This window comes from Dama dama, chromosome 21 (genome assembly GCF_033118175.1).
Source record: "Dama dama isolate Ldn47 chromosome 21, ASM3311817v1, whole genome shotgun sequence".
Lineage (NCBI taxonomy): Eukaryota > Metazoa > Chordata > Mammalia > Artiodactyla > Cervidae > Dama > Dama dama.
The window spans coordinates 20353579-20425667 of NC_083701.1; the positions used below are offsets into that span (position 1 = coordinate 20353579).

The following is a 72089-nucleotide window of genomic DNA, read 5'->3' on the forward strand; positions in this document are numbered from 1 at the left end:
CAGGCTCCCTGGCCTGACTCCCCAGAGAATCTCGGTCCTGCTGGAGGAAGTGGGGCTCTAACAATACCCGCCCTGTGGCTGAGTCCCACTGGCAGGAGTGCCTCACCTTACCTGTGATCTGTGGGGAGGCCCACATCACCTGGTTCCTTACTCATCACGAAGTTTTATTAGGCAGGACCTGGGGTGGCTTAGCAGGCAGGCTCTCCTTTGCTCTGTTTTCTGAAGAAGCTGATGGAGAAGACTTGTAGACAACTCTGTGACCTTGTGGGGGGCCAGCCCTTCCCCACAGCTTCGTGTGCCAGTGGGGTTTCTCCCAGACCCAGGCTTTTCAGTGAAAGACATATTCTTGCCTTGCCAACTCGGAGAATAAAGTAGATGCATGAGGTTTGGGAGTGCATCTCAGGTTTGTGTACTTTGCAGGAAGATTTGTGTGCAGGTAGGTCCTCAGGTGTGGGAGCAGCAGTACAGATACTGAGCTAAGGAAATGGAGTGATTCCAGCTCCAGAAGAAGCCACAGCTCAGCCAAGACAGAGAACCAGCTCCTGAGACCAATGGCGTCTTTTCCAACTTCAGTTTGGGCCATTACCCTGGTGTGGGCGGGGGCGGGATTACCTCTGTTGAAAGACATGCAGTCATGGAATGTCGCTGGTTTGACTGTGATATCCAGAGAATATTAGAGCGTGCAGCTGACTTCTTAACTATTTAGATAGGAATAAAGTGGTTGTGATACTGAACTTTGAATGACAAACATGTGAGCGGCCTCATGGTGTTGTGTGTGTCTGTGTTTGTACACAGATGTACATGTATGTGTTCTAGCTCATGATGGAACTCAGCTTCAGGTAAAGTCAACCAGCCCCTGAAAGAGAAGTAAACGTTTCCTTGGGTTCCTGGGTTTCTCTGTCTGTAAATTATGTTCGGTACTCTTCCTTTATTTCTTTTATGGTGATCTGGGGACAAATATTTCCCAAGGCAGAAGGGAGACAATCAGAGTGCGTGTCGGGTTCTGCTAAGATGTTCTGAGGTTCGTGACAAGCAGGGTCCCTGTCCTCCAGGGGCGTGGATGGAACTCAGGTACACACGTGTGTCTGCTCAGGGACGTCAGTGTGAGGGACACACACACGTGTGTGTGCGCAAGGGAGAACCGAGGTAAGGAACCATGGGGGAGCAGGCTGTCTGTGTCCTGTGTGGTGTGTGGGTGTTTGTCCTTCCTGGGTGTGCGGGGCCTCCACTGGCCAGTCTCCCTGCCACAGGTTCTGTGTGTGTCCATCTGGCTCTGATATTGTGGTCAGGAGACACCACAAATGCTATACATCTGACACCAAGCAGAAAATCTTGCTGAGCGTGGGGACAGCATGAGATGCATTTTATGTTGAATCCCTTGGACTCTGAACCTCATTTCCAGCTACGATTTTGGAGTCCCTCTTGCCTCTGGCGGCTGCCCCGCGGTTACTGTGTCATTCAAGGTCAAAGACATGCGGGGCCCCCGATGTCCTGTCTGTACTTGTGGACTGTGCAGTTAGAGGAACAGGAAAGACTGCAGAGAGAGGGTGTTTGTCCTCCGCGCTGCGGTTCCGGGATCTGTGGGCGCACAGCGACCCCTGCTGGTGGGCTCTGGAAGGCACCTGCTTTCCTTTCCAGACTCTAGCAAGACCTGTCACCTCCGGGTGGTGGACGAACAATCTGCACACCCAGGACAGGAGCTTGACCTCATTTTGTAATTGCCCCAATTTCAGGAGACTGTTATTTAAACCCTGACTTTTTTTTTTTACTCTGTTCTGAATTAACGATGGCTTACTTGGTTTGTGGAAACACAAGTGGTGTTTACAGATGTGCTATGTCCCTTATATGACAGTGAGCAGGGTGACTGTGGTTGATCTGGGCTGTCATGAGGAAACCTTGTACTGGCACTGGGAACTGAGTGTGGGAGGGGCTGGAGCACGGGAACTGGGGGTCCTCCAAGGCAGGGCTGCCCCTTGGCCCTTGGCCAAGAAGGTGAGGTGTGGCCCTGCCCAGGTGTGGACTTTCTCAGCCTCACTGGGATTAGATCTGACACTTCTGGTCTCCAGATAAGGCACCCACAGGGGTATCCACGGTGCTGGGAGCCAGGCCACCTTATGCTGGGATGTGATTCATCAGCCTCTGCAGACCCTCCTCCAAAGCCTTTAAAGGCATCACAATAGAAAGAACGATCCTCAACTTCAGAACTCCTGTGCTTTTAGCATCCTGTCCTCCTCTGTCCTCCCCAGCCCAGGAAGGGTCCAGCCTAATGCCTCCATGAGGATGCCACCTGCCTGGTTAATTTCGGTTACCTCCTCTCCTCCTGCACATCAAATGTCCGGCGCTATGCAGAGATTGCAGGTGCCACTGAGATGGCAATCTTGCCTCCACCCAGGAGGGACCCTCACTTGTGGAAGGAGAGGACAGAGGGACTTGGGTTCCGAGTGTGAAGGAAGACTTGGACCCCACACACCCCAGCGGAACAGCCTCTGTGTAAGTGGGAGCTTACAGGACAAGGAACACAGCTCAGTCTGGTCTTCCCAGACCCCAGGTTTTGGTTTGCTGTTTATGATCACTGGCAGGGAGACTGCCCTGGACACTGAGCTGTGTTGGGGAAGCACTTGAAACAGGCTGGTCCGGCTCATGAGTAGGTGATACTCACGGGTATCGTCACACGTGAGGATGGGGCTGTCTCCAAGATGGGGACTTAGTCCCTCGGCCCTGACACCTGCCAAAGCACCAGACAAACCTGTGTTCTCATGGGACTGGCCACGTGGCTGGCGGCGAGTCCTCCTGTGGACAGGCCCCCCAGCCCTGCCCAATCCCTCCTGTAGGCACCTACAACCGTGCGGACCCCCTGGTACAACACAAACACCCCACAGTTCTTAAGAAGATGATGACGGATATTTGTCCAGTTACACTAAGGAAGAGACAGGAAACGGGTTCCTGGTAGCCATGACCTTTAAACACGTAGGCTGAGGCCAGGTCCCTGATTCTGGAGGGCTCAGAGTCGGCTGTCCCCATTGTCTCCACGACGTGGATCAAAGCCATGCTGTGTCAGTAGGGAGACTCTGTGCTGGCGAGTGTCACCCCCGAGCCCCAGGGAGGCCCCAACTTGACATTATGACGTTGAAAGTCAATATGAGTGATGCCCCAGGATTAAGCAATGGAGGAAAGTGGGTAGGTGCCCTGTGAGGAAGGCTCCCCAAATGCAGGCCCCCGGGGGCCCCTCCCTAGGGAAACCTGCTGGGTGGAGGCAGGGCTGGACCCCTCCACACAGGGGTGGAAGCCCAGTGACTGCAGGACCCTACAGGAAGTTTAGTGCACTGCCCACTTGATTCCAGCCAGTTTGGAAGCCCGTCCTATGTGCAGAGGACGAGATTGTTGGATGGCGTCACTGACTCAATGAACATGAGGTTGAACAAACTCCGGGAGATGGTAAAGGACAGGGAATCCTGGCTTTCTGCAGTCCACAGTGTCGCAAAAATTCGGACATGACCAAGTGACTGAACAACAGCCTGTGTGCTGTGCATTCATTTTTAAGGATAGGATTCTACTGCTTTTCCCCCTTTGTCCTTGGAATCAGGTCAGTTCAGTTCAGTTGCTCAGTCGTGTCCGACTCATTGCGACCCTACAGACTGCAGCACGCCAGGCCTCCCTGTCCCTCACAAACTCCCAGAGTTTACTCAAACTCATGTCCATTGAGTCGGTGATGCCATCCAACCATCTCATCCTCTGTTGTCCCCTTCTCCTCCCACCTTCAGTCTTTCCCAGCCGCAGGGTCTTTTCCAATGAGTCAGTTCTTCACATCAGGAGGCCAAAGTATTGGAGTTTCAGCTTCAACATCAGTCCTTCCAATGAACACCCAGGACTGATCTCCTTTAGGATGAACTGGTTGGATCACCTTGCAATCCAAGGGACTCTCAAGAATCTTTTCCAACACCACAGTTCAAAAGCATCAATTCTTTGGCAATCAGCTTTCTTTATAGTCCAACTCTCACATCCATACATGACCACTGTAAAAACCATAGCTTTGACTGTACGGACATTTGTTGGCAAAATACTGTCTCTGCTTTTTAATATGCTGTCTAGGTTGGTCATAACTTTTCTTCCAAAGACCAAGCATCTTTTAATTTCATGGCTGCAGTCACCATCTGCAGTGATTTTGGAGCCCAAAAAAGTAGTCTGTCATTGTTTGCACTATTTCCCCATCTATTTGCCTTGAAATGATGGGACCAGATGCCATGATCTTAGTTTTCTTAATGTTGAGTTTTAAGCCAACTTTTTCACTCTCCTCTTTCACTTTCAACAAGAGGCTCTTTAGTTTTTCTTCGCTTTCTGCCATAAGGGTGGTGTTATCTGCATGTCTGAGGTTATTGATATTTCTCCTGGCAATCTTGATTCCAGCTTACGCTTCCTCCAGCCCAGCATTTCTCATGATGTACTCTGAATTTAAGTTAAATAAGCAAGGTGACAATATACAGCCTTGATGTACTCCTTTCCCTATTTGGAACCAGTCTGTTGTTCCATGTCTAGTTCTAACTGTTGCTTCCTGACCTGCATACAGATTTCAGAGGCAGGTCGGGTAGTCTGGTATTCCCATCTCTTTAAGTATTTTCCAGAGTTTGTTGTGGTCCACACAGTCAAAGACTTTGGCATAATCAATAAAGCAGATGTTTTTCTGGAACTCTCTTGCTTTTTTGATGATCCAACAGATGTTGGCCATTTGATTTGTGGTTCCTCTGATGTTTCTAAATCCAGTTTGAACATCTGTAAGTTCATGGTTCACGTACTGTCCAAGCCTGGCTTGGAGAATTTTGAGCATTACTTTATTAGCATGTGAGATGAACGCAGTTGTGCAGTAGTTTGAGCATTCTTTGGCACTGCCTTTCTTTGGGATTGGAATGAAAACACCTTCTCCAGTCCTGTGGCCACCGCTGTTTTCCAAATTTGCTGACATATTGAGTGCAGCACTTTCACAGCATCATCTTTTAGGACTTGAAACAACTCGACTGGAATTCCATCACTTCCACTAGCTTTGTTCTTAGTGATGCTTCCTAAGGCACACTTGACTTCACATTCCAGGATGTCTGGCTCTAGGTTAGTGATCACATCATCATGGTTATCTGGATCATGAAGATCTTTTTTGTATAGTTCTTCTGTGTATTCTTGCCACCTCTTCTTAATATCTTCTGCTTCTGTTAGGCCCATACCATTTCTGTCCTTTATTGTGCCCATATTTGCATGAAATGTTCCCTTGGTATCTCTAATTTTCTTGAAGAGATCTCTAGACTTTTGCATTCTATTGTTTCCCTCTATTTTTTTGCACTGATAACTGAGGAAGGCTTTCTCATCTCTCCTTGCTACTCTTTGGAACTCTGCATTCAAATGGGAATATCTTTCCTTTTCTCTTTTGCCTTTCACTTCTCTTCTATTCTCAGCTATTTGTAAGCCCTCCTCAGACAACCATTTTGCCTTTTTCCATTTCTTTTTCTTGGGGATGGTCTTGATCCCTGCCTCCTGTACAATGTCATGAATCTCCATTCATAGTTCTTCAGGCACTCTGTCTACCAGATCTAATCCCTTGAATTTGTTTCTCACTTCTACTGTATAATTGTAAGGGATTTGATTTATGTCATACCTGAATGGTCTAGTGTTTTTCCCTACTTTCTTCAATTTAAATCTGAATTTAGTGATAAGGAGTTCATGATCTAAGCCAGAGTCAGCTCCTGGTCTTTTTTTTGCTGACTGTGTAGAACTTCTCCATCTTTGGCTGCAAAGAATATAATCAATCTGATTTCGGTATTGACCATCTGGTGATGTCCATGTGTAGAGTCTTCTCTTGTGTTGTTGAAAGAGGATGTTTGCTATTATCAGTGCATTCTCTTGGCAAAACTCTATTAGCCTTTGCCCTGCTTCATTCTGTACTCCAAGGTCAAATTTGCCTGTTGCTCCAGGTATTTCCTGACTTCTTACTTTTGCATTCCAGTCCTCTACAATGAAAAAGACATCTTTTTTGTGTGTTAGTTCTAGAAAGTCTTGTAGGTCTTCATAGAACCATTCAACTTCAGCTTCTTCAGCATTACTAGTTGGGGCATAGACTTGGATTACTGTGATATTGAATGGTTTGCCCTGGAAACGAACATAGATTATTCTGTCATTTTTGAGATTGCATCCAGGTCCTATCTTTCTGCCTTTTCATACTGTTCATGGGGTTCTCAAGGCAAGAACATGGAAGTGGTTTCCCATCCCCTTCTCCAGTGGACTATGTTTTATCAGAACTTTCCATCATGACCTGTCCATCTTGGGTGGCTCTATGTGGCATGGCTCATAGTTTTGTTGAGTTAGACAAGGCTGTGGTCCATGTGATCAGATTTGTTAGTTTTCTGTGATTGTGATTTTCAGTCTGTCTACCCTCTGTTGGAGAAGGATAAGAGGCTTGTGGAAGCTTCCTGATGGGAGAGACTAACTGAGGGGGAAATTGGCTCTTGTGATGGGTGGGGCCATGTTCAGTAAATCTTTATCAAATTTTCTGGTGATGGGTGGAGTGTGTTCCCTTCCTGTTATTTACCCGGGGCCAAACTATTGTGCTTACTTAATTTATATGCAGAGTACATCATGAGAAATGCTGGGCTGGAGAAAGCACAAGCTGGAATCAAGATTGCCAGGAGAAATATCAATAAACTCAGACATGCAGATGACACCACCCTTATGGCAGAAAGTGAAGAAGAACTAAAGAGCCTCTTCATGAAAGTGAAAGAGGAGAGTGAAAAAGTTGGCTTAAAGCTCAACATTAAGAAAACTAAGATCATGGCATCTGGTCCCATCATTTCATGGCAAATAGATGGGGTAACAGTGGAAACAGTGGGTGACTTAATTTTTCTGAGCTCCAAAATCACTGCAGATGGTAACTGCAGCCATGAAATTAAAAGATGCTTACTCCTTGGAAGGAAAGTTATGACCAACCTAGACAGCATATTAAAAAGCAGAGACAGTACTTTGCCAACAAAGGTCCATCTAGTCAAAGCTATGGTTTTTCTAGTGGTCATGTATGGATGTGAGAGTTGGACTATATTGAGCACTGAAGAATTGATGCTTTTGAACTGTGGTGTTGGAGAAGACTCTTGAGAGTCCCTTGAACTGCAAGGAGATCCAACCTGTCCATCCTAAAGGAGATCAGTCCTGGGTGTTCATTGGAAGGACTGATGTTGAAGCTGAAACTCCAATACTTTGGCCACCTGATGTGAAGAACTGACTCATTTGAAAAGACCCTGATGCTGGTAAAGATTGAGGGCAGGAGGAGAAGGGGACAACAGAGGATGAGATGGTTGGATGGCATCACCGACTCAATGGGCATGGGTTTGGGTGGACTCCGGGAGTTGGTGATGGACAGGGAGGCCTGGCGTGCTGCAGTTCATGGGCTCGGAAAGAGTCAGACATGACTGAGCGATTGAACTGAACTGAAACTATGGTGAAGGTAATGAAGGTAATAGTGACCTCCTTCAAAAGGTCCCATGCATGCACTGTTATAGTCAGTGCCTCCAGCCCTGCAGCAAGCCACTGCCGACCCATGCCTCTGCTGGAGGCTCCTGTACACTTATGGGCAAGTCTTGGTCAGTCTCTTGTGGGGTCATTGCTCCTTTCTCCTGGGTCCTGATGCGCACAGATTTCTGTTTGTGCTCACCAAGAGTTTGTTTCCCCAGTCCTGTGTAAGTTCTGGTGGCTCTATGGTGGGGTTAATGGTGACCTCCTCCAAGAGGGCTTATGCCATACCCAGGTCTGCTGCACCCAGAGCCCCTGCCCCTGCAACAATCCACTGCTGACCTGCACCTCTGCAAGAGACACTCAAACACAGTTCTGTCTCAGTCTCTGTGGGGTCTCTGGGTCCTGGTGCACACAACGTTTGAGCCCTCTGAGCATTTCTGGCGGGTTTGATCTAAATGTGATTTTGCCCCTCCTACCATCTTGCTAGGGCTTCTCCTTTGGTCTTGGACATGGGGCATCTCCTCAGATACTTGGAATAGAGATGTTAGCTATTTCCACTAGCAGTGAGTCAAATGGATTCCAAAGTGAGCTTAACAAATTATAATCTGGAAATCACAGGAAGTTTTGTGCTTACCATCATCTTCATCATTTTCAGCACTTTTCCATAAGAACCCTGAAATTTGTGTATTTTCAAGATATTTCACCAGATACACCTACACTCAACCACTCAAACAAAGCCTCAACGTGATGGCTGGTACATTCAGATGAGGAAAGGTCAGTTTTTGACTTGGAAAGGACAATTAAAGATGATCCATTATAAATCCTTTGTTTCTAGGGCACTTATATTTTCTCAAGCTCTGTCAGCCTGGGGATAAAAAGGGGTTTGAATAGAAGTACTTGAAGAGCAGTTCTCCTGCTTTGTCCCACCAACCGTGTACACAGGCTTCCTCTCAGGGACCCCAGCTCCTGCCTGGAGTCCTGGGTGTCATGGTGCTTCTCCATCTTGATGGCTCTGTTTCTGTCTCTGATCACCAAGGTGGCTGACCATGCCCACAGGCCGCGGAAGCCCTTCCCAACCCCCCCCCCCCCCGAGACCACCCTCAGCTCTTGTCTCATCCATGTCAGGCATGTCCTGTTAGATGGTGTCCAGCCCCAGGAGCTAGGGCCTCACCTGGACTTGCCTTGGTCTCCACTTCCCGGATGACACAGCGGACAGGACAGAGCAGCAATCCTGACCCTGGGTCTCCCACAGCCTTGCCTTTCGCATACACTTGACTTCACCTCCCACCCTGTGACCCAGAACAGAGATGTGAGGACGTGGGGCCTAATGAGAGGACAGGCCCCTGACAAATTCAGTGCTAGAGGCCAAAGGGCTTCTCTGCTGCAGCCTTGAAGCAGCAGCCTTCGGATTCGACCCTTTGGTGGTTTTTCCCTGGAGGCTTCTGGTCCTCGAGGCAAACAGACACCTGGAGGCATCTCTCCGGGCTGGTGCCTCCTGGTGGTCGAGGGTAAGGATGAGCAGAGCTGGCCTCCTTCCCTCCCATCTCCCTCCTTCCCTCCCTTGCTCTCTTTCTTTCTTTCTCTTTCTTCCCTCTTTCTTTCTCCTTTCTTATGGATTTTATATCCTTATAAGAACTGCATATATATATATATATATATATATATATATATATTCTTTTTTTGAAAATAAACACTAATTGAGCGCCTACCTTTAGCCAAGAATTGCACTAACTATATTTATGAATCTTGTTTCCATCTCATAGCAACTGTCTAGGACAGGTATAATTTATTATTTCACAGCTGGTGAGACTGAGAACTAGACTTCATACACATGGCAGTTGTTCTAACTCTAAGTCTACTGGCTTTTACACTGAATATTAGTAGATCGACCATTTATTGACCTCTGAGTATTTGGAAATCAGACAATAACAGCCCTTATGCAGACTGGGGTAATTGTGTTTGGTTAAGGGTACAATAAAGAATAATATGACCCAGCCTGAGTGCCCATTAAATTATGCAGTTTTCAAGTTAAAAATGTTCACAGATTTTGAAGTTCAATAGGTCTGGATTTGAGTAATGACTAGTGTCACATAGTAGCTGAGTGACCTCAAGCTAATTATTTAATTCTCGTTTACTCTTTAGTGAAATGAGAATATTGACGATTATCTCTCAAAACTGTTGTAAGGACTTGAGTTGTCCTGTGTAAGGTGCTAACTGTAGCGCTCAGCACAGAGCAGAGTATTAAGAGCGATCCTTTATTCTGTGCTTACCTTGTGCTAGATAGTGTTGAATCCTCTCCTCATCCCTTTAATCTAGTCCTGAGTTAGTTGGGATAAAACTCATTTTGCACACGAGTTGCCCAAGTTACACCCATCAGTCCTGTGGACAAGACTTGAGTCCAGTTAGTCTGAACACAAATGTTATGCCCTGTGCTTCTCTGACAGTAAGACCTGCTGGCAAGAAGTTGAATGAATGACAGCTATTATTGTTAAAGTTCCATAATACAACACCCTAAAAATGACATCTTTTGTTGTTGTTGTTGTAAAAACATTTTTAAAAGGAGCTCTGGGGTGGTTCAGACTGTGAAGGATCTGTCTGCAATGCGGGAGACCCAGGTTCGATCCCTGGGTTGGGAAGAACCCCTGGAGAAGGGAATGGCAACACACTTCAGTATTTTTGCCTGGAGAATTCCAGGGACAGAGGAGCCTGGTGGGCTACAGTTCACGGGGTCGCACTGAGTCAGACATGACTGAGTGACTGACACTGTGACTTTCATGCTGACCCCTGGCAAATCCAGCAGCAGTTTTGCTTTAGGAAAGCAATCCTAAATCTTGGCCTTTCGTTGTCAGGATTCTAGGTGCCAGGTGACCCTCGGTTACTTTTTGTTGTTTTGAAGCATCTTCTGACAGGCTTGGGTAGAAGCAACTCTGGGGCTGCTTTGAAATAAGGTCCTGTCTCCGCCCTTACTGCCTGGGGTCCTCAGGTTGGTGTTTTCACTGCTGCCCAAGAAGCCAGTGGAGCCGAGCCAAAGTAAGCGATTGAGACCTCTGCCATTCTCCAGCCAAACCTGAGCAGCACAGTAGATCCTTGTTACCACATGACGCATCCACAGATCTGGGTATATTGCCGGTCAGGCAGAGTCTTCCAAACATAACAAGGATGCCTGCCAAAGTCTCGATGAAGACGGTGAGTCTGTGATACAAGTATTGGTCCTATTTCTTGGGACTGGAGTTGTAAGTATGAAGGCGTTACAGCCCTGAGTATTGCTGGGATAAGTTTGTTACACTGCAATAAATTAGGGAGATAGATTTAATTTCTGTTTTGCTCTTGCTCTTAAGGCTGGAATTTGTACATTCTATGTGAGGAGGTGTGTGGGGTTTTAGGAAACATGACTATATATATGTTAGTTCGGTACTTATTCAACAAATTCCATGTTGGCAGTTTTCTTCTCTTTTTTTAAGTAACTCACAGCTGTCTTTTTTTTTTTTTTTTGATTAGTTAGAGAGAAATAAACACCTATGGTGTTGTTTTTACTTTTAATACATCAAGCTAAATCTACTATACTATCAACTAACAGCAAATATATTATTGATACAATGAACCAATTTATTAAAGAGAAGAGTAAAGAAAAGACAAGGTTGATGGAAAGAAAACAAGAGGACTCCATACACTGAAGTCTTTTGAGAGTTAAGATGTCTAGGGCATTGAGGGTAACAAGTTGAGGTGATTGAGGGTTATAATCAGAGAGGGGAAATTTGAGTTAGTGCTTTTTTTGGGGGGGGCATCTCTATGTCATTCAAGCATTCATATAGTTTAAAATGAAGAAGATGAAAAAAAACATGCATGATGCTAACAGCACCCATAAAAAACTGGAGTGGCTACATGACTATCACACAAGAGACTCAGTGTTACTAGCGATAAAAGGCAATTTTATTACAGAAGTGGTCATTCAGAAGTTATAGGAATTACAACTTAAATGCACCTACCAGCAGAGCCTTTACAGATGAAGTAGAAACACTTGATAAAAATCCAACACTTTTTTGTGTGTGTGTGTGATAAAGACAAGCCACTGACTAGACATGGAAGGGACTTTTCTCAATATGACAAAGGAGATTGATGAAAAGAAAGCCACACAGCTCACATACTTAATGATGAAGGATGAATGTTCCACCTAAGATCAGGAGCAGCACAAGGATGTCCAGCCTCCTCACTTCTATTCAACATTGTTTGGAGGTTCCAGCCAGGAAGTCAGGCAAGAACAAGGTATTGAGATTAGAAAGGAAGAGCTAAAACTTTCTCTATTTTCAGATGACACGATCTCACTCATAAAGAATCCTACGGAGTCTACTGCAATGTGGTTAGAACTAATAAACCTGCCCAGTGAGGAAGCAGGATACAAGATCAGCATACAAGTATCAGTGGTCTGTGAACTGCTTGAAAAGGAAGTTAGCAGCTTCACAGCAGCACCAAAATGAATAAAACACTTGAGAAGAGATTAGCAAAAGATGTAGAAAACTTTTACTCTGACAATTACAAAACATTGTTAAAAAAAAAAGAAAATCCTGCAATAAGTGGATAGGCATTTCATTGTGAAACAATGAAAAGAAACATCTATTTGTCTGATATGTCCAAGCACATATTTAGAGGCAGAAAATACACGCATGGATGTGCAGGGCTGAAGGGCTTGGGGGTGGGACAGAACTGGAAATAAATGCTGATGAGGATATGAGGATAGATGGATGAGGGTAATGCTGTAAAGTGGACCCTGGTGGTGGCTGCACAATCCTGCAGATTTAGCAATACTAATAATCACGAAGCTGTACACTTTCCTTAGCTAAACTGTATAATATAGGAATTATAGCTCCCAAATGCTACTACATATTTTGTCTATATTATGAAACAAGATCACTGTAAATTAAGCATTTTTTAGTATTGAAGTGTTATGTATAAATAAAAGAATCATTGAATATTTATATACAGGGTTAAAAACTCAGTCTGGGAACATGCTTATCCTATTTAAAATGCTGTTGAAAATCTGAAACATACAGGAAACTCAAAATAAGGATGAGGAATATGATCTGCAATTTCTCTCTTCTCTCAATTCTCTCCACTTCCCTGAATAAAATAGGAGCCAAGATTAGGGATGTTATTCTGTCTCAAGGAATCAAAGTCTGAATTCTTTTTTCTTAATATATGAATAGATTTAGAAACAAATGGAAATCTTAATTGATACTGAAAAAAGCAGTTGAGAAAATCCATCATGTTACCAGGATAGAAACAGAGGTGAGACTGGGCCAGAGGGAAGTCCAGGTGGGAGGGACATCCCATCCAGGGAAGTAGATGGAGACTGCAGCTGCCGGTGGATCGGATGGTTCACGGCAGATGACTCATGGCTTCCTGATGACACGAGCAAGGATGCAGGGGCTGGAAATCCATTTGCTCAGCATCTGGGTGCAACTGACCCAGAGACCTTCATGTGGTGACCTCATAAGGAGAGAAGAGAGTAGTATTTCTCAATCTCACAACTGAGCCATCTGTTGATCTGACTGTAACCCAGTCACAATCTACTAAGTTCTGTTGGGGTTTAGATTATGTCCTGAGAGAGGAGGCTTCATCATGGGTTTCTGTGGCAATCCGTGGCGCCCGTGTGACCAGGGTAGGAAACCGTCCCTCCGGGTCCAGCCGCCCACGGGTCCTTCAGCCACTGGACACCACCAAAGGAATCAATTCCAATCTGTTTTCCTTCCACAGTTAAAATATGTTTTGTTATTGTTTTTTTTATTTTATTTTGAGCTTTAAAAAAAAGTCTTCCTAGAGGAACAAGTCTGTGTTAAACAAAGGCAAATATCATGAGTATCACACCCAGACAGGAGCGGTGGAGCTGGCGTCCAGGAACCACAAACCACTCAGGTTCGGCTGGATTGTAATCACAGCCTTTCAAGTGTTGGGTCTAATCCCGGTTCGCGGCTGGCTTTGAGGGCTGTTCAAGGAAGACTGAAAGAATGATGAAATCCTTGTGCATTCATCCCCCTGGAAGGGATGCGAGATGCTTGGGAGGAATGGGCTCCCCAAACACTGTGCAATTTATTTTCAGCTTATCAGCTGGACGCACAGCAGGCTTAGCAGAACCACCGGCCCTGGAGTTTCTTGTTTGCCTTTTAAGCAAATGAACACACTACTCGGTGGGTTCCAGCTGTAAGTCACAGCTTTGATGAAGGCTGTCCCAACTGTCTAATATGAAGTCATCTGTCCTTCCGAAGACTGGAGAACTGTAACACTTTAAAAGTAACATTTTTTCTCTTACATTTTGGTTTCTTTATTCTTTTATTTTACTGTAATCCTTTGATGTATTAAGACACCCTAAACTATTTGATTCCCATGTGAAGCAGCCCAGTGATATCATATTTTCCAGATGTATTGTTTTTTGTTTATTTCTTGGAGGTTTTGTTAAAGGCTGAAAAATGACAGCTTTTAAATTGATCAAGTGTGTTTTCCTCTAAAGGTAATAGTGTTACTGGGGATCCTTAGAAAAGAAAAAAAGGCTACTCTCTATTATACTTATAAAAAATAAATCGGGTTACATTGTTAAAAAGAATATACAGTTTTTGAAAGACGTGGGAAATGAAGAAAAATTTGTTATATTGCTATTAGCACTCTAACAGAGCCTTTGGTAACACTTTGTTGTATTAGTTTTCAGACTTCTTTCTATACACATTGCATATGTTGTGAGATAATAATGTCCAGCAGAACTGTGTTCTACTCTTCTATTTAGCATTGCATCCTAAGGATTTTCCTGTTATTAAATCTTCCTTAGGTTTGTAATGATAAATAACTACACAATATTCCATGGTTGCAAAGAGTCGGACATGACTGAGTGAGCAACCCTCACACACAATATTCCATCACGTGGACATATCCTTATGTGTTTTAGTATCTTCTGTTTGTGGACATTGTTTGTTTCTGGGTGGTCAGTGTTACAAATGATGCTACAGTAAATACGTTCGATGTCACAGAAAACAGTTCTAGAAGTAAAATCATTAGGCCAAGGGGTACAAATGTGTTTATGGCTCCTGATACAAATGCCAAGCTTCCAGCTATCAAACCCAAGCCCTTTGTGTTCAGAGGTGGTTTGCAGGCGAGTTCCTGCAGCTGCACTGCCATCCATGTGGCACTGTTGTTTTACAGCTGATGCGTCTTTAGTACAAGAGAAAACGGATATTACAGTTTAAATCTTTATCAGATTCGTTCAAGTAGTCCGAGGCCATCAGCTAGCAGTGAAGTCAAAAACAGAACCCAGGTGTTTCTGATCACAAAGCTTATTTTATTAAAAACCACGCCATATTTCTTTTATGATCATTTCTAGCCTCGTGGATGAAATTGAGATAATAAACCTCGTCAGGATGCGATAAGATGCACCAGGTGATATGTGTGGGGCTTTAGGGCGGATGCAGGGCCTGAAATCCTTCAGACCGTGCTGTCGATGATTATTTCTGTGTGCAACCCACTCGCATGAATATATGTATTTTCAATTTTTTCCTATTTGTTTCAAAGAAGATTAAGAGCCCTTTGCTTTCACTGATCTTTTTCAAACATTCAAATTAACTTTGTAATGGAGCCAGTGTTTACTGACCCTTCCCTGGCGAGCTCGCCCTTGGCTGCCCTACATGCAAAGTCTCCTTGTGCAGAGACCCCGTGAGGACACAGTCAGCTGAGACAGTCACCTGCCCTCGGAGGCAGAGCACTTAGTGGAGAGGTGGAGATGGAACAATGCTGGGTGCAGACCCACAGGTGATGAGTGGACATTGTGAGGCACATGAGGCACTCGTCACCTGTTGGTACAGATATTCTTCTCCACGTCCCTGTCCTCTGAACTGTTCTCGTATTTCTACATCAAGGAAATAGAAGTAATAGAGGTAACTGTCTGTGATAAATACATAGCAATCTCACCTGCCACAGTCGTTTCCATGGAAACCAAACAAAGACTAAGAAAGGATGCATTATATATTCCTCTGCTTTCAGGAACAATGCCATAAATCCATAGTTTCATGTTTTGTTTCCATTAGAGCTCCTTTAATGTGTTGAATGAGAAAAGCATTTGGGCTGGACACAGACCCCAGAATATGCTAAAATCTCTCCACTTGCAGCCATCATATGCTAAAAATATCCACTCACCAGCAGTATTATTGAGAGCCTAGTATGTGCCAGTGTTTTAAGGCACACCCATGAGAACTGCTGCTCAGACAAGGAAGACAGAAGAAGTGGCATCTCCTGAGCCCCAGCTCTGCGCAGGAAGAGGCTGGGTGACTGCAGCAGCGTCACACTCTGTGAAACACGTGTTATTATTCATAACAATGGTGCAGTGGTCCGTGCTACCTGTGGTCTGAGGATGAGGAAGCTGAGGCTGAGTTACAGTAAATATCTGCCTGAGGTCACGGTCTTAGAAAGCAAGCTGATCTATGAGTTTCAAATTCCGGCTGCCTGTTACTTTCTATTTCAGTTGTCTGTGATGCTATTATCAAACTCTTAACATGTCAACATTTTCATAATTTAAAAAATGAAAAATAAAAAATAAATTAGTGAATTAAATCCATCCATTTTGGTGGATGCAATCTATCTGGAGAATTAGTGAAATGTATGGGATGTCTTGGTTATAGCTTTATCTTAGAATTATGTTCATATATGAAAATATATTAAATGGAAAATAAAAAGCATGAAATAAAAGTGTCTTTAAAATATGTGTAATTTGAGAGGAGTTCTTCTATTGCACATATTTTATTGTTTTAACTTTTTATCAGTGGCATTTTGATAAAAGTATTCTAAGAAAGACTCTAAGATTATAAAAAGATAAAAGTATTCTAAGATAAATAGTCTAAAACTATCTGAAGATTACCTTTAAGTAAGTGGGTCTGCTTAAAAATTAAAGAAATAAAAAGGTAAAAATAAAAATTTGAAAGTTTTGTTTGTTGGAAAATAAGTTTCAGAAAAAAACTCATTCACTTTGGGAAAAATAGTTTGTTTTCTGGGGAATGCTGGGTTCTTCACAGATTCAGGTCAGTTCAGTTCGGTTCAGTTCAGTCGCTCATTCGTGTCTTACTCTTTGAGACCCCATAGATTGCAGCATGCCAGGCTTTCCTTTCCATCACCAACTCCTGGAATTTGCTCAGACTCAAGTCTATCGAGTCGGTGATGTCATCCAACCATCTCATCCTCTGTCACCCCCTTCTCCTCCTGCCTTCAAACTTTCCCAGCATCAGGGTCTTTTCCAATGAGTCAGTTCTTTGCATCAGGTGGCCAAAGTATTGGATTTTCAGCTTCAGCATCAGTCCTTTCAATGAACATTCAAGACTGATTTCCTTTAGGATGGACTGGTTTGTTTATCAGATTCGTTTACAGTGTTAGAGGCCGTCAGCTAACAGCGAAGTCAAGAACAGAACCCAGGTGTTCTTTGCAGTACAAGGGACTCTCAAGAGTCTTTTCCAACACCACAGTTCAAAAGCATCAGTTCTTTGGTGCTCAGCTTTCCTTATAGTCCAACTCTCACATCCACACATGATTACTGGAAAAATCATAGTTTTGACTAGATGGACCCTTGTTGCTAAGTAATGTCTCTGTTTTTTAATATGCTGTCTTGGTTGGTCATAGCTTTTCTTCCAAGGAGCAAGCGTCTTTTAATTTCATGGTTGCAGTCACCATCTCCGGTGATTTTGGAGCCCAGAAAATAAAATCTGTCACTGTTTCCATTGTTTCCCCATCTACTTGCCATGAAGTGATGAAACCGGATGCCGTGATCTTAGTTTTTTGAACGTTGAGTTTTAAGCCAACTTTTCCACTCTCCTCTTTCACTTTCATCAAGAGGCTCTTCGCCTTCTGCCTTAAGGGTGCTGTCATCTGAGCATCTGAGGTTGTTGATACCTCTCCACAGACAAGGTCCACGTAGATTTTTATATTAGGCACACAATGACCAGCAGAGGGCGGTATGGGTTTACAATTGGCCTGGAATTATTAAAAAGGGAAAATATTCTAACTTGATCCAAAAATCTACTCTGTAGTAGGTGAAATCTTTAAAAATATTTGTATTATATATAGGTGGGCCCGTGATATTTGATGCTTAACTATTATGACAAAGGACGGTGGTTGAATATTTTTTATAAACGTGAAAGGGACTGTTGCCAGCCACCCGGCCCAGAAGCTTCCGGGCCCGTGGACAGGACGCAGCAGGGTGACTGGGCCTCTGCCCTGTGATGCTCAGACCCCAAAACCTGCTTCGTCTCTGTGGCAACCGTGCAGGCACCCCTTCCCTCTCCCCTGCCACCCTGTCCCTTTCGTTGATCTCCGTTTCCTGGGATCCTGTCTCCTTGTTTTGTTGATAAACATGCCCTGGGGCTTGGGCTTACCTGGTAGCTCAGCTGGTAAAGAATCCACCTGCAATGCAGGAGACGTAGGTTCGATTCCTGGGAAGATCGAGAAGATCCTCTGGAGAAGGGATAGGCTACCCACTCCTGTATTCTTGGGCTTCCCTGGTGGCTCAGCTGGTAAAGAATCCACCCTCAATGAGGGAGATCTGGGTTCGATCCCTCATTTGGGAAGATCCCCTGGAGAAGCAAACGGCTACCCACTCCAGTATTCTGGCCTGGAGAATTCCATGGACTGTATAGTCCATGGTGTCACAAAGAGTCAACACGACTAAGAGGCTTGCACTCACTCACTCTGCCCTGGGGGACATGGGTGTCCTGGGGAGCAGAAAGGTCTGCCCCTCAGAGCCTGATGCTTGCAGTTGATGTTAATGGCTATCAAGACAGTGGACGCAACAGAGCCTCCTCAGCTCTGGGGGCAGGAAGTCAGGGAAGGCTTCCTGGAGGAAGTGGCATTGTTACAATGGAGTCTTGAGCTGTGAGCTGTAGTCTGAGGCCACAGGAGCTCCCGAGGTGAGGAGGGCAGTTATTCAGTATGGAGAAGCGTGGACCCTGAGACTGGGTAGAGGGGAGCCATGAGACGCCACAAGCAGGTCACAGGGCAACCTCCCATCTTGACATGAAGGCTCTGTCCTGACCACATGTGGTGGTGACCACATGTGTCGTCTGGAAATCACCCTCCGTCCAGGCAGTCTCTGCTGTGTCCCTGACCCTCTGCTCACTAGGAAGTGCTGCCTGGTTCATCTCTGGCACAAAGAGCTCATGGAAGCAGCTGGGTCTGTTTCTTTTTCTTTCTGCTTCTCAGAGATATTATACTGACAAGAAGAGTAAAGCAATTTCTCTTCTTTTCAGGTAGTTCTGTTTGTGTGAATTCTAGATATGTTCCATGCAAAGAAAGCACATACATGAGTGCACACACAAATATATAGGCACACGAGACAGGCAAACATGCACATACAGATATATACACATGCACACACACACGGACACACACATGCACACACAGTGTCCGTGAACACAACCTCCAAGTTCTCCCTGCTCACTGCCTTGCCCTGCCCTCCATCTAGTGGAACTTTAGAAGCCAAGTAAATCTACCTTTCTCCTGCCTGGGTGTGAGTGTCTCACAGCTCACACGTGAGAGCTGCCTGGAGATGCTCTAGGGCCGTCTGTGACCCTGAGATTCCACAGCTCATAGCTCATAGCTTCAAATGGCAGCAACAGGTCAAAGTCTGAAGTTGTATAATTAGCAGTGCAACATTTTCTGGGAAAAAGATTTCTTTTAGTATGTATATTTTTACTCTCATTTTTGTATAATGAGGATGCTTATATAACAATATTAATATTTACATTCATTTATCATAATTATATGTAATTTTCAGACTTGCTAATGTCTCTCTCAAGAATGGAACTGGCTCAGAAAAATCACACATGTGCAAACCACGGGCAGCTCATCCCTCATCCAGACCCTGAAAGATGGCTGTGCCTACAGATGCCAGTGGAACTCAGGCTTCGCATCCATGCTAGGTAAAGAGTAGTCCTCAAGGATATGTTAGTCGCTCAGTCGAGGATGCCTACAGCCCGACTTAAGTGTTGAGATGCCAGCAGCCCCTTCCGTCTAGGCTAGTTCCAGGAGCAGAGGTGTCCTCTGGTGCTTCCTGGATGGAGGGGGCAGAGTGGACTGCTGGGCGCCGTGTCAGAGCAGACTCACTTACGGGCAGAGGGGGGCCCCAGTCACCGCCATGTGGGTGGGCCATTTTGGGTGTCAGACCCCCTGAGCTAACCTGGCTGCTGATGGAGGAACTCGGCTGGTTCGGGTCAAGGCCGCCCCACCAGCCCTTTGCATCCAGTACGGTGGTGGTGGGTTGTTATGGGGACATATGGCTCCTCCACGAACAGTGATTAACCCCCGTGTTTTCAGACCCACATCTCATGTCCACGTTCTGTTCTTTCTAGAGATTCCTGAGGAATTGAACTGCAAGCTCCCCTCCAGGGACCCCTTGCTGGGGGTCAGAACCCACTGTAACCCTCTTTCCCACTGTCCCTGGGCCAGCCACAGCCCCCACCCCCTGACTGACCATCCTCACGTCTGGCCCTCTTGTTTCTCGGCAAATGCTTCATTGTCATGTCAAGGGGCCTGGCCTGGAGAGACTGATCCAACCTAGTCTCCATAGGGTACAACTGCCTTGTCCAGTCCCCTGGGCATGGCCCCCATCTCCACATCTACCCTGCGTAGACTTGGCTCTCACTTCACTCTTGTGGGAGCCAGCAGTTTCCATACTTCACGTCTATTTTTCTGTGCATCTTGGCTTCTATCCACCCAGGGACCTCTCTGAATTATCGATTTGACTTCCCCTTTTGATCTTCTGACACCTGAGGTTGTGGCCAGTTTTTCTACCAGTTGTCCTAGCATCATTTAGGAACTGACTTTTCATACTTAATGGAGCAACAGGCACGTTTAAGGAAGAACTCTATTCCTTTCTCTCGTCCTGCCACCTAGCTCAGGAACTGCAGTGGGGACACAGGGACAGAGCGGCTCCTGGATCTGTCCCCCACGCTGGAGGCAGAGGAGAGTGTCAGCCTCAGTGGGGAGAGGAGACCCAGGTCACTGAGTTCTGCCTGATGTTGTCGCCAGGACCTCAGACAGGAAGGGGCCAGCCTCCCTGAGCTCCCTTCTGTTGCTAGATCAGGGCCAGAGGTTCACACCTCGGTGGCTCCTCAGTTGGGAGGAAGACTCTTGAGGGCCCTCGGACAGCAAGGAGATCGACCCAGTCAATCCTAAAGGAAATCAGTCCTGAATATTCATTGGAAGGACTGACGCTGAAGCTCCAATGCTTTGGCCACCTGATGTGAAGAGCCGACTCGTTGGAAAAGCTCCTGATGCTGGGAAAGATTGAAGGCAGGAGGAGAAGGGGGTGACAGAGGATGAGATGGTTGAATGGCATCACCGACTTGATGGACATGAGTTTGAGCAAACTTTGGAAGATAGTGAAGGACAGGGGAGCCTGGCATGCTGTAGTCCATGGGGTCACAGAGAGTCAGACACGCCTGAGCGACTCAGCAACAAGTTACACTTTTTGCTCTTCTAATTCAGCCTCAGAGCCCTGAGAGTTCCCAGAAGCATCCATACATGAAGTAACTAGTATGTTCATGAAGCAGGTAGCTCAAAAACTCTAAGCACTGAACGGAAACACAGAGTAGAAGAGGGGAACAAGAAAGAAAATGGTGAAGGGCAGGTTTGGATGCCTCCATAACAAAGAATGATTATCATCAACAACAACAAAGTTTCAAGAAGTATTAATGCGAGACACAATTTTCTTTTTTAAATTTCAAAGGTACAGAGTGAAATATTTTCTAATTTAGTCACATCTCAGTTTACAAAACAATCAGTCACTTGGTGTGATCAGAAATGTGTCTGTATCAAAGGGGTATCATATTTTAGGCCCCAAAACTGCAACACTTAGTCATAAGTGTCATCTTATCATCAGACATTTAAAAATTTAACCATAAAAGAGAATCCAGAATATATGAAAGTACATCATTTAAAATAAATGTTTAATAAAAATGATTTTAGATGGACCTTACATCTAAACCTGAAATATAAAGGTATACAACACCTAAATAGAAAAATATCTTTACCACCTTGGGCTACACAGAGATTTCTTAGTCAGAATACAAAAAAGCACAAAACCTACTTTTTAAAAGTGACTAATTGGTCTTCAACAAAATTAAAAACTTCAGCCCACCAAAAGACATGAGTAAGAAAAATTGTAAGGCAGCACACAAAATGGAAGAAAATATTCATGAAGGAAAGACGAATGTGTTCAGAATAAAAGCTTGCTCCTACAAATCAATAATCAAGGGCAAACAACCCAAATGCAGCACAAACAAAGTTGAACTGATGTTTTCTTTTCAGAAAAGAAAATATGTTGTCAGGAAGCAGAGGGAGAGATGCTCGACATCATCAATTATCAGGAAATACAGAAGAGAAGCATCATTAAACACCATTTCACCCCAGAAGGACGGGTGTTAGTGAACCCCAACAAAGACACGGCCTTCCCTGGGCTAGGTTCTCGTAGATTATTGGCAAGAGAGTGAAATTTTACAGCCATTTTTAGAAAGCTGTTTGGCAGCTTTTTATAAAGTTAAACACGTACCTATTCCATAACCTGGCAGTTCCACCCCTTAAGTATTTACCCAAGAGAAATGAAAACACTTGTCTACAAAAAGACTTGTAAACACTGTGTTCTTAGCAACTTTACTTACAATGATCCCAAACTAGAAACCCCCAAATGTCTGTCAAAAGGAGAATGGACAAACACACTGATAAAGTCACATGTCGGAATGCTACTCGGCAAGAAAAAAGAACAGAGTAATAACAAAAAGAATAAACAAATATATGTAAGACTGAAGTCATCAAATTTCCCCAAAATGAAATGATCTCCTTGTGCTTTCTGTTTGGGAAACGTCTCATCCTGACCCTAACCCCCCGACTACAGCCGCCCCCTTGCTGAGCTTGTCTGAGATTGCCCTCACCCTGATGCCAGGCATGAGTCAGCTCTTTCACTCAGACTGCCTGGTTCACCCCCTCAGAGAGGCTGTTCTCTCTACCTCACCTAAATCATCTCCCAACACTGCCGGCTTGTGAAAAAGTGGAAGTGTTAGTTGCTTAGTCGTGCCCTACTCTTGTGACCCCACAGACTCTAGCCCGCCAGGCTCCTCTGTCCATGGGATTCTCCAAGCAAGATTACTGGAGTGGGTTGCCATTTCCTTCTCCAAGGATCTTCCTGACCCAGGGACTGAACCTGGGTCTCCTGCATTGCAGGTGGATTCTTTACCATCTGAGTCACCAGGGAACCTTCTGCCTGCTTAGTTATCTGTTTTTTACTTGAGGTATGTTTCCCTGCTAGTAATTATATTAGTTTACTTCCTAGAGTCCATGAGAATCAAGGATGTTGTCTTGGCCAGCAAATGTGTCAGCATGGTGAGATGCCCGCTACATAGCACATGCTTAAAAAACACTTTAGGAGGAGTGAAAAGTAAGAAAACCTGAGTTTCAATGGGTGCTGAGGATTCAGAATATTGAATTTCACCTCCTTGTAGGACTATATCCATGAAAGACTAGTGTCCGTGAGTGATAAACACCAGATGTCTGTTGAAAATGCCATTGTGATGTCAACTCCTACTTTCCATTCTGTTGTAGAGAGAGATGTGACACTCTGTTAATCCTCAGGAGTGTTCACTGAGTCCACAGGATTCTCAAAAGTAAAAATAGTAGCCTGGTGCCTGACACATAGCAACCACTCTGTAAATAGCTGTGACACGGATCTATCTACTTGCTGGAAAATTCATTCTCATCTTAGTCTGTCATTTGATGATGATGCTTGACTTCTAGATTGCAAAATTAATTCATCAGTGTTTCAGAATTTGGTAATTGTTATCTGTAAACTCAGTATTAGAACTTTGTCTTCTTTGCCCCACAACTTTTTGAGAGTTATTGAGTACCTCTTGCTAACATGACAAGTGGGGTCTAAAACACTGTTGATCCCAAGTAAAGAGGTGCAACATATGTTCCAAAGGAAGAAATACTGATGCTCACCAACATATGCATGGTTTAAGTTCATGGATGTTCTTTATGTGGCTCTTGAAAGGACGGCAGAGTGCTTCAGTTTATGATCTCTGTTTTCGGTGAAATATTTACGAACGTTTTTAATGAGTCTGAATGAATGCTTGTGAATTTTGGACAATGAGCTTTCATAAATATTCATTGAAAAATCATAAACACTTTATCCCTTGTATGGAAATCTTAATTAATTAAAAGTTAAAACAAACTCAGAGTATTCCCACAAGACATGAAAGAGTGGCTTCTGTTTTGTTTACTCTAAACTCATTACTGATTATATTTAATAAAATGAAATCAGTGAATTTGCAGTCATTGGGTGTATTGATAGCATAAGCCCTGCAGAAAACATGTCTTAATTCTGTTCAATTCTCAATGAAATATCAAATCAAAGATACTTCAGTGGAGATGCTTCATAAAAGGGTTACATTCACCAAGAATGTAAAATTGCTACAAAGGAGGACTGTTTTAATGATCAAGGGAAGTTAGTTCTACAGAGTTCACTGATGAAGCCCTTGGCCTCTAATATGGTTATTTGCTCTATAGCCCAACTCCAGTAGACATTTTCCCCTGGAGATTTGCTAAAAGAGGCTATACTAGTTCATGATTTTTTTCACAGATATCTAATGTACAATTAGAGATTAATTTTAAAGTAAAAGGAGAACACTAATTGGATTGAATTGCTAATAAGGGGCATCTTGTGTCATGTTTTTCAGAGCATACACCAACTTAAAGATCCTCAAGTGCAATACTTTAAAGTATATGTAAACTTTAATAGTCCTGTTCTCACAAAAAGAAATAAAGATGTAGGGAGATGCATGCCATCTTGCTTAACCAGTACTTTTAGGCAAAATCCAGACCTAAATGGACTGGGTTCTGAATTTCATTAGCTTTCTTTCCCAATAGATACAAGTGGAGACTATCCATCATGGGAAGTCAATACAAGGAAATTTGCCTTGGTTTACGTGGGTCTGATCCTTGGGTAAGCAAGATCCCCTGGAGGAGAGCATGGCAACCCACTTCAATATTCTTGCCTGGAGAATTCCATGGACAGAGGACCCTGGAGGCTGCAGTTCACTGGGTCATAACTGAAGAGCTGGACACAACTGAAGTGACTAAGCATTAGTAAGGTAGGGTGGTTCTGAGGGATGTTTGGGGAAGGTGATGCAGCCTTGGTGAAGAGTTATGAAACATCAAAACACCTGTAAAAATCCACCCTAATCTGAAATGAGCCTGGATTCATGAAAGGATCCTAGATTTTATCTTTCGGGTAAAGATTCTATCTTTACATAGAGATGCATCTATCTTTGTATTATAGATGTATACACAGAAGGTTGTGCCACTGATTGAAGCAATTAAATTTTCAGCAAATATTTCACCAGTATTTTCTCTGGATTTCAGGTAAAACTAGTTTTACAAACATACAAGCAGCTAAAATTCCACATCTAGGCATGTTTTTGTGATCGAGGGCCTGCATTTACACACATCACCAGTAGATCTTACACCAGTAGAATCTAACACTTTAGAAAAACACCCTGTGACTCACGTAACCTTAATTGCTTCTGCCTTTCTGCAGTTAACCATTCATAAATCACCTTGAATACGTAAAACTATTTTATAATGTTATAATGGGTTTGCACTACAAGTGAGCTTTCTATGGCTCCTGGCAACAGCTTGGGAAAGTTCTGCCAGAAGTCCTTTTTTCCTCCCCTTCCTCTCTGGTGATGAAATTCATAGAGATAGTCTTCCTTCCCTAGGCTGAAGTTCAAAATCCACTTGTGTTTTGGATCACCTGATAAAAGTTGATACTTCATCTGAAAGTTGAGCAGAGTTATTTTCATAAGAGAAAATAAAAGCAGATGAAAGCAGAATAAAAGGAAGTGAAAAATGCCACATTTAAAAACTACTCGCAATCAGGCACAAAGAGTGAAAAGTACAGTAAAATAAATATCACTGTGAAAACTATTCTTTCATTTTATGTCTAAATCTCAGACTTAAAATATTTATTTCAAGGGAAGAATGCACAATCTAATGTTTTCAACATGTTGGGTTGATTTGTGCTCTTTGATAATTACTATGAGTCAATTAAAAATGAATCTCATGTTTCTGCCTCTAAAGTTCATGGCTTCTGTGGTTTTAATTCTAAATAAGAAACTATTTCTTGTAAGCTTAGTCAAAGGATCAGTGAAAACATGACCATAGCATATGAAATTTTTTTGTCAGAAACTATGTGCATTATGTTCCAGCAATAGCAGTGCCCAGATTTATGGATAAAGATACATCAAAATGGATGTAACTCAGGATATTCAATCAATTCACGTCTGAAATGAAAGCTTTTGTGCTTAGCATACACTTTGTGTTTCAAATCTCGCTTTACCTGGCAAGCTGTCTGAGTGATCTCGTGATGTGTTGATGAGATTGATGGATTGAACAGGTAATGCCCAAGGCTTCTTTCTGCCCCACAAGTGTTGCCATGTGCGTCTCAGTTTCTGCTCTTCAGGGAACCCGGCCAAGGACAGGGCGCCCTGGGGCTGGGGTTTCAGAGTTGGAGCACCTTTCCCCTGGTTGGCAGCTGTGTGGCCCCCGTGGTTGGTGATGGGTGAAGTGCCACAGCCTGTGGGAAACTACAGCAGGCTGTTCCAGGCTGAGGCACATGTTGAAGTCCCAGCCCCCAGGACCTCAGGATGTGACTGTATTTGGAGATAAGGTCTTTTTTTTTTTTTTTTCTTTCTTTCTTTCTTTTTTTTTTCATTTATTTTTATTAGTTGGAGGCTAATTACTTTACAGTATTGTAGTGGGTTTTGTCATACATTGACATGAATCAGCCATGGAGTTACATGTATTCCCCATCCCGATCCCCCCTCCCACCTCCCTCTCCACCAGATTCCTCTGGGTCTTCCCAGTGCACCAGGCCCGAGCTAAGGTCTTTAAAGAGGTGACTAAGTTCAAATGTCATTGTTAGGATGGGACATTGGTCCAGTATGACTGAGTGCTTATTAAGAGAGGAGACTAAGACACAGACACAGACAACCCTGTGAATTCACAGAACCATCTACAAACCAAAGAGAGGGGCCCAGAAGAACCCAACGTTGCCCCCAGACCCAGGAGAAGAGAAAATATAAATTTCTATGCTTTAAGCCACCTCGTCTCTGGTGCTTTGTTACAGAAGTTCCAGCAGACCAGGGTGGCTATTACAGCCTCTACCAGTGATGATCTGGGTGTGGAGGGGTGGGGGGCACTGTGGCATGGGGGGTCCAGCATCCATGGCTGTTTAGGGGGTGTGATGGTCAGAGAGACAGCTAGCACTGGACATCGGGATGAGCTGGCTGTAGTGGGATGGCATCCACACATTGGAAAAACCTGTGAAAGGAGGAGAGCGACTGTTAACCAGTGTATGGGGATGGTAAGAGTTGGCAGGTGAAGGATTTATCACCTCTGGCATCTGTAAGGCAGGGGGGCTGACAGTCAGCCTCAGGGACAGAATCCTGAGCTGTGTGAGAAAGGTGGGACCCTCGCGGTCCCAGGTCCACAGCTGTCCCCTGGCACCACTTGAATCTGACACTGTGAACTGTAAGTTCACCCTTGGTGACTCAGGCAGGTTTTTTTCCCTAGGAAAACTCACAGGAGGAAGGTGAGGGGGTGAAGGGTGATTCGGCTATAAAGCACCTGCCACAGATGGTTGGATGGCATCACCAACTCAATGGACATGAGTTTGAGTAAGCTCCGGGAGTTGGTGATGGACAGGGAGGCCTGGCGTGCTGCAGTCCATGGGGTTGCAAAGAGTCGGACACAGCTGAGTGACTGAACAGTGTTCATTTGAAGCTTTTGTTATTATAGAGGCCTTGTGCATGTTTTGGGGCTTCTATGGTGGCTCAGTGGTAAAGAATCCACCTGCCAATGCAGGAGATGGAGGTTCGATCCCTGGGTCGGGAAGATCCCCTGGAAGAGGAAATGGCAACCCACTCTAGTATTCTTGCTTGGGAAATCCTGTGGAGAGAGGAGCCTGGCAGGCTACAGTCTACCAGGTCTCAAAAAATCCGACAAGACTGAGTGTATAACAACAACAGAGTGTTTATGTTTAATGGGGTATGTTCATCGATTCCAATGTCACTGAATGTTTAAGAACCCCAACGTGTTGTGTGCACACATAGACATGTCAGACTGGAGTTGGAATGAGGCAGAGGCAGTGAAGTCGCCCAGACTCTGATCTCACCTGGTCAGTGGTCTAACAGCATAGGTGGTAATGAATTATCTATAAACACAACCATCTTTTTGCCATGAATTTCCATGCTCTACAAAACAATGATCAGATACCTGTCTCCTACTTCATCCATCATCAATAAACCCAGAAAGAGTAATAGTGTCTCACTTGTAATAAATTGGTCACCCCTCAGAGAGACTATGGTGGACTGTGACTAGTACTTAGTCTTTCTAAAATATGCCTTTCTCTTCCTCTAATGAGATGTCCATTAGGTTTGAAGTGTGTGTTACGATCAAAGAGAAATGTTTGCATAACTTAATCTTATGAAAAAACACTCATTGAAATGTGGATGGATCTAATAATCTAATAATTTGAATAGATCTAATAATGAATCTAATAATCTAATAATTTTAATAATGAGATATTGGAAAATAACGTGGGTCAGGGAACAATTGGGGAGAAATTAGCTGCCTTATGTCATGGTTATGGTGTGGAAATCTGAGCCTTATTATAACATTTTAATCGTTAGCTGAGGATATAACCCTCTTTACCACACACAGGAGGAAGAATACATTGATTTTGTCAGATTTTCAGAACAGGAACTACTTATGGTATGTGTTGGGTTTTGTACTGGATGTTGCTAAAGCAAAAATATAGAGGGTACCTATCTCACATGCTAGCAAAGTAATGCTCAAAATTCTCCAAGAGAGACTTCAACAGTATGTGAACTGAGAACTTCTAGATATTGAAGCTGGATTTAGAAAAGGCAGAGGAACCAGAAATCAAATTGCCAACATCTGTTGGATCATAGAAAAAGCAAGAAAATTCCAGAAAAACATCTACTTCTGCTTCATTGACTATGCTAAAGCCTTTGACTGTGTGGATCACAACAAACTGTGGAAAATTCTTCAAGAGACGGGAATACCAGACCACCTTACTTGCCTCCTGAGAAATCTGTATGTAGGTCAGGAAGCAACAGTTAGAACTGGACATGAAACAAAAAACTGGTTCCAAATTGGGAAAGGAGTACGTCAAGGCTGTGTATTGTCATCCTGTTTATTTAGCTTATATGCAGAGTACATCATGAGAAACACTGGGCTGGATGAAGCACAAGCTGGAATCAAGATTGCTAGGAGAAATATCAATAACCTCAGATAAGCAGATGACACCACCCTTATGGCAGAAGGGGAAGAGGAACTGAAGAGCCTCTTAATGAAAGTGAAAGAGGAGAGTGAAAAAGCTGGCTTAAAACTCAGCCTTCAAAAATGAAGATCATGGCATTCGGTCCCATCACTTCATGGCAAATAGATGGGGAAACAATGGAAATAGTGACTTTATTTTCTTGGGCTCCAACATCACAGCAGATGGTGACTGCAGCCATGAAATTAAAAGATGCTTGTTCCTTGGAAGAAAAGCTATGACCAATCTAGACAGCATATTAAAAAGCAGAGACGTTACTTTTCCAACAAACGTCTGTCTAGTCAAAGCTATAGTTTTTCCAGTGGTCATGTATGGATGTGAGAGTTGTACTATAAAGAAAACTGAGCACTAAAGAATTGATGCTTTTGAATTGTGGTATTGGAGAAGACTCTTGAGAATCCCTTAGACTGCAAGGAGAAACCAATCCATCCTAAGGAAATCAGTCCTGAATATTTATTGAAAGGACTGATGTCAAAGCTGAAACTCCAATACTTTGGCCACTTGATGCGAAGAACTGACTCATTAGAAAAGACCCTGATGTTAGGAAAGATTGAAGGCAGGAGAAGGGGACGACAGAGGATGAGATGGTTGGATGGCATCACGAACTCAATGGACATGAGTTTGAAAAAGCTCCAGGAGTTGGTGATGGACAGGGAAGCCTTGCGTGCTACAGTCTATGGGGTTGCAAAGAGTCGGACACGACTGAGTGACTGAACGGAACTGAACCCCCTGTCTTTGAGAGACTCACTTTTGAATCTTTCAAAAACTGAAACCATGGGTCAAACCTTGATAGCACCAGACAGGAGAGAGGTGTGGTGTAGTGGCCAGGGGTGGTGCACAGCTAGACAGAGCAATGGAAGTTACCTGCCACTCAGAAGGAACCTGCAAATCCACATCCCAAAATTTATGAAGAAATCTAGTGCTAAGCAACTCAGCCAACAGTTCAACAACTGTGACAGAAAATGCATCTGTAAAACTAGGAAAAAATAATGTAGCCAAAGGGAGCTAGCTGATAAGTTATTTTTAAAAGGAAACAGAACAGATAGCAGAAAATAAAAAGATGAGAGGAGATAATTTCTGATTGCATATAAAAAAGCAGGTGCCACAAAATTAGCATTAGACCAATGAGAATCTAAGGCAGAAGTTAAACCCTTAGTGCTGATAAAGGAAAGTAAAATCCAAGATCCACCAAGAAACTATGACATCAGGATTCTGTGCACACTTGCCCACACGGCTGCAAAACACATGAGGCCAAAATGGACAGACTCAACTGATGTGATGGCACTACAAACTGGGAAGGCAGATGGTAAGACAGCAGTGAGTACATAAATCATTTGTTTAACATAATTAAGTAACACAATCAAACAGATACCAAATCATGACTGTGCAATGGAAGAATATTTACTATTATTAATACACAGAAAGCCACTTCCAAAATTATTTGAAAGAATGAACAAAAATGAAAAGACTCTCTTGACAACATAGTGTATTTAGGAATCATCAATTAAAAGATAATTGAGAAAATTTATATGTCTAGAAAGTGAAAGTGAAGTCACTCAGTCGTGTCCAACTCTTTGCGAGCTCGTGGACTGTAGCCTACCAGGCTTCTCCATCTGTGGGATTTTCTAGGCAAGAGTACCAGAGTGGGTTGCCATTTCCTTCTCCAGGGGATCTTCCCGACCCAGGGTTCAAACCAGGGTCTCCTGCATTGCAGGCAGACGCTTTACCCTCTTAGCTACCAGAGAAAGTGTATGTCTAGAAAAGCATCACTAAATAATTGAAATATTCAAGAAATGTCATAACAGCAGTAAAAAAATTTTAAAATAGATAAGAATAACCTTAAAGTAAATAAAAGGAAGAAGAATAAAAGAAGACAGGAAATAAAATATAAAACTTAAAAACACGTGAGGTAGTTCTTTGGAAGAACTGATTTAATAGAGAAACCACCAGGAAAATTAATCAAGACAAAAGGAGAAAAGGCGGAAATGAATAATACTGGCAACAGAAAGGAGCCATAACCAGGTGGAGTGGGGTATTTAAAAAGAACCACGAAGGCAAACTAAGACAAATGTTTTGAGTAAATTTGAACATAGCTGATGAGCAATTCTGTATACGTTGCCCAAACTGATTTTGGCCAGTGAAACCAACAGCCACCAAATGAACTGAATCATCAGTTGACAGCATCTTCCTCCCAATAGTGAGGGATCCATGGCTAGACCTCTTGGCAAACTGAGTCTAGGAAATGGCAAAACCGTTCAAGTAAGGACCATTGCTAGAAGCAGAACAGAAATGCAGCTTTTGTTTCAACCAGCAGTGTTGCTAGAATGCCATCAAGTTCCTGTTTCCTCCGTCCCCATGATTACCATGTGTCTTGGATTGTTCTTGCTGGAATCTCTAACCTGCTGTCCACTGGGGGTGCAGTGAATGGCCCTCCTCCAGAAGGTCCCCACTCTTCCCCGACCTCTTTCCTGTCCTCCAAGACCCCGTGACTCTGCGCTGCATCCCCGTGGCTGTGATGACATCCAGTGCCCCTGGGGGCCTGCAGCCTGTCCATGGTGTCCCCCTCAGAGCCCAGCGTGGTGCTGTCCCCGAGTGTGTGACTGACCCCAAGTTTGTGTCTCTACCCCCAGAGTGGCTATTACCTCTCTCCCTGTCAAACCAGCAGTCCTGAACCAGGACTGTCCAGAGGGCCAGGACAACACCACGTCCGGGCCAAGTCCTGCTTGGCCCACAGCCCCCCCGGCAGGCTGACTCAGTCAAGGGCACACAGGCAGGCAGGGAGCCTCTGGCTCCGCCTGTCGTGGCCCAGTGCCCACCTGCGTCCGCTCCCAACTCCGGTTTCTGCCTTCCAGACCGAGGGGTGCTGTGCTCCCAGACAGCTCACCCTCTGCCCCATGGCAGGTCTGTCCTGGATCACCATCAATCAGCCCTTCCCAAGTCTGCATTTTCTGAAGAAGCTATAGACCCACGTTCATTGGAAGAGCAGGCTGAAGAAAGCAGGCAGGTGAGTGATGGTCAGGGCTGTGTTTACACTTCTGGAGCCAGCTGTGGGCATGGTTATACTTGGATATATATTTTTTCTTGTGTTTTCACCTAATGAATTGCATTTTTGGTTTATGGCAATGAATTTGATTACAATTTTGTGTGAACTCTTTAATTCTTTGTGGGATATTTATTACATGGTAAATTATGTTGCTTTACAAAAAATACTCATGGAAAAAGGAACAGGAACCCAATATGATTAACTTTAGCCTCTCATCATCCATTTTGCAGGCTGCCCATCACCAATTCACTGGCTCCTGCTCAGGGGACAATGGCATCCGTGCCTTCCGCTGGTTGTCTTTTGGCCAGAAATCAGTATTATCGAAGTGAGTCATAACAACTCTAGAGGGTGGCCCTAGAGAATATGATCTCAGGTGATGTTTGTGGGGTATAATTAACCTACGTATCATGTCCTATCAGAACTAAAAGGAGAATAGTGACAATTCTTTGTGACAGCGAAGAAAATAGGAATAGACCTTATCAGAGACTCCCCGAATCAATAAAAACTGTCAAACCTCATCACTTTGCTTTAACTATGTTTTGTTATAGCCATGAAACCATTAACACATAAATAAGTAAAAATAAGCTTATATTTCACAATTTCGGCAGGGTTGGGGGGAGGGTGGGTACTTCCCTGGTGGTGCTAATGGCAAAGAATACTCTTGCCAATGCAGGATTCGAGGGTTTCATCCCTGGGTTAGGAAGATCCCCTGGAGGAGGAAATGGCAACTCATTCCCGTGGGTTTTACTTTCATGTTCCTTGCCTTTAATAGGATACACTAAAACCTGATAATTTTGCATAAATAAAATATTCATTTCTGAGAAAAGAGAAGTAGCACAAGTGTGTTTCAGAGATTCTCTCATTTCCATTTTCTCCTGTGGTTAATAGGTCAGCTTCTACTTGGCCAGCTTTACTTTTATTTATCTCTCCATCTGTGAAAATTTATAGCTAAATGGAAAAGTATAGCTTCTCGAAGAAAATATAGAAATTTCATACAATGAAACAATCATTTCAGAACCAAGCTATCATTTTTTGAAGTCACACCAGCCTGTAGAAAAGTCTTATTTCAAGGGCTTGTTTGTAGACAAGAGATGGAAACATCTACTAATTTATTCTCCTCCACGCAAAGTTAAACTATGCCCAAGTTCTTAGAGTTATTACATTCTTAAAAGTTATTTTTCTATTCTTATCTTTTAGAACCCTTAGGTTTAAAATACAAGTATGATATGACAAAAAAGATGTTTTTCTTTTAAAATGATTCTTTTATTTCTAAATTTGATAACTTCTGTAGGATATTTAAATATAATACATTATATGACTTGTATGCAAGTAATATATTTAATATAGTACAATAATATTCATTCTTGATTTTGTACTTTTTAAGATTTTCAATTTTATAATATTTATTATATATTTTAAATTCTACTTAATATCTGTGTGAGAGTTGTTCACCATGGAAAGGAACACACTTTATTAATAAAAATGTAATATGCATTATTCTGGGAGACTTCTAATTGGCTGGTAATATAACCAAATTTTCAGTTCATAATCCAGGATTAAATGATTTCAGACCATGCTGCTTGAGAGTTTATATGTAAAAATCTGTGTTGGTGTATTATTTATATGCTTGTTTATTATTGTTTCTTTCTTACAGAGGCCAGTGTTTCTTCAGGCACCTCTTTAACTGGTCCTGATTCTGTCAACTTTGCAGGTGATGACAAAGCCCAGCTAGGTATGTAGTTTATTTCTTATCAGTATCACCCTCCCTATTTCCCTTTGTTTTTCGTCTCTCAATTGTGTTTGATAAGACCCTGATGCTGGAAAAGATTGAGGGCAGGAGGAGAAGGGGGTTACAGAGGATGAGGTGATTGGATGGCATCACCAACACATGGACAGGAGTTGGAGCAAACTCTGGGAGATGGGTGAAGGACAGGGAAGCCTGGTGTGCTGCCATTCATGGGGTCACAAAGAGTCAGATACAACTGAGTGACTGAACAGCAAATGTGAATTTTATTTGATAGGATTACCCGAAGTGGCAGAATCCACCTGGTGGTTTAAATCCTTTTTTCAATCTGTACCTGTGCTTTCAAATGTAAAAAGAGAAGACCAGTCTGCTTGTGGGTAAGTTTTAGTCTTTTCTGATACTATTTCCTTTTCAGATGAAAACAGTGCATGTCATAATTATCACATCAACCAACAGGGATAAAACATGGTCCTCTCTGGAAGGCGAAGTCTTTGATGTAACCCGTACTTGAGGGCAGAGGTGGGGACACTTTCTTCTAGTTAATCATTAGTCAGATCTGAGCATTCTATCTCCAAAGAGAAACTGAAAACTCATATGCTGTTGTTATTATGGTTTAGGGGGAATGGACCAGGAAGCAGAAGCAAGGGACCTTTAGGAACAAATAACCACTCTCTACTCCAATAAGAGGAATCACAGCTCCTTGGAGAAATGGCTGATTCTGGAATAGTAAACAGATTCTGGGACAGTAAAGCAGTAAAAGACAAGCCCGGACCATTTCATGATGCCCGCAAAGATACAAATGCCCCCAAATGATGGGGATATATTAAAATGACACGGGAATAAATTGGGCACATCTGGGACTATTTCAGCAATATTTTTCCAGTTTACCCTGACTGGGTAGACAACCTAGCTTACTTATAAAGGAGCATTTCTCAGCTGATCATCTTTGCCTTGCGGTTTGGAGGACAGTGTTGTATTCAAAGTATTACTATTGTTTGCAACTTATGTAATAGCCACCCTCTGAGGCCCTGCAGGTGTGACCCCCGGACCCTTTGGCACCTGAGCTACTCCTGGTGATCTTCTCCTTTATAAGATGATGAAAACCTTTTGGATCTCTCACTTATAAGACAAGACCACCGCAGACACACAGACGGCAAAAGTTTAGGTATTTTCTTCAATGTTGAGAATATTCCTGCCACCGGTGTCAGCTACATGGAGAACAGTGGAAAAGCCTTTGAAAACATGTGACCTTCAAATATAGAGATTCATGTGAAATAGCCGTTTCATTACCCTTGTAATTTTTAAAATTTTTTAAAAATCAAAAATTGTGTGTTAATTTTCAAAAAAGTTGTTAAACTCTCATTACATCTGTTAACTGTTTTATTATGTTGAAAACTGAAGCATTCATGCCTAACACAATTGTTTTAAGAGCCCTGGATTCAGAAGTGTAAAAAAAGAGTTGCAGAAATTGTATTTTTAATCATGAACATTGGAAGTAGAAAACAAACCCATAAATACATTATCTGTTAAATACATTACTGTACATAATTGGTTATGTAGACTTTAAAATTCATGACTGTAAATTATTTTCAACAACATGGAAATACATAATGATACCAAGTTAGATGAAAAAAAGGAGGATAATCTGTATATGGCGTGAACTTTGTTGTATTTAAAAGGTATATATGCTTAAGAGTAGATTGGAAGGAAATATATCAAAATGGTAACAATGGTTATTTTCAGAGATGGGAGTTTGGGTGGTTTTCATTTTCTTCTTTGTATTTTTCTGTACCTTTTCAAATTGACTAATATGAGCATGTTTTTGTGTATAATTTGGAATACGTAGAGGAGGGCTGGAATGCACTTTCTGAATGTGAATATTCCTGACATCAGATAGAATATTTCCTACTTTCCTTCCTGTTTGGTAGATAATGCTAAAGGAGTTCCAGTTGAAGATTTTCTGATACTGCTTGCAGATATCTTTCAAAGTAAGATGCCAGTCCTAGCAGTTAGGGATGCTATGGTTCACTCAGAGGTAGACATCAGTACACGCTGGTGTGGCTGATGATGCACTAAACACCCGAAGGGAGCACTGTCTTTCTGCCCAACCACAGGACCAGGCAGCCATGGCAGGGTGGCTTCCCCAGTGATGGACACCTCACCAGCCTTCACCGGTCCCTCCAGATGGGATGTGTCCTCCTTCTAAGTCACATTCCTCCATCACTTTGCTGTCAGTGAAGGGATTCAAACATCCCTGTGGCCCAATAGTACTTCATTGCTGACACATTACTGCTCTTCTAATGGTTACTTGCCTTTACACTTTTTATGCATTTGTGGAGGCTCATTAAACCTTTGAGTTCTACATTTCATTTGCCTTTACTCTAAAATCAAATTAGCATGATTGAAGACTGAATTTCTCCAAAGTGAGAGAAAAATACAGTGAAACAAAATGGTAAATTGTGGGGGGGTTTATTTTTAATTTGAGATTATTAGCAAATTCCTTTTTTTGTAATCACTTGGGATATGTGTGAACAGATGGCTTGTTTAGTTTATTGGATAAATTTCCCCAAATAAGCTATCAAGTCGGTATTTACTTTGTCTACTTAGAAAGATACTGTTTGTTAAGTTACACTTTTGCCTTTGTGTTTGCAGTATTTTTAATGTGTTTAATGCTACTGTTACTGAAAGTTATTATTGTTTAAGATAGTTAAATTTTACATAAGGTTTTAAGTCCAACATAGTATCAGGAACATATGTAGTTATTAAGCACTTTAGAGTACTATATATATACACACACACACACACACACACACACACACACACACACACACACACACATACACACACTACATCTATCTGTGCAGATTCGTAATTGCCAGATAGATAGATGTATAGCTATAGATCCTCTGAAAAATATTAGGAATCTTTTCAAAAAATAATGTTAAAGTGAACTCATATAATGATTGGCTTCCCTGGTGGCTCAGTCAGTAAGGAATCTGCCTGCAATGCAGGACACCCAAGTTCGATCCCTGGGTCAGCAGGATCCCTTTGAGAAGGAAATGGCAACCCACTCCAGTATTCTTGCCTGAAGAATCCCATGGACAGAGGAGCCTGGTGGCTGAAGTCCATGGGGTTGCAAAGAATCGGACACAACTTTGCGACTATACCACATATAATGATTAAAAACTGAAAGGCTCTCTTTGTGCTATTTCAGAGTTTCTACAGACTTATGATGATAGAAATAGTGACAACAAAATGTCTCCTAGGTAAATTCTAGATTCTAATGCAATTGTCCCACCATTCAGACACTTTGGGGCTGTCTTTAAAAAGTACCTCAGATGTAGGTCTCAGCATAACTGTTGTTTTAGTTAAAACATCTCCTGGCTTTGCTGCCTACTGAGGAGATAATAAATAGTAAAGGTAATTATGTCAGAGGGGTGTCCATGTGATCTGAAACATGCTATGATCATTCTAGTGTGATTTATGAAATGTTATTTGACTGGACCTGGATGTTGGTATCAAATGAAATAAAGCTTTGATAATTTGGGCTCATTTTCTGTGAAATTTTATGTTGAGATTCCACTAACCTTTTTGAGAAGCGGTTTTGATGGCAGGTTGGACATTATTGGCCCCATATTCATTACAGATAAAGCCGCCAACAGCCAGTCCAACTGTCTCTGAAGTCCTCCTGCTGGAGTTTAGGCCTATTTGATGCTTCATACATTTTGTAGAAGTTAGGGTTGTTAGGCCAATACTTTGGCCATCTGATGCAAACAGCTGACTCATTGGGAAAGACCCTGATGCTGGGAAAGACTGCAGGCAAATGGAGAAGTGGGCAGCAGAAGATGAGATGGTTGGAAGGCATCACCGATTCAACGGACATGAACTTGGGCAAACTCCGGGAATAGTGAAGGACAGAGAGGCCTGGCATACTGCAGTCCATGGGATCACAAAGAGTTGGGCATGACTTAGTGACTGAACAGTAACAACAAGCACTGTGAGAAACAAAATTGCAGAATTCCATTGGGTTACTAGAGAGTGAGGATATAAATAGTTGTCCAGGTTGAACATCGTAGAGCTCAACTTCTAACTCATAGACATTCAAGAAATGGAGACAGTCATAATTAATCCACCACTGTCCCCCAACAGCATTCTCTGAGGCCCACACTGTCCCCTATAGTTGAGACTGGCAGCTCCACTCATCAGCCCAGATGACTAGGCAGATGAGGTTCCCTTATGACTGATCCGACACCAAGCCCTTTAAATTTCATTCTGTGTGTTTCTAGGATCTACCTACTCATTTCCTTTCCCACCATCACTACCTGAATCCAAATTGCAATCGTGTCTCCTGAGGGCACTGCCAGGACATCCTTTGTGGTCCACCTGTGTCCTTTCTAAATCTCTTCTATAGATAAATCACAGTCATCTTCACAAAACCCAAATCTGGTTAATTTTCTCCTATGAACATAAGAACAGGCATACTCACACCTCCACAACATTGATGGTTCTATTACACTCAGGATAAAGTCACACCCCGGCCCCCACCCCATCCTGCCGCATATTCTAGCCACATAGATCCATCCCACCCACTCCTGTCTCTCATGTCCCCTGTGCCCAGTGGTCCAGCCCCATCAATCATCCTCTGTCCATCCTTCTGGCACTGTCTTCCCTCCTGCCAAGGGGCATCCCCAGCCCCCACTCTATTCCCTTAATTCATGTCTATGCATCTTAAATCTTAGCTCAAAAGCCTCTTCCCCAGAGAAACCTCCGATCTACTTAACTAAATTAGATGTTCCATCATAGGCGCTGATAGCCTGTGTTTCTCTCCTTCTCGGCACTCATCACAGTTATAATTTTACATGTGTTGTGTTATGTCTTTTCTCCACGGCACCATAATATACGTCTTCCCCACTGCACCATAAACCACATGAGGACAGGGATCACGTCTGCTCTCCTTGACATTTTATCCCCAGCTTGTGACACAACAATAAATATTGGTCAGATGAATGACACTGCTTCTTTGGCTAGAGCTGGGCTGTTCCCAAGAAGCGTCACATTTTAGCAGAGAAGAGTAAACACTAAATCAACATGGAATATAGTTTCCCGCAGTGGTAAGTCCTGTAAGGGAGATAAAACAAGGTGTTATGTTGAAGTGCAACTAGGCCAGGACAGAGGTGGAGGCAGAGAGGCTTTGATTGGTTTGATTAGGAGAGGATTCACAGGGAAGGTGGCCAGGGACAGGGTCCTGAGAGGGGAAGTGGCCACCTTTGTGGAAGGCGCTCTAGTGGGCACCAGACTGTGACTGACCACGCTGTCCACCTGTTTCCAATACCTTGTGACTCTGTCGCCAGGGGACAGCAGCTTTGGGCGAGTTTGGTGTTCTCCTTGTGGAAGTCACATCGTCTACAGCATTGTTTCCAACTGAGCCCAGGATGAGAAATGGTGGGGCCTGGGGTTCTGTGCTTCCTTCTTAAGAAATCTGTGATCTAGTGAATTGTCCAAAGGCACTCTGTGCAGCAACAGTGTGAAGCCAGATCACCCAAAAGCCCTCCCCACCAGGGTCTCCGGTCTCAGAAGTCATCGTCTTGCCACCTCTCATACCAAGTACTGCTCTTATTTGTTTTTTGCTACTTTCTGTTCAAAACATAGAGCTGTTTTGTATGACCTAGAAAAATAGAGTACTACACAGTTACTCTCCTTTCTCAATAGTTTTGAAAGAATGTATTTTAGGTTTGGCACCTGAAAATTGTTTTCATGTTACAGAATAATAATTTGTTTCTCAAAATGTTGATAGAGGAAGGGAGGCATGCATGCATGCTAAGTCACTTCAATCGTATTGGACTCTTTGAGACTGTAGTCCACCAGGCTCCTCTGTCCATGGGATTCTCCAGGCAAGAATACTGGAGTGGGTTGCCATGCCCTCCTCCAGGGGTCTTCCCAACCCAGGGACTGAAACCATGTCTTCTGCATTGCAGGCAGATTAGTGACCATCTGAGCCAGCAAGGAAGCCCTTTATTTAGCATCAGTGGAATGTGAAAGTTTTGCTTTAACATATTTTAATTGGATATAGTGAAACTTATTTGCCTCCAGGTTGTAAACACAAAATATATTAAATCCTTTGCGCTATAGTAATTATTTGACTAAGAGCCACAGAGTGTGAGTTTCATAAATATTTTATCCTTTTTTACATGCTTAGCAGAGGTTTTTGAATTAATAAATGAACGGTCACTGGAACTACATTCTGGATGCCAACTCAAGCAACAGTTAGGATGTTGAAATTCCTTTGCAAGGAAGAGAGACAAACATTCTATTTTCAAATAAACTACCTTTGAAAATATTTGTGCAGTCTTAAAAAAACTCTTTGAGGGAGCTATCTGTCTTCAGATTTCAAGCTAAATTTCACATGAAAAGAGAATACAGAGGAAGGCCACCAAGTAGATGTATCATGTTACTTTGTCCTGTGTCATCCTTGATAGATTCCAATGCTCATCCATCTTCTGGTATCACTGATGCTGCTGAGCATCCTGGAGGAGACCACATTCCCTCTTATACATAGAGGATCCTTCCTCTGAGCTGCATCAGGTTGGCTCCACTCAGGGCGGTCCCTGAGGTGGGAGCTTGTCTATCTGATGATGAATCAAAGAGCTGAAAGAAAACTGAGTTCTGGAATCTGTGGGAGCTGTATCCCCAACTGACAGCAAATTAGACTTCATCCCCAGGAGCACTGTAGAAGAGGAAGAGGGATTTGAGGGTCTATGGGGTTAATAAATTTTTCTTAAATATATTTAAAAAGTTTAACCAATCTGTAACTGGTCAATTAATTCCAATTCAAGTATTTTCCTTTTGGAAACCACCTTTTACAGGATTCCAGAATCCTCCTCCTTTCAGAATTCTAAAAATAATAAATTTTAATATTTTAGAAAGTATTAACTTCCAAAATATTGAGTCTCTCCAGCAAGTTATTATAAATCATTGCTTGCAGTGTTTCCTTGAAGCTCTGTGTTTCTTCAAATGGAAGTAGCAGCTTCTCTGATGCTAAATGATTAAAAGCACAGGTGACAGACAGACAGGCTGGACATATATTACAAAAGTATAAAAACCTCATAAAAGCCTTGGACGTTGCCTAAAAAGGAAGCAATTTATTTGAGCAAAACTGCAACCCTGCAATTCTCAAAATCTGGTGTATCTAAGAACCATGTGAGGAGCCTGATAAAACGCAGACACAGGGCTCCATCTCCAGGAATCTGAAATCAAGGGTCCTGAGCTGCAGCCTGGGGATTTATTCTCTGCTGAGGCTCCTGGTGACTTGTAACTGATGTGTAAAGTAGCGCTTTCTGCTGTGGTACATATACACATGGACTATTACTCAGTCATTAAAAAGAATACATTTGAATCAGTTCTAATGAGGTGGATGACACTGGAGCCTATTATACAGAGTGAAGTAAGCCAGAAAGAAAAATACCAATACAGTATACTAACGCATGTATATGGAATTTAGAAAGATGGTGACGATAACCCTGTATGCGAGACAGCAAAAGAGACACACATGTATAGAACAGGCTTTTGGACTCTGTGGGAGAGGGCGAGGGTGGAATGGTTTGGGAGAATGGCATTGAAACATGTATATTATCATATGTGAAATGAATTGCCAGTCCAGGTTCGATGCATGATACAGGGTGTTCGGGGCTGGTGCACTGGGATGACCCAGAGGGATGGGATGGGCAGGGAGGTGGGGGGGGGCTGTTCAGGATGGGGAACACATGTACACCCGTGGCGGATTCATGTCAATGTATGGCAAAACCAATACAATATTGTAAAGTAATTAGCCTCCAATTAAAATAAATTTATATTAAAAAAGTAGTGTTTTCTTCAGTTCAGTTCAGTTCCTCAGTTGTGTCCGACTCTTTGCGACCCCATGAATTGCAGCACACCAGGCCTCCCCTGTCCATCATCAACTCCCGGAGTTTACTCAAACTCATGCCCATCGAGTTGGTGATGCCATCCAGCCATCTCATCTTCTGTCGTCCCCTTCTCCTCCTGCCCCCAATCCCTCCCATCATCAGGGTGTTTTCCAATGAGTCAACTCTTCGCATGAGGTGGCCAAAGTACTGGAGTTTCAGCTTCAGCGTCAGTCCTTCTTTCTTAGACTGACATAAACTGCAACCACCCCTTTCTCCAAACTCAGGAAACAAGCTACTATGTTACTACGTACTACTATTAGTACTATTTCTCTGTAGTTGTCATTTTAGCATTAAGAACTCAATGGTCTGGGAGAGCACCTTGGGCAACTGCACATAAGATCATGTAACATGGAGAAATTGTTTCAAATAAGAAGGGTTAAGAGCTGGACATTCACAATCAGTTGACTTCAGCCTTTGGAAAAAGAGTTGGAGTTTGGAAGGATTTTCCCCTCGGGGAGACAGTTTTCTTCTCCATCCTCAAATGGTAATGATTACCAATAACTGCTCATTTTAAATTAAAATGCACTTCTTGTTTTTCAGCCCCTAATTCACCCATGGTCCATGTTAGAGATAAATGCAGTTTAAGGAAATGATCATTTTTCTTGATTTATCTCCATCGCACACCTGTCATATAAAATGCACATTATGCATCTTTGATAACAGTTTTTCTCTGTGATTCTGTGACAGCACTATGGCTGACAAAATAAATTTTGGAAAGGCAGTCTATAAAATCTTAATTTTAATCTAAAAACTTAATTTTCAAAAACTGGAGTACTTGAGTGAAGTCACTGTGGACTGAGACTCTGGTGGTGTGGTGGGCCCCTGGAGTCCCAAGTCTGGGATGGGGTCCCACTCGCCTCTGCTGGCCAGGTGGGCGCAGCTAAAGATTCTCTGTGCTGTTTGGCTGCAGGACAGAGATAATTGCAAACTGTCGGTCTGGCCAGCAGGCCCCTTCCCTGGGCTTCTGACCTGACAGAGTGGGCTCACTATAGCTTTTTGTTTGTTTGTTTTCCCCCTCATTGGTGTTTCCTGGTTGCTGGCTTCTACAGGATTCAGTTAGAAACACACTGTTGTTTAGTCACTAAGTCATTTCCGACCCCATGGACCATAGCCCTCCAGGCTCCTCTGTCAGTGGGTTTTCCCAAAAAGAATACTGGAGTGGGTCGCCATTTCCTACTCCAAGGGATCTTCCCGACCCAGGAATTGAACCCGCATCTGCATTGGTAGGTGGATTCTTTACCACTGAATCACCAGGGTAGACCTTAGGATACATTATGGAGAAATGAAACCCAGGGAACTCACCCCCATGTCCTTCCTTGGCTCTGAGAACATGGCCATTCACCTCTCTGAGATGTCTGTGCCTGTTTTATATATAACATCAGGGTTTTTAGTTTTACTTATAGGAGGAATGTACTTCCTTGGTGGCCCAGACAGTAAAGAATCCACCTGCAATGTGGGAGACCTGTGTTAGGAAGATCCCCCAGCGAAGGGCATGGCAACCCACTCTAGTATTTTTGCCTGGAGAATCCCATGGACAGAGGAGCCTGGCGGGCTACAGTCCGTGGGGTCACAAAGAATCAGGCATGACTGAGCGACTAAGTACACACACAGGAGGAATATACCTCCTCCACATTCCCAAGAAGTGGAAGTCTTTCTTTCTGTACTAATTTTCTTCAGAAGTTTTCTTTGTATTTTTACTTTTTTACACCTCCATATAAAGTTTGAAAACTTTGCCTTTTACCCCCTCTTTTTTCCTCCCAATATATTGTTGCTATTGTATTGTGACTGCATTAAATTTCAAGATTAATTTAGGGAGGAAGTTCACTCTTGTTGAATTAATTATTTCCCCCAAGATTAAGCATGATTTTCTATTGCTCAAGGCTTCATTTGCATCTCAGCTTCATTTAAAAATTTCCCTCACATTGATATGTATTTTGGGAGCTGATTGTGTTCCTAGATATTTTATGTGTTTTCTTCCATCTCTTAACTTCTTGGGTTTGTCTATTGCAGACTAATGATTTCTGTATATTAATTTTCTGTTTAGGCATATTATGAATTATAATAGTTTTTCAGTTGATTTTTAAATTAACAATAAACAGTCATGAAGTCTGCAAACAAATCATTACTTTACCTTCTGTTTCCTGGTTTTTATATGCCATTTCTGCCTTGTGTCCAGATGTGTAGTCTGGTATATCCATATCAGTTTCAGGTAAATAACCTTCACAGCTGAACTAAACAAGCTGGGGAGGGGACATTGTGTCCCTGAAAACACCCTGACCTACAGCACAAGGACCCTTGGGGTGCCGATCAGGAACCTTGTCTTACTGTGGCTTTTTCACTAAGCATCTTGCAAACTTTAAGAAATGCATCTATTTAAGAGCTTTTTCAAAAGAAGAATGGATGATGATGTTTTAAGTGCATTTCAAAGTCTATGGAGTTCATTTTAATCTATGAGTCTATGACTCAGTTCATTTAATTATAAAATTGATCTATAATTTTCTTCCCTTGTGATACCATTTTGGAGTTTGTTTTAATGTTGGCTTTATGTCCTGAAAAGAATTTGCAATATTTCTTTCTTTATCTAAGTTCTGGAAGAGGTTAAAAGCATTGGCATGATCTGTTCCCTAATGACCTGGTGTAATTATCCAGTAAAGCCACTGGAAAGTGTAGCCTTTTAGAAACAGCGTGAGGTTGCTGGGGGAAGGGTGGTGGGCAGCTCTCTGAACAGCATCTGCATTTCTGCCCTCGCTTTGTCATCCTTACCCAGTTCATACAGGTTGTCACATTTATTTGCATAAAAGTGATCAAAATAACCTCTTGGAATTCTTTTAATTTGAAGGGTTGTCATACTCTCCCCATCATAATATTTTTTATTTTAAAATATTTTATCCTTTTTTCTCTACTGGGTGGCAAATGTTTGTATATTTCATTATTTATCACAAATAACTAGCTAGCATTAGTATTTTTAGTCTTACCTTTACTATAATGATCTTAAATTTAAAAAAATTTGCATTTGTATTGTCTACCATTTTGTTTTCCTTGTATTTATTTTTTGTTATATTTTTCAGTTCTTCAGTTGGAGCTTATTTATTTCCATTCCATACGAAAATTTTAAAGCTTATGGGTATTTAAGGGTACACATTTTCCTTTCACCTCAAGCACAGCGTTGGTGAACTACTGACCCCAGTGGGTTAGCAGGGGAGATGTTCTGCTCTTACACATTTGGCTGATGTTCTGGTCAGTCTCACAGCATCCCAGACTCAGACTCCTTCACTGGGGAGTACACACCTGGACGGTACCCACGGGAGCCTCCAGCTGCAGAGTATTTTCAGCAAGACTTTACCTGCATTCACTTGTCCGACATAAAAATAAAAGGAGCTCATTATCACTGTAAAGTGCCCATTGTGACAGATATTGATTTACTTATTTACAATCCTGAATTCGGTCACTTTTTTTTTTAAAGGTTGCAATATATGTAGTTTCGTTCACTTTCATTTGTCTGGAATGTTTTGAATGTTTTTTGCACAAACTTTTTCAATTTCTTTGTTTTATAGATATTGCTTATCTACCACTTAAAGTTAGCTTTACTTTAAATTCTATTTTTTTCTTTTTTCTTTTAGCATATGAGTTTAGCCCATTTATATTTATTTATATATAATAGACACATTTGATATTATTTCTTAGCTCACATATTGTTCTGTGGCTCTTATTTTCATAGATTTTAAAATAAATTTTACATCTGTCTGGCTCACTGAATTTCCTTCTTTAAAATGCTGCTCTGGGGGGATCGGGATCGGGATTGGGAATACATGTAAATCCATGGCTGATTCATATCAATGTATGACAAAACCCACTGGAAAAAAAATAATAATAAAAAAAATAAAATAAAATAAAAAATAAAGATAAGGGTATGAAAACATCAAAAAAAAAAAATAAAGGAGTTTGATATTAAAAAAAAAAAAAAATGCTGCTCTGTATTACTCCTTGCTCTAATGGTTAGCAAGGTGATCACAACTTTAAAGATGCTGTTAGAACTCCAGATAATACCTGTTTGTTTTCTACTCTGTACAGCAATAGGATTCATATAAATCCTCCTTTGACAAAATCCTTGGGGCACATGCTCAGAATTCAAATTTTTAGAATTTTAGAGTGAAGGTGTAAGTGCTTACCCATGCATTACATACCAATAGATAGAACTAAGAATGTCAATATTGTATGATCACAGAGGGCGGAAAAAAGGAGATTATAGAAACCCTCCCATTCAAATCAGGTTTTGAGTTGAACAATTGTCTAAATAAGTTAGTATCTTGAAAATCAGGAATTACAAATTTCAGAAAGAGGATTGTAGACCTTTGTACAGTATTTTCTTCTTTCTTCTGCACCAAATGTATTTAACTGATTATACTATTTTTCTTTTACTTATCTTTGTAACTTCAAATATATTTCTACCATATGGCTTAGCAGTATTTAACGATCTCTGTCAATCAGCTATTTTTAAAAATTGAGAAAATCAGAGCTGTGCAGAAACTCCTACACTCTTTCTCTTTCCAATTTTAGCAATTTAATATCATTTCTACATTGCCAAGATTTATAATTTTTACATTTTTTTCCTGTAACCATAATTAACATATGTATTTCAGACTTCCGTCAAACAATTCACATACTCAATTCTCAATGCTGGAATTTTGCCATAATAATTTGATTCACTAATTGGTTGGCTGAGGTTCATTCTCTGATAGTTTGCTGAAGAATAACTTGTAGGAACAATGCTCCCTGGACATCCTCATTGCTGCGTGTTTGTCTTTAATTCCTTCTTTGCATTTGCACTGTTGTTTGGCTGTGCCTGAAATTCTTGGACTATGTTCCTTTCCCTGAGGACTGTGTGGGCTCTGCTCTGAGGTGGTCTAGCCTTGAAGAATGTATGTGGAGCTGAAGAAGGCTGCTAGTTTTCACCACAGGAGCTGCAGCTTTCATGGCTTGAACAGAACTGGGGAGAGGAATGTGGGAATAAACTGCTCGAGTTCACAGTCTTACCAATATTCATTCCTTTTTTTTTTTAAAGAAATGTTCTGGATTGTTGCAAACAGTTGGTTCATTTCCAAAGTTCTGAAAGAGTTGATTTGACCATTTTTATTATTTTTCTCATTGCATTCATGAAACCAAGTAGTTTTGGAACCCCCTAAGCTGCCATTTTCACTGGCCTAACTTCCATGTTCTATGTAATGTGCTTCCATTTCATTTGCCTGCTTCTCTCCTTCTTCCCCTACATGTTTTTTGCTTTTTTGTGATTTTTACTCTCATTTAAACTGTAAGTAATTTGATCTTGATTGCCATAATGCTTTTAATTTTTTTCTTTCACTTGTGTTTGCTTCATCTCTTTTGTTAAATCTCTATAGCCCTCTCAGTTTTTTTTTTACTTCTGCTTTTTGATCCTGTTTCATGGAGGCTATATTTTCTTTTCTTTTCTTCCTTTCTTCCTTGCTTTCTATTTTTATTCATGTCAATATATTTGGTCAAAATTTTCATCTGCTCCTTAGTAACATTTTTGTTGTTGTGGGGTACTCAGTTTGTTTATAATATGGTTTTATTTCTTGTAGAATATTTCAGATGTTCTGTGCTTGTTCCCTTTTATACCCTTAATCACTTTTGAACAAAGTAAGTTACTTCTAAACAAGTGGCTTAAAATTATTATTATTATTATTATTATTTTTGGGCAAGAGCTTCACAAGTGGAATGAGTCGGAGCTGCGGGCTCTGCACAAACAGGAAGTCTCCTTTATTCACTGTGTTTTGTGTGTGTGTCTGTGTCTGTTGGAGCCCTCAAAGACGCATTCTCCAAATACAATGTAAAATTGTCCCTGCAGCCCTGTTTGTGACCCAAAGTACCTCTCCTCCACTCATGTTCTACCAGCATGTTGTTCTCTCAAATTATGGCTCTTCTGTGCAATCGCTCATTTGTCCGTCTCCTCTGCTTGCTGAGACTCTGCACTAAAGATCAGCGACCAGAACCTTGTCAGCCCTGCATCTATGATTGTTATTAACAGAGTTACGGTTTGCTGGTCTCAGACCCCAGGCCACACCATTTCCCAGACACAGGGATAAGCCCGTGACTTTTTATTAAATTCCCAGCACTTCTCTGAGTGTCTTTCATTTTTCACTAGTTTTTACTTTTTATCTTTCTTTTCTTGTATTTGTGGTCCGTGTGTTAAAAAGTCTCAATTTTTGCTGAAGATTGATTATTCATTTCCGTTTTTCTCTGTCTTTCTTACCTTAGACAAATTTAGGAGGACTACTTCATGTTGCTATGTTAAAGCTGGCATTTCCGGTCCTGCTGCTGCTAAGTCCCTTCAGTCGTGTCCGACTCTGTGCAACCCCATAGATGGCAGCCCACCAGGCTCCTCTGTCCCTGGGATTCTGCAGGCAAGAATACTGGAGTGGGTTGCCATTTCCTTCTCCAATGCATGCATGCTAAGTCGCTTCAGGCATGTCCAACTCTGTGCGACCCTATGGACAGCAGCCCACCAGGTCCCTCTGTCCATGGTATTCTCTAGGCAAGAATACTGTAGTGGGTTACCATTTCCTTCTCCAATTTCCGGTCCTAGCTCATCTTAACTTCATACATTACAACCTGAATGAGGATAATTAACTTTAGTGTTTGCAATAAACATATGCAATGCCATCACACTAGAATACGTGCTTTGAATGTGATTCACCACAGGATTAATTAATTGGAATTATCTGCTTAAAATATCTTACCAGGTCCCTTGGGACCAATGATAATTATATACACAACCTCTTTTCTGGGATAGAACTTAGGTTGCAATTAAACACTAAGTGGTTTACACAAAGATAAAATTTGCAAATCTAAGCCTATATCACAATTCAGCTTTGGATTTACAAACTGAAAAATTCAAACTGCAAGTGTCAAATTCTCACCTTTAACACAATCTGTGTGACTTGGAAGAATTTTCTGAACTTTAAATTTCACTTCTCTAATCTTTAGGCTGGAATAATTAAAAACAAACTGCCAAACCATCACTCGGATTTATTGTAATGAGGTAAAAAAATAACGCTCCTAAAGTTTCCCATACAGAGCCCGGCATATAATAAGCACTTAATGGGTATCAGCTGATTTATAGTTAGCTATTTTAGTATATGCATGTGCATGCATGCTAAGGTAATAAGAGCATGTTCTAATCAAACATCCTCTTATTAGCTAAGAGCATGTTAATTAGCTAAGGAGATTTTTAGGTATAGAGTTCTCTGTTTTTTAAGTGGAAACATTTTCTAAATGTCATAAAATAATCTGAATATTTGAAGGAAGGCAGTAGTGCTTTATTTCTTGCAGAGGCATTGCCCATATATCCATTGATCTCCATAGCAACCCCACAAGGTGCATGGATCAAATGGGAAGAGAAGTAGTAGGAATACCGATATATTTCTCCATTTCTCTGAATAGTTAGACAGCATGTGCTGATGCAGCTTTACCGACATCCCCATGAGGTTGGAGTCAGCATGGTGAAGCAGTGAACGTTCTTGCTTTGGAGGCAGGCGCCCAGACCTGACTTTGTCCATTAGTAGCTGCAAGACCATCAGCTGGTTACCTGACACTTGTGCAGTGTTAACAAGACCATCTCATCCCAAACACTGTTCTGGAGACTAAGAAAATTATCAGTTACTTCCCCTTACTCCTCTGCGTTTTGTGTTGGTTATGGTTCCATGGCAAAGGGGTTGTTTTCTTTACTGACCTTAAGACAAGGGGAGCCATAGTTGAAGTGATTTAAGGTTAAATGGATAGTGTCAGAGAAGTTAAGAGGACTTCAGTACTTCTTGAATGTTATTGGTAACAGGGCCTGAGAGCTTCCTGGAGGGCCTTCACTGTCTAATGGGAGCATCCAGAGCTGGGTGGTATCCAGTGGATGCTGTGGACTTAATACACTTGTGTGTAGGGGTCAAGGGTCACCCAGGTCATGACCTAGTAGATGAGGCAGAATCCCAGGGGCTTCTCGGTAGACATCAAGTCTGAGGTGGGGGGTGGGTGTCACCTTGGAATGGCTGTTGGTTACTTCTGAGTGGCGATGGGGAAGAAGGAGGGGGTTGCTGAGATCATGTGCCAGGGCTGCCCTAAGTAATTACTGCAAACAGGAGCTATAACAAAGCACAAACATATCCATTTACAGTTTTAGGGGGCAGGAGTCCAGAGTGAAGAGTCTGGCAAGACCGTGTTCCTCCTGGAGGCTCCTGGGAAGGTGGTCTCCTTGCCTTCTTAGCTGTCAGACTCCCCACACACCTCAGCTGTCCCCCACCGCCCCCGCATCCGAACACAGTGGCACAGTGCTGAGGACTCACCAGGTACCATCCTGCTGTCCCTCTTCTGCCTTTTGCTTCAAGATGGCAGGACCCTTGTGATCACATTAGAAACACATGAATAATCCAGGATAATTTGCCACCTGCAGGTCTTTAACTGAAACACGCCTGCCAAGTCTCTGCCACTGAAGGACCCTCTCTGTGGGTCCAGGGAGGAGCATGTTGTGAGCATCTTTGGGGGGGCATTGTTCTGCCTACCACAGAGCTCAACAGTGAAGATAAATGACATCAGGACATGGTCTAGGAGCAAGGTCAGGGCATTTCCTGCTCAACAGCAGGTATGCCTGCTGCTTCCCCAGGGTTTTGGGAAACCCTCACATATTTTCCTCCAAGCCACCAAGCTCTAAACCTCCTCACACACTTAGAAATCTGCTGGGGGCGGGAACCCCTCTCATTTCAAAGTATTTCTTCTAGTCGTCCAGATTTAGCAAGTGGTTTATGCTTAAAGTGAGTTTAAAGGCAATTGGAAGCAATTATTCCCTTGAAACAAGTTTCAGGAATAACTACCACACAGAAAAGAATAAGAGGAGGGTGGTTCTGGGAAAAGGGTTGTCTTTTAGGGCAGAGTCTTCTGTGGCATGGTTAACCTTACTGTAATAAGCGTCTCCCGCTGAGATCTGGACGGCTTGTCAAGACCCTGTAAATGTAGCATCCTGCAAAGTTCCCCAACCCCACCCCAAACTGTCAATCTAGGCAAATCTACCAGCTGTGCTTCTATGTGCCTCCCTCTCTGGCCTGTGTTTCCCAGTGATTAAACACTGTCAGAGTCAAGGACCTTTCAGTGCTGAGTATTCAAGAAGCCAGGTAGCAAGCAAATGCTTCCAGGAGCCTCCGAAAAGTCTAAGACCATCATTAGCTTCTCTACGTGAAATGGTGCTCAGAGCACACAGCTATTTCTGAGAGAATCCGAGAGGGTGTTACTGGATGAAACTGGCATTTGAATTGCTGCACACCGTAAAATGTTGCCCTCCCAATGTGGGTGAAGGCCTGCACAGAACAAAAAGGCAGGAGAAGGGGGAGCCCGGCCTTTCCTGCTTGACTATGGAACTGCTGCTGCTGCCCCTTGTTCTCAGGCCTTCCGATTCAAAACGGCGGTGGGGGGATAAATCAGGAGTTTGGGATCACCACATACACAGCACTATATGCAAAATAAACAACAAAGACCTACGTATAACACAGGGAACTGTATTCCATTTCTTGTAATAACCTATAATGGAAAATAATCTGAAAAGTCACCCTGCTGTACACTGAAACTCACACAACCTTGTAAAGCGGCTCTTCTTCCACCGGAAAAATATATGAAAAATATTAGCATTTGGTACAGCTCTTGCTACTCTTGTTTCCAGGCAAGGGCCCAAACCACTGGACTGAATGAGAAACAAGACCTAAAGCTTTGCTTTGTCAACTAATTAAAGCACCTCTGCTTGGGGAGCATCTGTAGTCACAAAGACCTGGTAGAAGCTAAAAGAGTTCAGAATCTTTCCTGAGGCAGGAGCCAGCCCACCTTCTCTGTCAGGCTTCATCATCTTCATTTCTTCCCATCTCTAGCCATCCTCCCACCTGCCCCCTCCCCCACCCCAAGTCTGGAAGCCAAAAGGGTTAATAATACCACTGCCCAGATTCAACCTCCAGAATCGAGGGAGAGGCGGCGGTGAGATGGTGACTTTCTTCATTTTACTGTGATGGAAACATTTTGTGTTAACTGGCTGGTTTGAACTTTTCCAGACAGTTTACAAATAAACACTTTTTCTTTGGTAATAAATCTCAAATTAATTACATATTTCTTCACCATCACCCATTACACACAACAGCGCACCACTTACTTAGGATGTAATATGAAGGTGGCTTCCTGGAGCTTTCACATGTTATTATATTAGTATAACTTATTTAAACATAATCATGTAGTTAAAATTGTTTATTTAAAACATAAACACATACCACTGGCACCATTCCTGGGGGCATTTGTTGGGCACTAACATTGAACAGTCTTTGGAGTTTTATTTCAGTTTTGCTGTTTACTCAGACCTATTTGTGAGCTAAAACTCCAAATATTTCATGAAAGCATTGATCAAGGGCCCTCCTTCAGCTGTTTTTCAGTATTTTAAAAATTGCCAAAGAAGCTCAAGCCAAAAGCTGCTTTGATAGCTAGAGTTTGTATTTTGCCAAAAATAATAGCAGACTCGACCATCTAGGTTGGAGAAGTGCTGAAAAGGTGAAGCCACCAAATGCACGTGAATTGTTAAGTACAGTTGATGGCAAAAGACTGTGTAATACAAGTGTTTTATAATGGATTTGGGGCGAGAGCATGTGGCAGGAGCTGGATCTGGTATCTTTCAGTGAGATGGGGCACCAGGCCATGGACTTCTCTGGTCCACTTTCACCAGGTGGTAAAAGCCAGAGCTGACTTAAGAATCTCCACTGTCTCCTTCATTCTCAGCTTCCTTTGGGGTTGTAGGTGGCTCAGGGTTGGGGTGCTGTGTGGAGGTAGCCTAGAGTAGTGGGAGGTGAAGCATGGGGGACCCTTTCTCTGGGAAGAGTTAGGATGAAGAAAGGGGATGGGAAGAAGGATCGTAGCCCCAAAGGAGTGTTAGGAGGATGTGTTAGGAGTCAAAACACTGACCACATGTGGGGCAGAAGGTACAGGGAAAGAAGGGATCCAGTAAATAAAATCTTTTCTAAGGTAGGAATTAAATAAGAAGAGATATTTGAAGAAATCAGCCTGCAAGTTTCAAGTTAATTCTAGAGCAGATTTGAATTGGAGTTGAGCCCTTGAGTGACTTGAGTCACCTTGTAGTGACTTTAGATGCAAAGTCAGAGATGGAGCATGTAAATTTTAAAGTATCTAAGAATCACGAAGACTGCATATTAATAGAGGATATTTCAGGATCCCAGACAGAGACTTGGATTCAGTAGACCCAGGATTATTCAGGAATCCTTTATACAATATCACTTAATGTTATATGTTGAGTGTAGAGAGAGAAATTTGAAGGAACCAGCAAAGCTGACTGTTATGAAATGTCTTTTGACCTCAGCTGCTCAAGTGTTGGGCTTCCCAGATAGTGCTAGTGGTAAAGAACCTGACTGCTTATGCAGGAGACAGAAGAGACACAGGTTCAGTCCCTGGGTCAGGAAGATCCCCTGGAGAAGGGCATGGAAAACTACTCCAATATTCTTGCCTGGAGAATCCCATGGACAGTGGAGCCTTGTGGGCTACAGTCCCTGGGGTTGCAGAGAGTTGGACACGACTGAAACAACTTAGCATGCACGCTGAAGTGTTACCATGGTTATCATCTTGATCCTTAGTATTTAATGACACACATTCACAACTGTATATATACTACAGCTCTGTAATAGTCTCTGTACATCTTTAAAAGATGTTAACATTGTCTAAATAAGCTACAATGGAGAATGATTTCACAAAAGAAAAGCAAAATTCAAATCATATTTTTATATTCTTTGACAAAGCCTCATAGATCAAAATGGTATTTATTCTCTTAAACTTGATAAGGTAAATCTAGAAAGCCATCTGTGATGGACAACAATGTTTCATAAAGATCCTACAGAACAATCAACTGGAGTTCTGGAGCAATCACAACTATAAGCTTTGTTAAAAGTAGCTGCTGCTATCATGTTTCTGAGATGAGTACAGACAGACATGACTGGGGTGGACCCAGGGGATGCACAGTTAGATCTGTCCGTCATCAACAGGATATTATCAGATCCAATGATCAATCAGCTTGAGTGAGTGCATGGATAATCCACAGCATGGAAGATTAGGAACACAGGTGCCAGGACCATGTGGATCTAGTGCCACTTCTTCTGATGTATTCGATACTTTCAGATCATAACCACAACACCATGCAACTATCAACTGTATTTCTACATACAGGTAACGAAGAATCTGAAAATGAAATTAACAGTCAATTTGGGGACAGGACTGCAGAAAATAACTGTGAGGAGAAAACAATACGTTACTCTTAAAATCCTTTGGACCAAAAAAAAAAAAAAAAAAAATCCCCTTGAGTAAGAAGCGTCTGCAGATGCTTCTTTGTTTGTGGTTGTTACTTTGCTGGCTCTACTGAAAACTGAGAAAATTCACATGATGTCTATAAAAGAGCTGAGAAAGGAAAACGGTTGTCTTTGTAATAAAATCCAGGTAAGTGTCAAAGTTTAGAAGCAATGAATGGAAGGCACGCTTATTTGGACTTTTGCCAGGAAGGAAGAAAGACTGCAAAGGAGAAATGGTTGAACATTGATTTTTCAAATCCAGGCTCTTTTCGAGTGAAAAAGTTAAAGCTAGTATTAACAGGTAATTGGGAATCAATGCTTTTATCGCTTGTTTCCAATTACATCTTGCATAAATGATGTCCCAAATCATGTCCTAAAAATGTTTTTTTTTTTCCAAATCCAGTTAAAAGGTAGAGCTTTTAATTTATGAAGAGAGTAAACCCTATGGAGCTCGGGGATTAATCTGGGTGACGCGCAAGGCGAACCATTTTGTTTCTCTTTTCTGGGTCCTTAAACACTATGGCTATCAGCATTTTTACTTGGTTCAACCAGCTCCAATATGCATCTAGGTTTTTTCCCCTCATCTCTTAATTTCTCCTCATGTTCTTAATTTCTCCACTGAACTTAAAGTGTACACAGAACGTACCAACACTGCTGACCATATTTTCCTTTTTTTTTTCACTGCAGACTTGTCTGACCAAGGCTGCCTGGAACTCAGCGTCTCTCACTGGAGCTATTCTTTCTCGGTAGTCCCACCTGGGCCAGTGGGTCCCTGTCCACTGTCTGCCAAGGCCAGAATTCACTGGACTTCATCACCTGTGACACCTAGCCAGTCACCACATCTGCCCGTTTTACTTCTAAGCTGCCTCTCACCTGTTCTCAGCCTTTCTTGTACAGGTCTTGTCCATCTCCCCAGTTACCTGGCCCCAGCGCTGCCCTCCTAAAATCTCCCCCCTTGAACAAGTGACAATCTTCTGTATCTCATTTTTAAAAATCTATTAAAAATGATAAATGTTTACTCTATTTTTCCTTGAAAGTCATGACTGGTACCTGTTGTTTCAGCATAATTATGAAATAGCATCTCCTTTCCTCTCAAATGGGTGATACATGGTGCTGCCACTCTAAACACTGTTATTCACAGTTAAAGGACAGGACTTACAGCCACACCAGCAAACAGCAGGCGTTCTGCAGCGTCATCTGTTACTTTAACAAGGGATTGTTACAATGTCAGTGTCTCCTGGCTGGCTTGCTCCCACCGCAGCCCCACCTCACACACACACACACACACACACACACACACACATACTCAGGATAAGACCTAGTTGTCCTTAAACCTGCAGGCGTCTTCTCTAGAACAGACACCAGGGATATTCCCTGTGTGCCGACTTCATCTGCACATCTTTTTTCGGAAATTATTTTGTTCTCTTTGTAGGGCTTCTTAGGCGGCTCAGTGGTAAAGCATCTGCCTGCCAATGCAAGAGACTCAGATTTGATCCTTGGGTTAGGAAGATCCCCTGGAGAAGGAAATGGCAACCCACTCTGGTATTCTGCCTTAGAAATTCCATGGACAGAGGAGTCTGGTGGGCTCTAGACCATGGGGTGGCAAAGACTCGGACACGACTGAGTGACTGCATGTGCACACATACACACATATGTTCTCTTTGTATCTACTCCAGCTGATGTCAGCTCTTTAAAGAGAGCGACTACATTTCGTGTCCATTGGCACCTATAGCGCTGACCCTCCAGACCTGGGGTTGCACTGGCCCCCAGGTTTGTCCTCAAGACTGAGAAAGCAGTCTGTGCCTCCCCTAAGCTTGTAGGCAGTGTCTGTGGGTTCTGCCTCAACACCTTATTCTCACCAGTTTTCCTGGAAACCATCTTTACGTGGTCTGCTAACTTCCCTTTTCTACCTCAAATAGTCTAATTTATTTGCAAAGACTTGGCTTCGTTGCTAAAAACTGCACGAGTCTGCCAACTGAAGAGTCTCATGTTTGCAAGAGCCACGTAGAAAGAGCCCATTTGTTTCTATTTTTTCATTTTAAAATATAGTAAAATGCAGAGAGCATTTTGCAAGAGAGCATAGAATGATCTCTTTAGAGTCGGGTACCACTTGATGGGAATCAATTTGTTCTTGCAATTGAGGTTGCACGAGGTCCCTGGGGGCCTGAAGGTGGGTCGGTGGAGACGACAAGGAAAAAACTGCTCCAGCCACATGAGCTTTAGTTCTTATTCTTACGGGTAAAGTCCTTCACCTTTTATCTCTCTCTAATACAATGTGCTCTGAGCTCCCCATACTGCCGATCTGGTCAGGAATTCTGTGTCATCATTTAATTTGGAATGCCGCCTTCTTCTTGCTCAACTCCTCATGGTCATCTGAAAAGGACTGGACCTCCTCTATAACATTCAGGAGCTTTGGTCCAGGGGTGGTCAACATGGATGGTATAGGCTTGGAGGCGATGGCTGTCCACTCCTGCGCCAACCTTGGGCAGAAGGCCTTTTCTAGGGCAGGGCCCAGATTCCTGAGTGTTTGAAATTAATCCACAGGAAGTCCCTTTTGAGGGTATTGTATCTGCTGTGCATTCACAAAGTGTGCGGCATGTAGACTCTGAGATGAAAATGTCAGCTTCCATTACTTCCTATTATTTGAAGAAGTTGCCTCAACTAGCTACACACCCCCTCCCTCTTCTCCTTCTAATGCTAAATGTCTTACCTTTAGGATAATTCAATTCTTTCTGAAACACGAGTTCTTCACTCTGAAGTGTGGTGTGGAAGGGAAGTTGCGGAATTCATATTTCAAAGCCTATTTTCCTGACATCTCTCCTCATCCTTGGTTGGTGGAGGGGAGAAGAGGGTCAATGGAAGGACACAATACTCATTTTTCAATTCTTTCTGCTATTTCTATGTCAGAAGGGATTAGTATCTTATTGAGATACTAAATATCCACTGCATGATTATTTATTGAACACTTATGTGCCAGTGGTCTCCTCAAGTATTTTATTTTATTCGGACCTCGTTGAAGATCCACAACAAACTAAAGAAAGTGCTCACTTTGCTGGTGAATAGATGGCGGTTTTGATAACTAAAACTGGGCAAGACCCCATAGGTAGTTGTCACAGGTCAGCCTGGGATTTAAATCATGGCTTTCACATTTGAAATCTTATAAAGTAAACACTACAGTATGTAAAAGTCTGCTGAACTTGGAAGTAACATATTTTTGCATATGTCAAGTTAACATCCAGTGGTGGGGTAACAGCTCAGTCAGCCCTCTTTGGAGCTCTTATCTGAGGTTCCCTGTATCCGTGGATGCAGAGCTTTTTGGACTCTAAGGGTGGTGATTCCACTTGACTCTGCCATTTTATACAAGGGGCTTGAGTGTCTGTGGTTTCTGGTGTCTGTTGGAGTCCTGGAATCAATGTCCCACAAACCCCAAGGGATGACGGTCATGCCTTTTGTCCATTCCCCAGGCAAAGGCCTTCCCTCTTTTAGTTTGGAAGACACTGAAATTTGAGAAGGGGAGTTCCAATTTAAGACTCACTGTTCATATGTTTCTCAGCCTATTTCCCAGAATCCTGGGCATTATAAGTGCTCACTATTTATGTAAGTGCATAAACAATGCTTTTATCGAGGAAGCTTATCTAAAGGAGTAAATGTCACATTAAATGGTGGTAAAATTACAGAATTTCAGATTACTTGGATCTCAACAAAGGCAAGGGTTTAATGGAATGAGCAGATGTTTTAACTCTCCTTCTCCTGAGTTCTGGCTCAGCTACTAGGTAACCACATCCAAATTACTCTGTATTGATAGTTCTGAATTAGATTCCCACTCTGTAAAATGGAACAAATAATTCTTATCTATGAAGTGCTGTGAGGATGAAATGTTCAGGCTGTGTGAGCTGAGTGTATGGTCAGTGTCTGGGTAGCTACTTCACCTTTTCCTTTTCCTCCGTCCCCCACCCATCAGCCCTCGTAGGCAATCACATTTGGCCACTTGCAATCAAGTAAACTCACAAAATAATCTGGGCCTTCGTGTGGTTTTTAAAGGTGGCTGCATCTTCTGATAACACACTGTCAGTATGTGAATTCCACCTGCCCTTTTCCAACCACCAATCAGTTATGACTGAGGACACTTTGGTTAGATTCTGGGAAGAATTCCAAGAAAGCTGCAGGCCGGATTCTGCTGTTCGATGGTGGATCACCTGATAGCCAAAGAAGGCAATTTATTTCGATACCTAAAACACATAAGAAATGGATGGAACTAGTTGCCAATAAGGTGCCCCCAAAGCTCTCAGCATAGAGAGAAAAGGGTCCCATTTGAAGACTCATGCATGGTTCTGTGTGGAGGATGTGTGATTAGCAGGGAGGTCAGAAAAAAAGTTATAAAGAGAAAAATATGTAAAAAATGTAAAGATTAACTAAATATGTTATAGCTGAGCTAACATATCCTCTATAAAAATCAACTTTAAAAGACCAAATAATTGCCTCTGTCATCAAACATTTCTCATTATCCTGTTCAGTGCTGAATGCTTTCCCAGTCATCAGAGATTATATCTAACATGAATTTACTGGGCATGTGATCTAGACTTGTTCATGCCCCAAACTAGACCCACAGTCCTGAAAACACCCTCAGTAACACATAAATACATCCTACAGGATACTCTGTAGGAGTGAAAATGATCGAACTAAATTCCCTCAGAGCCAATATTAACGTCGAGCTGTCTAGACGCAGGATGTGTCAGGGGGACTGGACATAGGATGGAGAAGAGCAATGGCTCCGGTGTGACATGTCTTCAGCAGAGTCCACCTTTGCTGGATCCTGGCCAGCCAAGTCGGAGGGAGTTGGGTGAATACTATACGTGATGTGATGTGAATAATATGAAGATTACACCTTGAAGAGAGTGGGTCAGACTTGGTCTCACAGCATCACCAGCAGTGGAGCCCGGGGTGTGTGGGGGGTCTGATGTACATGCCCAGGTTTTGGGGTAGGTGGGCTGCTCTAGCAGGGGCTGATTCTCCAGGGAAGCCTGTGTAGGATCAGTGGTGGGGGACTTGCAGGCACAGCCAGGAGATGGACAGACCCTGGCAGCTCTGTCTTGGTCTCTCCTCCAGGCTCTCGGGTCCACCTGCTTCTCATGTTAGGTGCACTCTCTCCAGAGTGGGGCAGGACTGGGGTAGCCCGCCCAGGATTTCTGGTCAGAGAGGCCAGGAGCTTCCTTCCTTCCAGCTGGGGCAGCCCCTTTCTCCACCCCAGGATTTTCCTTCCTGCTGAACTGGACCCTCATCCCTCCGGGGAACGCACACTTTCCAGGCTGGGTTGCGGTACTTGCCCGTCAAAGCAGGCCGGGAGGACCCAGGGATGCCAGAGGCCCAGGCCCCTCTGCTTTCTCATGAACTGTGGTGAGTGGCCACTGTCCTCACGGTGGAAGGAGAGGCGTGAAGTGAGCTCATCACCAAGTGGCCTTTGTCGCTGGGTTAACTTACTCTAGAAAAGCCACGACGCCCAGCAGCTGAACTGCAGTGGATCAAGCTGCACTGCATCTGCACTCTTCCATCTCCAGTACAAACTACCTCGTATTTTACTGTGTTTTCTGATGAGAAAATGGTAAACAATTCATTAAGCATCTGGGGTGGGACCTTAAAACATACCAGACTAATATTTTAACCAAGCAGTAGATGAGATAAAAGGGGCAGAATAAAACCAAAAGATAATATCACTGAGGCTGATTTCTTGCTTTTACGTCTTTTAGAGGGTACTCACCTCGCGAAGAGTCAGACACGACTGAGCGACTTCACTTTCACTTTTCACTTTCATGCATTGGAGAAGGAAATGGCAACCCACTCCAGTGTTCTTGCCTGGAGAATCCCAGGGGTGGTGGAGCCTGGTGGGCTGCCGTCTATGGGGTCGCACAGAGTCGGACACGACTGAAGCGACTTAGCAGCAGCAGCAGCACCTCTAAAGATGAATTGTGTATCTCATAGACTGTGACAGCAAAATCTAATTGCTTAACAAGCTTATAAAAAAATCCGTGCTACAATATTAAGTCATTTGCTGGGGCTTCTTGACAATATATTTACTATTGGTGGACAAATGTTCATGTCCTTTATATGCTTTGGTAGAAAGTTACAGTCTTTCTCTGAGAGTTCATCAGGTACTCTTCACATCCCAGGAATGCAGCTCAGAGGAGGGGCAGAGAGCATTTGTATCAAGCTATTTTCGAGACAAAGTTGGACAGAGAAAAAAAAAAAAGAAAAGAAGAAAAAAAAAGAAAAAAAAAAAGTTGAACAGAAGTAAAACAACATGTCCTGTGCTCAGACCACAGTGTGTGAAATATAGTACAGACAGCAGCTGCAGTTTCAATTCCAGAGAATATCTGGTAGAGGAAATAATGCAAATACTGATCTTGATAAGAACCTGTGAGAACAATAAGCACAAGCATTATTTGTGTTAGAAATGGGACCTGAGATGAGTTAAGGAGCCTCACGGCTTCGGTACTAAACTTTACACTGGAGAGGGTCTGGAGTTAGGGGAAGAATGAAAGCTGTTTCCAGAACATTAGGAGAAAACTGAAGAAATATGAGTGGCAGGGTGTTGGTTTTTCTTTTCAAGTGGAAGATATATGGGAATTTTCCAGCAAAGCTGAGTGCACTGGGTGTTCCAACCTCATCTTTGCAGAGCACACACATTCTTGTGCAGTTAGACTGCAGGGCAAGTGACGACCTTACAGAAGGTGCTCAGAAACCACTTGGGGACTGATTGCTTTCCGACCATGCACCTTTAGTCTTTACAGAATACTTAGTCAGACCACTGAACAAGTGAGTGTGGACGGTGGTGATGCCAGGATTCAGATTCCATGGGTCACGTGCCCACTGGTCTCCAGTCCTACACCTGTTAGCACCTGGGACTCCAGAACCAAGCTCAGGCTACTTCTCTGCTTCCCACTCAGGCAGGTAGTGGACACCCTGGAGCAGGATCTAAGGGCTCACGACCATCTGATTCAGGAGAGGACCTAACAAGCACAAATGAAGTCACTGGGGGACAGTTATGGGCGAAGAGTCACCTTGTAAAAGGCAAGAGGGGCTCAATACAGGGAGCCTGCTTGCAGGTCCTGGCAGGCCCTCCCCGGTCAGCCTCCCTGTCCTCATGCCCCAGGGATGGCCCAGTCTTCTCCACAACATGCAGATTCATTTGGGGCACGGATGCTTTCCTTTCACTGTGTCCTCTACCCCTTCAAGCACTCCACCATGTGGACAAGAGAAGAGGGTCCCCTAAATGGTGAGGGCCCCAGACTCAGACAGATCCCCCAGCTGTGACAACTAGACGGTGAAGCTCAGGTCTGCCTGCCCACTCCAGCTCCGCCTCCTCCTCCTCTCAGAACCTCTAACCATCTCTTTCCTCTGGGCTGAAATCAAGTCCTTGCTCCTCTAAGGAGCCTATTCAGTAACCACTGATGAGGGTTATGCTCAGTTTGTCTCCAGGCCCTAAACCTCCCTGCTGAGAGGTCTTGGACAATCACTGCTATATTCTTAGAGGCAGTTTGTCACTGTAAAACAGGGTAAATAAAGAAAGGAGAATACCTGAAAGAACCCTGTCATTATTAAATGGATTCCTTATATCACAAAGAAAAATGAAGGTGGGATTATGGCTGCAAGAGCCACATCCTAGAGTAGTTCTCAGCTACATTCAAGTAGTGAAGATCCACATCATGGAAATGGAATTTTTTAAAATACGGGGGAAAAAAAAGGCCAGGGGGGCGGGATATAAAGGTAAATCATTTGTGAAGAATTTTGGAAGGGAACTCTTTTCCTAGCCATAATCACAAAAGTCGTTGAACATCCATGGATAACAGAATAGAAGTTTAACATTTTACTAATGCATTTAAGTTCTTGTGTTATTTGACCTCGACTTTGTCTGACTTTTCTCTCATTCTGTCCCATTCCGTACAACGTACCTTTCATCTCAAGATGGCCACTGCTCCCCAAACACCTAGTCTCTCCCATCTCTGCCTTTTTTTACCCTCTATTCTCACCTGGAAATATTGTTCTCTATCTCAGCCCACAGTCTCCAATCACTCTGTCAAATTGTTTCCCAAGTTTTAATCCTAAATCATTCTTTTTAGCAGAATTAATCTTAGTCTGGCTAAATGTCTTGATTCGAACCCTCTCAAAATAAAAAACAAAAACTGATTTGAAAAAATCAAAGCCAGGGATTTATTTAGAGAAATACTGGATGTCTGAGAAAATGCAGCCAGTTTGTAGGAAAGAGCTAGAATTGGAAATTATGTGTCAAGGGCCCAGGTGTATTCTCTCAATTTCTCCACTTTCTTTTTTTTCTTGGCTGGAATTTTCAGCACTAAAATGTGTTTTAGCTTTATTTATTGAAGTATAGTTGATTTACAATATTTATTAGTTTCAGGTATGCCGCACAGTGACTCAGCATTTCTGCAGATCACGCTCCATCACAAGTCACTGCGGGACAGTGGCTATGGTCCCTGTGCTGCCCAGGGTCCCCCGTCCACGTCCACGGCTGCTGCTCTGTCTACCGCACGGTTAACCAGGCAGTGCTTGGTCCTGTCATCTCCCCTGTTTGTCACATCTCTGTTAAGAATTCAGTTCAAGCTGTGTCTGGAATCTCTTCACTTTAATTTCAACTCCCAAAGGAAGGACTTCAATTTGGGTCAAGTCCAATCAGCTGCTCCATCCTCCAGAGCATGGGTAGGTCTAGGGTTACTTCATGATTATTCTGTCTGAAAGGAATCATCACTGCTGTTCACTTCACAGCGTGCAGTCAGGCAAGTGAGACTTGAATTAGGCTCAATGTCCTTAGCAGTGTTCTCCTAAGGAGAATGTCATTGTACATAGTTTATAAATATGTGTTTAATTATTTTAATATGGTTTTTTTTATCACACTGTGGATTCAATTATTGATAAAAATGGATTTCTTTTTTTTTAATCCTCAAGTTTAAAAAGATTATCTCAAAGTGCTTTTATTTAGATGTCTGAACCAGGGGAATCCTAAAGAGCAGTGGTGCTCTAGAAATCTCGAACTGAAGAGTTTTACACCAAGAAGTACTGTCTAAACAAGACTGGATGAGGAAGTGTTGAAAAAGGGGTGAAAGTGCAAAATTGAAGAGGGTGGCTTTTTTTCCTTTAAAGTATTAAGAAAATTGGGATTTGAAGCACCAGGATGGAGAATATTGCATAAAACTGAAGGTAATGGACATTTGCTGCATCTGAGAAGAAAATGTCTTAACAGATCAAAGTTTATGTTTTGTTCAAGACTTTATAGAGTGTAATGGGGTGATTTTTTGAAGGTTGTAAGTATTCTCTAAGATCAAGGTACAATGTTTACCAAGTCAGTGAATTTAGATTAAGTCCAACTTGTGATAGTTTGGGGCTGCTTTCTGATTTCAGCCATTATATAATGAAAAATATATGTACCAGTATAGTGGTACATAGGAGAGAGTGACCTTAGGAGAAGTGGGGGAAGGTTTTATGTGGTGAGTAATTCTGAGACTTTAAGGAGATGGACATGTGTATTAACTGCACAGGTTACTTTGAATTACCACACAATCTTCCTTACACCTGTGGTTAAAATCTGTGTGAATTGAGTCTGTGTTTGTGAACCCACATCACTAACTTTTCTTCTTGGTGTCTCCCTTCTTGGAATTGAACGTGAAAGCTCATAGTAACAGTCATAGTAACAACCACTGCAAAACAGCGATGGTTAATTCCAGTGATGCCTCCTCTTATGGGTGCTGCTGTGGCAGATGCATTTTGTAAGAACTTTTCTCCTCACAAAAACCCCATGAGCTAATGCTATTATTATCTCACCTTCACAGATGAGGACACTCATCCCTGGGTTGGGAAGATCTCCTGAAAACAGCAACCCACCCCAGTATTCTTGCCTGGAGAATCCCATGGACTGAGGAGCCTGGTGGGCTGCAGCCCATCGGGTTGCAGTGAGTCTGACACTACTGGGCGACTAACACGCACAAACACACACACACACCCCTGACTCTCACAGATGAGGAGACTCAAGCTAGAGAAGCTACAGCTAACCCAGGCATGCCTGGTTAACACCAGCACCGACATGCCCTCTGCTAGAACTGGCACATTCAGTCTCAGGTGGAGCTTCCATGCTCCTGGATGTCTCAGGGACCGCGGTCTGATCTGAGACAGCAGTCTGTCATGCACTGTCTGGTCCTCTGCATGGCACAGCCAATGACACAGGTTTTTCCACCTTTTTATCTATGTCTGGGGATATCTGGTGTCCTCTTTACTTGCTGTCATGGACGACGAGACATCTCATATTCTGTGACTTCTGTATCCTCAGCACCCATAACAATGCTGGGATATAAGAGGCTCTCAAGACTCACTCATTAAACATCAGTTTAGTGAATGTCTAGTGTGTGAGCTGGTCTGAGCTCCAGCCGCCGTGCCTCCCTTTCCCGTGTTCACTGTGGTTAAACAAGGCAGGGTCCACCCAGAGGGGTGGAGGAAAGACAGGCAGGGTTCACAAGGTGCCTTCCTGTCCAGGTGCCCACTGTGCTGGGACCACCTCACTGTCAGACCACACTGGGGTGATGCCCTTCCTACGGAGCAAGGTTGGGGTCACACTTAGAAAGTCAGACTAATATGTGGGGTTTGGAACAAGAGACATTCTCTGAATGAGCAGCTGTAATCTCTTCATACATTGAAAAATAGCAACAGATCACCAGAGAGACTGCAGCTTCACTGCAGTCAAGTGGAGGCTGAGGGTCTGGGGTTTCTTGAGGCTGGGTCCTGTTGTCCCCTAATTGCACCCTGGGAGGTGACAGCAGACCCTCTGCTCAGGCCTCTCTTATTGCTACATGGGGAATTTTCATAACCAGCACACACTTCAGGAAACGTTGGTGTTGAGACGTAACTCAGTAAACAACAGTGTCAAAGGGGCAAAAAGAAGATTAAGGTACAAAACACAAACACGAACTTGCGATGTCACTTGCAGAGCATCCCCGATGGGAACAAATGAGAATACCATGCTCTCACCTCTTCCCTATGCTCTGCCAGCGAGCCAAGTGATTCTCGTGAAATTGCAGTGGAAACTCACACACCTGTCAGGCTTGGTTAGGTGTCAGACACTCAAATATCTTCTCAAACATTTATTTTAGAGCATTTCCCATTGACTTATTTCTCAGAAAAAACACATATGTAGTAAAAAAAAAAAAAAAAAAAAACAATGTTGTCTCCTGTCATAAAGTTCTTTCTTATTTAGCACCTTCATGTTTTCCATTTTGCTGCTGTTTCTCCAGGTCTTTTATGTCTGAGTCTTCTAGGTTTTACCTGTAATATTCCTGCACTCGGTAATTGAATGGGTTTGTCTATGTTTCAGCATTACCTTATATTCAAAACTGCGCTCTCTGTATATTCAAAATTGCACTCTCTGTTGGGATAGCATGAAACAAAAGGTTACGACTGACCCTAAGGATCCTCCAGAATAAAGGTCAGTCTTCACCAGTCATTTCTGCACCTTCATACGCTGGAAATGGGAGTTTAGAATGATATCTAGTCCTTAAAAAATAGTCTGACAATTCCTCAAATGATTAATCATGAAGTTACCAAATGACCCAGAAATTCCAATCCCAGGTACATAGGTGAGATGTGGAAACATATGTTCACACAAAAATGTGAGTGTGTGTATTTATAGCAGCGAAATTTCCCATCGTAGCCAAAAAGGTGGAAACTGTTCAAATGTCCTTCTACTGATGAACAAACTGTGATGCTTTCTTGCAATGGAATGTCGTTCAGCTGTGAGCAGGAACAGAGGCTGATACCAGTGTGATACTGGACAGAGTAATTTACTCTGTCCACTTTCCTGTGGAGGCAGAAAGTTAAACTCTGGTAATGAGAAATAATTTTTGTGGGAATTAAACTCTCTGGTCGTTTCCTGCACACCAAGTCGTGGGCAGCAGGTGTCAGAGATGAGGGCAGGGTCAGAGGATGACAGCCGGCGAGCAGAGGTGGAGTGGGGGTAGAGCTCCCTGTAGCAACACCGGTTATCAGCACCATGAAGACAGAGGATGCTTTCACATGTCCACTAAACTTTTGTTGCTGTTGTTCAGTCTCTAAGTCACGTCTGACTCTTTGCGACCCCATGGACTGAAGCCTGTCAGACTCCTCTGTCCATGGGATCCTCCAGGCAAGAGCACTGGAGTGGGTTGCCATTCTGTTTGTCTGGATCAGGAAGATCCAGGGATCAAACCCGAGTCTCCTGCATTGCACGCAGATTCTTTACCATCTGAGCCACCAGCGAAGCCCTGAAATTGTGTGGATAGCCAATGATATAGTACCACTGAAGAGTGGAATTCCACACTAATTTTCTAGATACTTGGCATCTTGATGCACTGCTTTCAACACCTCTGAGATTAAAATATAGACTTTAGTGCCTTTATTTTAAAAGAAGAATTAATTTTGCATGTCTAGCCTACATCAAACATAAGGCTGTTGTCTTTCGGCTTATTTCCTTCATAATAAAGATGTGAAAGCAGCGTTTCCTGAGTTCACTGTCACGCCCAGTGCTGGAGGTAACGTGGGAAACCTTCCCCCTGTTCTTCCTCCTTTCTCTTCAATCTTGTGACCCAGAATGTTAGGCGGTATAGAGATTACATTTCAAGTAGACTGTTACTATGCAAAATTTGCAAACGCTTGCTCTCCTGAGGTCCAGTGAGAAAGCCTAGGATAATAAAGTGATAATGTGTGAACAACTGGCGCCCCAGACACACAACTGAAAGAGTGTTCTTTGTTTAAAGCACAGCTGTTGTAAAGACACACATCAAGATGAGGCGGCCTTTTTGTTAGAAAGAGAGAGGCGGAGGTGTCGGTGCTGACGTCCACCTTTCCTGTCCCCTGCGCACAAAGTGTGCCTCTCTCCCTGTGGAGGAAGTGCCACCAGCTGGGAAATTAGTGTATAATTGATCTTTACCTTTGAAATAATGTTTTTGCCTGAAACCCCAAGGCAGTGTGTGCATAAACCCATCATGGGGACCGCTTCTGACGCCACTCATTTGCTAATGAAAGCAAAGTTGCCCAGTGCAGGTCTGGGCTGCTCACTGACTCCTGTATTCAGGACTGTTGATTCTGCTCGTTCTTCAAAGTCGTCTTTAACCGCAAGCGGTCCCCTGATGGTTTCGCCTGCGTGAAGTGAAGCAATTCATCTGCAGCCTCTCTGTGCTCAGGGAACAGCATTATTTAGCCTCAAATGGGTTTTATGCAAATCGTTCATCTGTGTAGAAATCTAATGGTTTTGGGGTGTCAGTACTTCTAACCTTTTGTGATACTCATTATACTGGTTGCTGAAAAAGTGACGGCCTAACCAAGCGTGTTTTTCTCCAAGACTGATTTTTTTTCCTTAAGTAACCATGAAGCGTGTCGTATTGCAACAGAGCCCGTTCTTAAGTGCTTTGTTAAAGTGCCGCTTCCCTGAATCACCCTGAGAAGCACCTTGCTTTCACCCCCCAGGCTGTGAATAGGACTCAGAATCATTCCTTCAGGAGAGCGTTCTCCTGTGTTGGAGACCTGGCTGAGCTTGGGGAGTGGGGCCACGGGGCAGCCGTTGTCATGTCCACTGCTCTAGTGATCCCAAGGGGGTTATAACACAGGCAGAGACTTGTTCAGAGAGGCTTCAAGCTTCTTAGAGCTGTGCATTTCTGTTTTCTTTTGTATGTTTTGAGGATACATATTTTATTGCACAATAAAAGTCTGGGAAAAAAATAATGTGTTGTAGCCACAACTGTGTGGTTGAATTCACCTCCTCCCTCCCTCCAGTCTCTCCTCCTCCATTTTTATCTTTAATTTCCAACCCTCATTCTTTCCTTCCTTCTCTCTTCCCTTCTTCCTTCCACCTCTTTCCTTTTTCTTCCTGTCTCTCATTTCCCACCTGGTCAATCTCACATGTGTTTGCACCACAGCATGTAAGAGATGGGAAAGAAAACCAAACAAGGTACCCGCTGTCCGATCTTGCCTCTCAGTCCCCAGAAGCATCTCTCATGGTTTCCCTTCTCCCAAAGCACTTGTGGGATCCTCTGCAGTAACACCAAGCATGGACCAACAGGTGGGGTGAGTCTCACAGGCCCATCCTCTGGATGTTCATAGTTCTCACGAATGGTATCCCAGGGTTTCTTAAACTTATTTGACCTTGAAACCTTTTTTCTCTACACCATTCTTACGAACATTCCAAAGAAGCAGTTTTGATGGACCATTTTGGGAAAGTTTCATTGTGATTCTGTCTCCTAAGAACACCAGAACAAAGGTGCACGCATCCTGGTTCTCAGTACATCACCATGAGAGCACTGCCCAACACAAGGCAGTATTCCCTGGATTTTCTAAAGATTGAAATTTATGTTTCAAATTGAGCTGAAATTCTGCTTCTCAAAATGACTATTCATCTCATGCTGCAACTTTTGTCTATGCCTCCTAAATATATATAATCTCCTTTCCACATGGAAATTATTCATGCATATAAAAGCTATTATGTCATCATTTCACTGAATGAAATCTCTTGGCAAAACATTCCCTATTCCTTCATCTGTGCTGCATATGGCTTGGTTTAAACTTGCCTCACCACATTTGTTACTTTCCTAGTACGAAAACATTCTTTTTATGAATCTGTATTTATTCTCCCATTTGTAGTTATTTTTACATAATCTATCAATTCAATTAAAGAAATGTTTATTGTGTGTCTTCTAGGTAACAGGTGTTCTGCTATATCTGATGGTGGCTTCTGCTGGCTCTGATACCAACTGATCTTCTAAACCATACTTTCTTCTCTCCAACCTTGGTGGGAATGTCCAGGTCTTAAAGAAGAAGGTCAAAGCTGATGCTAGCTTTGTGGACAAGAGGTTCTCAGGCCTTTGCATCAGGGGATGTTCCAGACATAAGGATAATTCTGCTTTGTTGAAAGCGCATTTTTAGTTGAAAGAATGATTTCTAAGTGAAGTGCATTAGTGAAGACACTTTGCCTGGACAACTTTTATTCCAAATAAGCCTGTGAGAAAGAGCCTCATGGGGTCCGATGAAGGACCTGGGTGCCGGGGAGTCAGATGCATCCATGGTACTTTGATGGTATGCAAATTGCTCCCACCATAGCAGACATCACTCTAAGAGAGTCACAGGTCCAGCACATTTTCTATTTTGTCTTTGAACTTCTATAAATTAAAGCTGCCAAAAAGACTTTCATTCCCTTTTAATTTATTCTCGATGTCCTCTAGCCGCAATTTCGTGTAGTTCTGTATCAAATTACATTTTCCAGTGAAATTACTATAATCCCCCCCCCCCCCCAAATAGAAGGTTATAATAGAAAGTGCCAGTTTAATTCACGAAAACCCACAGAAGCACAATAATGTGAATTTCTTCAGTGGATTAGACATGGCAGCTAAAAGCACACTTGAAACGAAGCCGTGCTGAGGAACTGTGTTTATTCTGGAAAAGTCTACACATTCTGTTCCTTAACTATCTGGCTAAAAAAAAAAAATCACTTCTAGGCTTTTGCTAAATTACAGGTACTTTTCTTCTGTTCATCTGTTCATAATTGTGGCTGAGAAAGCTAAAGACATGTGGATATTGAAAAAAGGAGCCTAGACCTTTTAAAGTCGATAAAAATCATAGTATGGTTTAAAACAGCTACTCATAACCTAACCTACTCATAACCAGGTTTTCGGGTTTGAATTCAAAATTTCCTTTCTAAAGAAAATATTTTTACTTAATTATTTAAAACGTCAGTGTCAATAAGTTTGAAGACATAAGCCAGTAATTTGCAGTTGCAATTTAATTGTGAAATGTGAAAACACAAAATCTAAATATAGAAAAATATGAGAGCAGGATATTCAAATGGTGGATAACACATTTTGGCATAAGCTTCTTCTTCTAAACTGGAAAATGAATGTTTAAAACACAGTGTTTATTTAAATGAATGATGTTTCCTTGTTTAAGAGTCAGTGAAATTAGTTCCACTCTTAGGGGCAAGAGAAAGTTTAACACAAATAGTGAAGCTATGAGTAGGGCATTAGTACTAGTTATAAAAGGATCTACTCCTTGATGAAATGTTAACTTCACAGTTATTATTTTCCTGAGTCAGTGGAACACTTGTTTTGCATCTGTGTTTTTGCCAGACAAATGAAAATGTGGTTGATGTTCTGACCCTCCAAAAAGTACTTTATCAAGGTCACTGCATGCAACAGAGAAAATTCAGTATTCTCCCTGTAAAAAGAATGTGCTCTATGTTCACTTTGCAGGGACTTCCTGCTATGCACATACTAAAAAAAAAAGCAAGTAATATGTATTAATTCCCATTGCTTCTGTAAATATTTAAATAGGAAGGTGAAGGTGAAGGTGAAGTTGCTCAGTCATGTCCGACTCTTTGTGACTCCATGGACTAATGTAGCCCACCAGGCTCCTCTGTCCATGGGATACTCTAGGCAAGAATACTGGAGTGGGTTGCTGTTAAATAGGAAGGCCTATACAAAAAATATTTGCTAGTTTAAGTGGCATTCTTTTATTTTTAAACCTGTAGTTTGGATTAATACTGTTGTTTTAAAAGCATATCCATTTCCTTAAAGCTTTTAATGCTAGAAACACATTTCAAAGCATGCATTGTTTTGTTTTAAGTGAACATTTTGAGTTTTATGTGTGGGTATTCATGCATATATAAGTATAGGTACTTATATATACATGAGTTTAAATAAGAATGAAGATTGCTTTTGAAAATCTACATGTAAATTTCATTGCATAATGCACATTCAGAAGTACATGGGCTTTTTTTTTTTTTTTTTTTTAGTGTTTTCTTATTTTTCTTTCTTGTAAAACATTGATGGTGATAATTTACAACCACCAAAACCCATAACTGGAAGAAATAGCAAGGCCCTCTGTGTTAGCAGACTTATAAATACTGCTGTTAGAGACAGAATTCTCATGGAAGAAAACACCAGGAAAAAGCCTGAAGGTAGAGTGTAAGTGACATTACTGAGGGATGGAAAATACCATTTGCCTGGTCTCAGCAAAGTTAAAAAAATATTCTTTTTAGGGACTGTGAGGTCTATCCCTGTACCAATTTCTCGAGACATTTCTAATGGGAAAACAGTGACTTGAAATGAAATCTTACTGAAAGAAATTCAGTTCTGTGTGTCCCCAGAGGAATTAAATACAAACAGAAACATGAATAATTAGTCAGTTTTAGCAGCATCGACATAAAATTTTTGAACAAGCGCTTGTATTAAATGTGATTTGGATATTGAATCAGGATAACAATCAGGATGGTTTAATTACATACCAGTTAGGAAGCAGCATTCTGATGCCTGCACTATTGGAGTTCATGGTCGTTTCCTGCATGTGTTACTAAATAAGGATATGGTGAAACTGAAGAACTAGGAGACTGAACATTCTTTAGCAGCTGCAAGTCTTAGTACACTGAACTGTACACTTACCACAGACCCTCGAAAACGTCAGATTCACCAGCTCCCTGTTCCACAGAAGGTTGGGAGAGCTCAAAGCATGATAGTTTACATCTTTGCCATTGATGGAGAAGGAAAACATATGATGATTCTCCCATTATGTTTACTGGGCTTCCTAGGTGGCTCAGATGGTAAAGAATCTGCCTGCAATGCAGGTGACCCAGGTTTGATCCCTTGGTTGGGAAGATGCCCTGGAGAAGGGAATGGTAACCCACTCTAGTATTCTTGCCTGGAGAATTCCATGGACAGAGGAGCCTGGTGGGCTACAGTCCATGGGGTTGCAGAGTCGGACATGACTGAGTGATTAACATTTATGTGTACTAATTATTATTTTAAGAAATTTCCCACAGACAGTAATTACTTGCTTTTGTGCCTCTGTCTCTGCAAGCAAGTTCCTCTTGGGTTTCTCCTAGAAGCCAGGGTGGTGGGGAGAGTTTCCTGTTGGGATGCTGAACGTCTGTATGCTATGCTGCAGACGCAGAGCAGTCTCATCAGGGGAGAAGACCCTGAGCTAGGTGTGGATTGAGGGGGTAAATGACTCAGAAATGGATTTTAAAAAATGTACAAGTTTTACC

The 72089-nt window shown here is 42.6% G+C and overlaps 1 protein-coding gene across 1 annotated transcript; it reads left to right on the top strand.

Moving 5' to 3' along the window:
- Positions 1-19287: 19287 nt before the first annotated feature.
- Positions 19288-38027, top strand: PPDPFL (pancreatic progenitor cell differentiation and proliferation factor like). Its single transcript, XM_061123290.1, has 5 exons — positions 19288-19418; positions 32186-32280; positions 33610-33687; positions 33977-34076; positions 34713-38027. Exons 1-5 carry the CDS (start codon positions 19297-19299, stop codon positions 34774-34776), a joined length of 459 nt encoding a protein of 152 aa, XP_060979273.1. The 5' UTR covers positions 19288-19296; the 3' UTR covers positions 34777-38027.
- Positions 38028-72089: the final 34062 nt, after the last annotated feature.

What these genes read in the sequence shown, in the direction of transcription:
- PPDPFL (XM_061123290.1), top strand. Translation starts at nt 19,297, where the DNA reads ATGGAACTGGCTCAGAAAAATCACACATGTGCAAACCACGGGCAGCTC. An exon ending in TGATGACAAAGCCCAGCTAG is followed by an intron (nt 33,688 to 33,976) that starts GTATGTAGTTTA and finishes TTTATTTGATAG; the next exon opens with GATTACCCGAAGTGGCAGAA. An exon ending in GAAGACCAGTCTGCTTGTGG is followed by an intron (nt 34,077 to 34,712) that starts GTAAGTTTTAGT and finishes CTTATGTAATAG; the next exon opens with CCACCCTCTGAGGCCCTGCA.